This window comes from Salvelinus alpinus, chromosome 8 (assembly GCF_045679555.1).
Source record: "Salvelinus alpinus chromosome 8, SLU_Salpinus.1, whole genome shotgun sequence".
In the NCBI taxonomy this organism is placed as follows: Eukaryota; Metazoa; Chordata; class Actinopteri; order Salmoniformes; family Salmonidae; genus Salvelinus; species Salvelinus alpinus.
This window is the reverse complement of record NC_092093.1, coordinates 57,838,982-57,901,112: the sequence shown is the minus strand read 5'-3', so window position 1 is coordinate 57,901,112 and position 62,131 is coordinate 57,838,982. Positions and strand designations below refer to the sequence as shown.

General features: G+C 42.3%; 2 protein-coding genes and 2 long non-coding RNA genes across 4 annotated transcripts in view; 2 read left to right on the top strand and 2 right to left on the bottom strand.

Annotated features, from left to right (window-relative positions):
• Window positions 1–5,005: 5,005 nt before the first annotated feature.
• On the bottom strand, window positions 5,006–10,526 carry LOC139583346 (uncharacterized). Its single transcript, XR_011676537.1, has 3 exons — window positions 6,430–10,526; window positions 6,123–6,251; window positions 5,006–5,510 (listed from the first exon to the last, which is right to left on the bottom strand). It is a non-coding gene; the product is annotated as an uncharacterized lncRNA (long non-coding RNA).
• A 10,433-nt stretch (window positions 10,527–20,959) lies between these two features.
• On the top strand, window positions 20,960–42,547 carry elovl2 (ELOVL fatty acid elongase 2). The gene is made up of 8 exons (XM_071414312.1): window positions 20,960–21,191; window positions 27,625–27,688; window positions 28,608–28,795; window positions 38,746–38,823; window positions 39,657–39,828; window positions 41,041–41,165; window positions 41,366–41,500; window positions 41,719–42,547. The coding sequence occupies exons 1-8, from the start codon at window positions 21,189–21,191 to the stop codon at window positions 41,815–41,817; spliced, it is 864 nt and encodes a 287-aa protein (XP_071270413.1). The 5' UTR covers window positions 20,960–21,188; the 3' UTR covers window positions 41,818–42,547.
• Window positions 42,207–50,140, bottom strand: LOC139583345 (uncharacterized). Its single transcript, XR_011676536.1, has 4 exons — window positions 50,094–50,140; window positions 44,108–44,154; window positions 43,849–43,958; window positions 42,207–43,190 (listed from the first exon to the last, which is right to left on the bottom strand). It is a non-coding gene; the product is annotated as an uncharacterized lncRNA (long non-coding RNA).
• A 9,372-nt stretch (window positions 50,141–59,512) lies between these two features.
• Window positions 59,513–62,131, top strand: part of LOC139583343 (chorion-specific transcription factor GCMb-like) — a 7,595-nt gene continuing 4,976 nt past the window's right edge. Inside the window, exons 1-2 of the mRNA XM_071414310.1 lie at window positions 59,513–59,875; window positions 60,293–60,545. Coding sequence (XP_071270411.1) covers window positions 59,780–59,875; window positions 60,293–60,545 — 349 coding nt within the window. The 5' untranslated portion in view covers window positions 59,513–59,779. The remainder of the gene's footprint in view (window positions 59,876–60,292; window positions 60,546–62,131) is intronic.

The window sequence follows — 62,131 nt, the reverse complement described above, 5'->3', positions numbered from 1 at the left end:
ACATTTGAGAGGCACACGGCCATGCAGTACAGAGCTTGATTTGGCTTCTGCATGCCTCCAGAGGCTCCGAAATTGCGTCAAACCCTCCATATGAAGCCTTCGACCACATTTTCAGATCAAGCATAAATTGGCTTTGAGTTGAATACCCCTGCTGTAAAGGGCTCTACAGAAACAGCGTTGGACAGCCCTGCTGTAGAATTTGCGTTAAATGCATCCTCCAATTGCAACGTCTGCCTGTGCCGACACATATTGTCTCAACAAGAAATTTATTTTTAATACCCTCAAACACCTAATTACGTACCTCATTTCAAAATGGACCATAATCACTGTAAATCGTTTAACCGGTGAAACGGCATGTGCATGCCAATCATTTGATTGATCTCGATCAGTTTCATGGGAACGGCCTATGCATTTCCATCTTCTAGAATTACTGTTTCGTGAGTCAATTAGAGCAGATGATGTTAACAAACTTTTAGCCTTGTATTTTTGTTTTAAATCAAAGCAAACATCATCGTAGTGGCAACAATCTGTTTTGGCGCATTATCTTTTTATTTTTCTACTATTCAGCTCCCGCTAAAGATCCTAAAATCTCATTCGAAATGAGGAGGTACGTTATAGGCCTACTAGCTGTACGTTATAGGCCTACTAGCTATGCTATTATATTTAGTTATGTAAAATACTAATTTGTCGTTATGTGACCTTGTGAGACATTGATTCAGCTTTGATCTAACTTTACTAAACGAGCAGCATTGTGAGAAGCGATAATCTTCTATTTGTAGTAATAATAACAGGTGATGAGTAGGACTGTTAGGCGTAGGCAACAGTTCTTGATGAATGTTATTTTAAACAGTTGGAGCACCCTTCGGGGTTCTGAAAGGACAGTGTCAGGATTGCGTAATATAGATCCCTTTCCTGCAGTCATTGACCAAAAGCGCCCTCTTTGGCCTCGTGGGTGGAATGTTATTAATATTTTTCTGAATTTCATCATTAATGATTATAAAAAAATAAAACTGATGCAAATCTGGTGTTTCTATGTCAAACAGTTATTATATTTCAGTTTTCTGTGATGTGTAATATTGGGATGCAAACTCAACATTTGATCAATTTCAACTCTATATCTGACATGGTACAGGTGTGTCACGACTTCAACCGAGGCAGGCTCTCCTTCCCGTTCGGGTGGCGCTCGGCGGTCGTCGTCACCGGCCTACTAGCTGCCACTGACTCTTTTTCCTCCCCCTCCTTATGTGTTTATTTGTATCACCTGGTTTGGGGTAATTGGCAATTAGTGTGGCTTTATTAGCCAGCCAGATTGTATGCTTCTTTGTGCGGGATTGTTCGTCTGTTGCTGTGGATTTCGGGAGTGGGTTTTGTATTGTGTACTGGGTTTGTCTCCCGTGTTAGCAGACAGGTGTTTATGACACCCAGTAAGTCCGTGTTGGACATTTTGGTTTGCCGGTTAGGCATTAAATATCACCGCATTGAAGCTCTGCTGTTCCTGCGTCTGATTTCACACCCCACCGACACCCAGGTCGTTACAAGGTGTCTTATTTTAAGTAGATTTGCTTAAGAATACCAAGAATCACTCTTTGTGACCCTGATTTAGCCCACTGCAATAAAAGGTTATTAAAGAAGTTGAACCAACTTGTGGTGCTGAATGATAGCTCTGACATTCGACCAGTTCAGGAACAAACAACAATAATTTGCAGTAAAGCCTAATAGGTCTGACTACATTGTATAGCTATTTGTACACTACAGCCTAATGTAAATACAAATACATAAAGCTTAATATCATTGCACTGTTTACGAGGAGAGCTTTATTTGCGAGTCAATATGTCTTTGTATTCTGTAGCTTACACAATGTATCATAAATAAACTTTGATTTGATTAGCTGGAACACATGGTTACAATACTACCCTATTACAAGATAATATAAAACAGAGGTGAACTATCAATTCATAGAATGTATTTGCATCGATTATTAAACAAGCTATCAAATCAATTGACAAAGTAGTGAACAGAAATCATTACTATGTAGAATTGTAGGAAATTTGTTTTAAAACAGCCGTCAAATCAATCTTTTGGTGTGGTGTATTCATGCACCTCAATAAACTAGAACCTAAATGCATTATTACCTCCCAATTCACATTTCCAATTGCCCACCCTGATATGCCAAGCTAGAACGGGCCCTGCATCGCAACCAGTAGACAAAGTATCCCAAGCAGGGCTACAGCAACTTCCAGAGAGGTTCAGGCTCCCTCTGGTTTGGGTGTCCTTGGCAGAAACGTGTCGTCATTACCAAGTGGTCACATGGTTCTGGGTTCCACTGCTCAAGACGTGGTCAACACACGGTGAATTAGGATATTTTTTTCAATGTTCTGATTGGCCAACGTGGTCAAGCCTCTGATGGGCCTCTGCAGTATACACAGGTAGCCTACGTAGTTCTTCATAACAGGTAGCCTACATAGTGCTTCATAACAGGTAGCCTACGTAGTGCTTCATAACAGGTAGCCTACGTAGTGCTTCATAACAGGTAGCCTACGTAGTGCTTCATAACAGGTAGCCTACGTAGTGCTTCATAACAGGTAGCCTACGTAGTGCTTCATAACAGGTAGCCTACGTAGTGCTTCATAACAGGTAGCCTACGTAGTGCTTCATAACAGGTAGCCTACGTAGTGCTTCATAACAGGTAGCCTATGTAGTTCTTCATAGGTCTTACCGCCACCAGAAAGAAGACAGGGAAGAAACCACCATTTACCTCTAGACTGCTATACATATTTATTTGGTTTGTCATTCTACCGTTCTTCATGGAATTTAAGTGGTAATTAAATATAATTTATTTTGAATTTATCAGAATACATTTTCCTGAAATAGTTTTACCAGCTCCTTGTATTCTCAAATTGAAAAAAGTGAGGGAGTGCTGCCCCTCCACACTCCAGCAGCACTATACCCCTGCGTGGATCCAAGGGGCCAGGGTTCTGGTCAGGAAGCATACCCTCCCATGTACCCAGAGGAGACTGGCGGTACTGCTCTTTAACGGACGCTGAGCCCAGAAAGACAATTCCAATAGAGAAGTCTATAAAGATTTTTTTTTTAACTTTCGTTATCACCTTTGTGCCAAAAATAACCATTGAATTTTTCCATGAAGTGTCTTCGAGGTTGACCTTCTTTCCATTGATAACAGCGAAAGTTATTAATGTTGTATATTCATGCTGTTACACGGATGAGCTTGTGTCACATACAATCACAGAAGGACAAACTGAGGAAATCATTGACTGGCCCTAGTCCGGGGACCTGCTCCTTCATGGTGCAGGATTCCTGAGATTGGAAGATGGACCTGGAAGACTGACTGTGAAGTGAATGGTTCCAAATAATGTCATTACGTCATGAAATTCACGGCCATTTTTATTTGATGCATGCCATGTATTGCTATTATTGATACAATCTGAACTGAACCGAAAGGTCGCTAGTTCGAATCCCCGGGCCGACTAGGTGAAATATCTGTCGATGTTCCCTTGAGCAAGGCGAATTGCTCCAATGAGTCCCTCAGGATAAGAGCCTCTGCTAAATGACACAAATGTAAATGAATCTGTTGGAGATGTTGGTCCTACATAATAGTTTGTGCCTGTTACATTTAAAAGTTGGTGCACCTCTCACCTCCAGACAGGTACATCGGAGCCCTGGTAGCCAGCAGGAGTCCCCAGGCCCTGTATGAGCTTCTTGTCAAGCCCGCTACAGCCCAAGCTTCTACCACAAGGTGCTGGCGTCCCTAGAGGCCAGGGTACAGGAGGAAAAGAGTCAGATCAGGGAACTTCAGCTGGACATGCAGGAGGAAGAGGATGAGGATGAGGGATTCCTGGGGTGCGTGGCCATCGGCGTCAGGATGGAGGTGTCTGTACTACTGCCGTTGGACAGGGATATGGTCACGCTCAGGTTGCTGTAAACTATAGACTGATCTGCTCCTACTTATACTGGATTCTTGTCTATATGTTATGTGTAAATAGTTCACTAAAGTTGTCTGCATTTTACTGGTCACCTACTGTTTTTTTCTTTCTTATTCTACACAAATACTGTACCATCAAGACCTCCAGTGGTGTCAGGCTACATGCTGATTGGTGCTGGTCTACTGTCCATCAGTTCACCTCCAGTGGTATCAGGCTACATACTGATTGCTGCTGGTCTACTGTCCATCAGTTCACCTCCAGTGGTATCAGGCTACATACTGACTGGTGCTGGTCTACTGTCCATCAGTTCACCTCCAGTGGTATCAGGCTACATGCTGATTGCTGCTGGTCTACTGTCCATCAGTTCACCTCCAGTGGTATCAGGCTACATACTGACTGGTGCTGGTCTACTGTCCATCAGTTCACCTCCAGTGGTGTCAGGCTACATGCTGACTGGTGCTGGTCCACTGTCCATCAGTTCACCTCCAGTGGTGTCAGGCTACATACTGACTGGTGCTGGTCTACTGTCCATCAGTTCACCTCCAGTGGTATCAGGCTACATACTGACTGGTGCTGGTCCACTGTCCATCAGTTCACCTCCAGTGGTGTCAGGCTACATACTGACTGGTGCTGGTCTACTGTCCATCAGTTCACCTCCAGTGGTGTCAGGCTACATGCTGACTGGTGCTGGTCTACTGTCCATCAGTTCACCTCCAGTGGTATCAGGCTACATACTGACTGGTGCTGGTCTACTGTCCATCAGTTCACCTCCAGTGGTGTCAGGCTACTTACGGACTGCTGCTGGTCTACTGTCCATCAGTTCACCTCCAGTGGTATCAGGCTACATGCTGACTGGTGCTGGTCTACTGTCCATCAGTTCACCTCCAGTGGTGTCAGGCTACATGCTGACTGGTGCTGGTCTACTGTCCATCAGTTCACCTCCAGTGGTGTCAGGCTACATACTGACTGGTGCTGGTCTACTGTCCATCAGTTCACCTCCAGTGGTGTCAGGCTACATACTGACTGGTGCTGGTCTACTGTCCATCAGTTCACCTCCAGTGGTGTCAGGTCTACTGTCCATCAGTTCACCTCCAGTGGTGTCAGGCTACATGCTGACTGGTGCTGGTCCACTGTCCATCAGTTCACCTCCAGTGGTATCAGGCTACATGCTGACTGGTGCTGGTCCACTGTCCATCAGTTCACCTCCAGTGGTATCAGGCTACATGCTGATTGGTGCTGGTCTACTGTCCATCAGTTCACCTCCAGTGGTGTCAGGCTACTTACGGACTGCTGCTGGTCTACTGTCCATCAGTTCACCTCCAGTGGTATCAGGCTACATACTGACTGCTGCTGGTCTACTGTCCATCAGTTCACCTCCAGTGGTGTCAGGCTACATGCTGACTGGTGCTGGTCCACTGTCCATCAGTTCACCTCCAGTGGTGTCAGGCTACTTACGGACTGCTGCTGGTCTACTGTCCATCAGTTCACCTCCAGTGGTGTCAGGCTACATGCTGACTGGTGCTGGTCCACTGCGTGAAACTTGATCAGGAGGACCGCAATATGCATGTGCTACAGAGGAGAGAAGAGAGGACAGCAGAGACAGAAAGGAGAGGAGCGAGAGAGACATAGGACATGATTTAACATCCTCATGATTTGCCCAAAGACTGATGACATCCACGCAAATACATTTGTAGAACATCCACTAGGTCTCTTTCATCACAGTGAGGGTGATGTTATTTGATGTGATGTATGGTTATCTGTAAGGTTGTCAACTAAACAATTCATACAATATCTTCTAAAGCATGATGACATCCAAGTTGTTACATAGGCCACAATATATTCTAAAGCCTGATGACATCCAAGTTGTTACATAGGCCTCAATGTCTTCTAAAGCCTGATGACATCCAAGTTGTTACATAGGCCTCAATGTCTTCTAAAGCCTCATGACATCCAAGTTGTTACATAGGCCACAATATCTTCTAAAGCCTCATGACATCCAAGTTGTTACATAGGCCACAATATCTTCTAAAGCCTGATGACATCCAAGCTGTTACATGGGCCTCAATGTCACAGCATATGTGTTTTGTATGCATTGTCTATGTCTATGTAAAAACCTTATGGCAAACTGTACAGCATGTAAAATGTCTTCAAAGGCCTGATGTAATCTTTGTATGGACTCACCCCGTATGAGTCTGCGTTGTGCAGGGAGACGAGCCCTCCTTTGACCTGAGCGTTGTCGTCATCCCAGTGCTCCAGGATGCCCTTGTCTCTCTCCTTCACCATGCCCAGAGACATGTTACCATCACAGTTCTTCTTGGTGAGGATACATACAGACAGATGAGACATTAAAATGCACGAGAAGCATTTGAAGTAAAAAGTTATCATTATACATACTGCACGGTACTGACTATAAAAACATCCTAGTAGCCATCAGTTAATCAAATGCAATTATTTTTGAAGAGCCTTTATGAAAGGCGGGAAGACTAACCTTGAGCTAATTGCCCTCGGTTGCAGCCTCAAAGAGAGGGGTGAAATCAGATAGTTACGTTGACCGATGCCCCGTTTCCCACCAGCGGCTCAGCAACCTCACAGTGACAGTAGGAACAGACAACACAGGGACACTAGAACACTGAACATGTCATTTACTCTATGTATTTAGTGCAAAACTAAATTCAATGATAAAATATATATTCAATCAATGCAGAACTAAAGCCAACTCAAAGACAGTATGGCCAGACAGACAGACACACTCAATGTCCAATAACTAGTCACTCTGTCATGTTGAAAAGTTATGTTGCAGCTGTGACATTCACACCTGGATCCGTACAGAAAGTAGTCCTGCAGGTGTCCACACAGGTGGTTATCGGAGCATTTTAAAGAAATGCTGAAATCAATGGCCTGTCTTGGTTTGAAGCCCACTCACCATGTCAAGGTACAGGCCATGAGTGTGTTATTATTAGACAATGTTATTTAAGAGTGTGTTATTATTAGACAATGATATTTAAGAGTGTGTTATTATTAGACAATGATATTTAAGAGTGTGTTATTATTAGACAATGTTATTTAAGAGTGTGTTGTTATTAGACAATGTTATTTAAGAGTGTGTTATTAGACAATGTTATTTAAGAGTGTGTTATTAGTAAAGACAATGTTAGTTAAGAGTGTGTTATTAGTAAAGACAATGTTAGTTAAGAGTGTGTTATTAGTAAAGACAATGTTAGTTAAGAGTGGGTTATTAGTAAAGATAATGTTAGTTTAAGAGTGTGTTGTTATTAGACAATGTTAGTTAAGAGTGTGTTGTTATTAGACAATGTTATTTAAGAGTGTGTTGTTATTAGACAATGTTAGTTAAGAGTGGGTATTAGTAAAGACAATGTTAGTTAAGAGTGTGTTATTAGTAAAGACAATGTTAGTTAAGAGTGTGTTATTAGTAAAGACAATGTTAGTTAAGAGTGTGTTATTAGTAAAGACAATGTTAGTTAAGAGTGGATTATTAGTAAAGATAATGTTAGTTAAGAGTGGGTTATTAGTAAAGATAATGTTAGTTAAGAGTGGGTTATTAGTAAAGATAATGTTAGTTAAGAGTGGGTTATTAGTAAAGACAATGTTAGTTAAGAGTGGGTTATTAGTAAAGACAATGTTAGTTAAGAGTGTGTTGCTGTTAGACAATGTTAGTTAAGAGTGGGTTATTAGTAAAGACAATGTTAGTTAAGAGTGGGTTATTAGTAAAGATAATGTTAGTTAAGAGTGTTGTTAGTAGACAAAGACAATGTTAGTTAAGAGTGTGTTATTAGTAAAGACAATGTTAGTTAAGAGTGGGTTATTAGTAAAGATAATGTTAGTTAAGAGTGGGTTATTAGTAAAGATAATGTTAGTTAAGAGTGTTGTTAGTAGACAAAGACAATGTTAGTTAAGAGTGTGTTATTAGTAAAGACAATGTTAGTTAAGAGTGGGTTATTAGTAAAGACAATGTTAGTTAAGAGTGGGTTATTAGTAAACGGAATGTTAGTTAAGAGTGTTGTTAGTAGACAAAGACAATGTTAGTTAAGAGTGGGTTATTAGTAAAGACAATGTTAGTTAAGAGTGTGTTGCTGTTAGACAATGTTAGTTAAGAGTGGATTATTAGTAAAGACAATGTTAGTTAAGAGTGTTGTTAGTAGACAAAGACAATGTTAGTTAAGAGTGTTGTTAGTAGACAAAGACAATGTTAGTTAAGAGTGGGTTATTAGTAGCCTCTTAAAGAAGAAGTTACAGGTCTGTGAGCGCCAGAAATCTTGCTTGTTTGTAGGTGACCAAATACTTATTTTCCACCATAATTTGCAAATAAATTCATTAGAAATCCTACAATGTGATTTTCTGGATTGATTTTTTTTTCTCATTTTGTCTGTCATAGTTGAAGTGTACCTATGATGAAAATTACAGGCCTCTCATCTTTTTAAGTGGGAGAACTTGCACAATTGGTGGCTGACAATACTTGTTTGCCCCACTGTATTTGGCTGTTTTCAATGCATAACATTTATAAATTGTCCTTAGAAATCAGGTTTAGAAGCTAGTATACAAAACAAATCGATGGTGGTAATGAGGAGTTTTTAACTGTAATGCAGTTGATTGGTGATGATGACTTTAACATAGATTGAGGTTGACAAGCATTATACTCATTCTACTCCAATTCGTATGTCAACATTTCCAATGCTTTGAGACCAGTAAAGGATGGAAAAAGGTAACTCTGTACATGTTTATATTTACAGTTAGTTTAGAAGCATATTTACACTGGAAGCAAGCACGCACTCACCCACCCACACATTTGTACTTGTTTTTTATTTAACTAGGCAAGTCAGTTAAGAATAAATAGACACAGACACACTAAAGAAAATACACATTTTATTTCAACAATGTTATGAGAACATTACTGAAATACCTGCAAATATGTCGTTAGACTCAAGTATAAGGAATCCAGCACCTTGAACGAGCAGGTCCCAGAAGAGAGCGTGTGAGTGATTTCTGTAGTTTTTCCTTCTGTGATTGCATGTGACACAAGCTCATCCACTTAACAGCATGAATATAAAACGTAAATAACTTCGGCTGTGAGCGTTGGAAAGAAAATCGACCTCGAAGTCAATTAATGGAAAAATTCTATGATATTTTTGCCACAAAGGTGATTTTCAGACTTCTCTATGGAAATTGTCTTTCTGGGCTCAGCTTCCGTTAAAGTGCAGTACTGTCAGTCTCCTCTAGGTACATGGGATGGTGTGCTTCCTAACCAGAATCTTGGCCACTTGGTTGGATCACCTGATTGTAGATGCTGACGTTGTTGCCACTGTAAATAAATATATAGCACAACCCAAAGAATGCACAAGGGAGAGTGTGGGCTTTGTCAAGTCGGTGACCAAGGGTGTTGCATTATGGGGATAAAGATTGTCCGACTTGCTCCTATATGTGGACCAGTGGACGCTCCTGAGGGAAGAATGGCTCATAACAATGGCTGGAATGGAGTAAATGGAATGGAATCAAAAACATGGTTTTCATGGGCTTGATTCCATTCCGTCCATTATACTCCATTCCAGCCATTATTATGAGCCGTTCTCCCCTCAGCAGCCTCCACTGATGTGGACTGCATGCACTTTACAACAACCATGTGACCAAAGGTCATGAAGTTTCGTCTGAAGTTTACTTACATTTTCTGCAGTTGCTCCTCACCTGCTGCAACTTGCAGCCATAGCCTGCATTGAGGGAGGCACTATTTGTTAGCTAATCATTTGAATGTTTGTTTGACCCACGCGAACGGGGAGACGTGAATGAAAGAGGAAGCAACTTTGCCGCGATCAAAGATGATCTATTATATTGACATTATAACCGAGTGACCGCTCTAAAAATGGAAATACATGTCATCAATGATTGAAGGCAGGTGGGAGGAGGAGAGATCAGGAGGAACCACTCTAGCCAATGAGAGGGCACATAAGCATGAGAACAACAAGCACAGCTAACATGTTTTTCTCAAGGTTGCCGGAAAGCCACGTGCATCCAGTTATATCAGTACATGTGTGACAGCCTAAACATTACGAAACTTCTATTCGATCAAATAAGCCTCACTTAATTCAACACTCTCTCATAGACCTCCATACCATACAGAGCTTATCTCACGTGGACAGATAATGGGTGGAGTAAATCCTCTCGCTTCACCTCTTCCTCTCTGCAGCGATTCATATGTATACAGTGGATATGTACAAATGAATGTGATATTTGAGTCTCTCTCTCTCTCTCTCTTTCTCTCTCTCTCACCAACTGATATATTTACAGTTTGTGTGATATGGGGATTGAAGGCATGTTTATTTTGACGTTAAAAATAACTTTTATTAACAATGGCAACACTGCCATGTTGCACTGAGCCTTACCGTTGGAAAACCACATCAGTGTCTGACTTTCGTCTGTAGCAGATGCACCTCCCCCGACTTCACTTCTCAGCTTATGTCTACAGTCGATTGCTTCAACCTTACCACTCAAACGCAGCGTGTGTGTGCGTCCCCCTCACGTGTGAGGCGTCAGTGTTAAAAGAAAGATTGTCTATTATAGTGACAAGATAGTGAAGTGACAATGGAAATACATGTCCTCAAAGATGGGAGGAGGCGAGATCAGGTGGGACCATTCTAGCCAACGAGAGGGCCGATACGTGTGTCAACAACAGGCCATAGAGCTAGGTAGAAGACTCATCTTTGTAACTGTGCCATGGTTTCCGTTAGCCAGTAATTGCCGGCTTCTGGCCAATAACAAAATTGCAAAGCCGAAAAATAGAATTGTCCGGGCAAAGGAAAAAATCCCATTGCGAAATAATGCTTTTTAGCCTATTCATTGATGTAAATACCAGTCGATGTAAATACATTTGAACGGTCATGCATCGTTTTGTGAAATGAAATTGGCGGTGTGTATATTCGTTATGTATCTTATATACCACACGCGTACAACATACATATACAGAGCCGTTGAGAGAAAATCTGTCAGACAGCTGCTGCTACATCTCTTTCTTTGCACCTGGAGGGAAAAGTGATTTTATAAGCCCAATCTTTGTGCAACAATTATAAATGTAAATACTTGTTTTGATGGCCATAAAAAGAGCTACTATTTTTATTTCTCAACTGGTAATTGAAGCATGCTTCAAATGCATAGGCAACGGAAGGCAGGCTTCATCAGCACACACCACTTTGCAATGAGCTGGAGGCAGTATGCATTTGGAAAACATATACTTAATTGTTTGAAACCTTAACTTTTTACTACATATTTTGAGGCATGTTTTACATTGCTTCAAAGTAGTCTCGGCAAAATCCAACCATATTCTTAGAAGCAATTATTTTGGAAAATACAGTGCCTTGCAAAAGCATTCAACCCCCCGTTTTTCCTATTTTGTTGCATTACAACCTGTAATTTATTTTTATTTGGATTTCATGTAATGGACATACACAAAATAGTCCAAATTTGTGAAGTGAAATGAAAAAATATTAATTGTTTCAAAATAATATATATATATATTTTTTTTTTTAAGTGGTGAGTGCATATGTATTCACACCCTTTGCTATGAAGCCCCTAAATAAGATCTGGTGCAACCAATTACCTTCAGAAGTCACATAATTAGTTAAATAAAGTCCACCTGTGTGCACTCTAAGTGTCACATGATCTGTCACATGATCTCAGTATATATACACCTGTTCTGAAAGGCCCCAGAGTCTGCAACACCACTAAGCAAGCGGCACCATGAAGACCAAGGAGCTCTCCAAACAGGTCAGGGACAAAGTTGTGGAGAAGTACAGATCAGGGTTGGGTTATAAAAAAAAAATCAAATCTTTGAACATCCCACGAAGCACCATTAAATCCATTATTTAAAAATTGAAAGAATATGGCACCACAACAAACCTGCCAGGAGAGGGCCGCCCACCAAAACTCACAGACCAGGCAAGGAGGGCATTAATAATCAGAGAGGCAACAAAGAGACAAAAGATAACCTGATTGGAGTATCTGTCCATAGGACCACTTTAAGCTGTACACTCCACAGAGCTGGGCTTTACGGAAGTGACCAGAAAAGATCCATTGCTTAAAGAAAAAAATTTGCAAACACGTTTGGTGTTCACCAAAAGGCATGTGGGAGACTCCCCAAACATATGGAAGAAGGTACTCTGGTCGGATGAGACTAAAATTAAGCTTTTTGGCCATCAATGAAAACTTAGTCTGGCACAAACCCAACACCTCTCATCACCCCGAGAACACCATGTTTATATCGGCAGGGACTGGGAAACTGGTCAGAATTGAAGGAATGATGGATGGCGCTAAATACAGGGACATTCTTGAGGGAAACCTGTTTCAGTCTTCCAGAGATTAGAGACTGGGACGGATGTTCACCTTCCAGCAGGACAATGACCCTAAGCATACTGCTAAAGCAACACTCGAGTGGTTTAAGGGGAAACATTTAAATGTCTTGGAATTGTCAAGTCAAAGCCCAGACCTCAATCCAATTGAGAATCTGTGGTATGACTTAAAGATTGCTACACACCAGCGGAACCCGTCCAACTTGAAGGAGATGGAGCAGTTTTACCATGAAGAATGGGCAAAAATCCCAGTGGCTAGATGTGCCAAGCTTATAGAGACATACCCCAAGAGACTTGCAGCTGTAATTGCTGCAAAAGATGGCTCTACAAAGTATTTACTTTGGGGGGGTGAATAGTTATGCACGCTCAAGTTTTCAGCTTTTTTGTCTTATTTCTTGTTTGTTTCACAATAAAAAATATTTTGCATCTTCAAAGTGGTAGGCATGTTGTGTAAATAAAATTATACAAACCCCCCCCCAAAATATATTTTAATTCCAGGTTGTAAGGCAACAAAATAGGGAAAATGCCAACGGGGGTGAATACTTACGCAAGCCACTGTACTTCCATGTGCCATTGAAACCAGTAGCCTATTAATCTCCTCTTTCATTCATTGTCCAGTAGCCAAAGGCACAACCCTTGTCATATTAGCAACCCATGCTAGTCGTTGCAGAGGGCAACTTTTTCAATTTTTTCATCTCTGTCACATGAAACCGCTCGCATGTATGGTGCGATTTTGACAATGGTGTTTTCCCACTAATTGCATAATGGAATGAACATCCATGAGTAGCCTACTGGCTTCTGTGCATTGCTACGTTTATAATGTAAAGTAATAATAGTTTATTTTAGGCTAAACATTCTGATCTGTTGCATCAGACTCATTGCTTTTAACTTATTTTTGTTGTGTAGCCTAGTCCTACTGGTTGTATGAATGTGGGATCTATCATCCCACAACTGTTCCAGAGTCTGTTAGGAATAGGCTATTTCTTTCTCCACAAGCTGACCAATAGAATATGATCATTTTTCTACTATAGGGGATAGTAGATTGACACAGGCTAGTGATTTTGCTGTTCTTTGCTCGTCTTGTTGGCTGAGGAAAAGTAAATGTGGACAGTTATTCTAGCATCTTCAAAGTGTGCATCGGAATTCGTTGTTGCATCCTCGACTTGCATGTTCTGTTAAAAGGAATTACCATAAAATAAAGGTAATTTCTGTCATTCTGAGCACCATTGGTGGAAGCCCTAATCAGGTCAATGCATATGGGTTGTACATTTCTAAAATATCCAGTAAATAAAACATTGACTGATTGCTTCCAACTCATAGGAATCCCCACCCAGTTCACTAATTTAAAATGTTTGAAGCCCTCAATAGCAATGCTAAAATGGGTTATTGTCACACCCTGGCCTTTGTTATATATATTTTCTTGATTAGTTTAGTTAGGTCAGGGTGTGACATGGGGGATGTTTGTGTGTTTTGTCTAGTTTAGGGTGTGTGTATTGTTTAGGGGGTTTTGTAGTATGTATGGGGTTGTGTTCAGTGTAGGTGTTTAGGAAAGTCTATGGTTGCCTGATTTGGTTCTCAATCAGAGACAGCTGGTTATTGTTGTCTCTGATTGGGAGCCATATTTAAGGCAGCCATAGGCTTTAGGTGTTTGTGGGTAATTGTCTATGTGGTACGTTAGTAGCTTGTGTGTGCACTTTCGTTGATAGCTTCACGGTCGTTTGTTGTTTTGTTTTGTAAAAGTGTTTGTTTTCGTGTTTCGTCATCTCTATTAAAAGAAGATGTACTCATATCCCGCTGCGCCTTGGTCCGCTTATTATGACCATCGTGACAGTTATATCTGAGTCCTCTATCTATCTCTATGACAACAGGGTTGCCACGTGCTTCCATGTATGTCAGTGCATGCGTAACAACCTAACCATTACGAAACTTCTATTCGATCAAATTAACCAAATTTAACACTCCCTCAGTTGACCTCCATACAAAAATACAATTATTTATAACTTGTTATTTGTATGAGCCCATATAATCTTTTTCTAAACCTAGTCATAGGCCCATATAACAGAACAGACTAGATACTTCACTGCCCATTTTTCAATGGGAATTAATAATTTTGCTGTCACAATACTCAACCTCACACACACAGCAATACGGCAGTAGAAATTGTAGGGCCTAGGTAATTTGTTTAAGGGCACACCGGCAGTGATTGGTGGGCTATCTTGGATGAGAGATCATCAGCTTTCCTATTGCCTGTTAAGTTTCCATTTGTACCTGGCCCAGAGGTAAAAATCTGAAAAAAGCTGTTGTTTAACACGTTATGAGATGATATAAAGACAGTATGGCTGTCACGTTCGTCGTATTGATGAGACCAAGGCACAGCGTGATAAGCATACATTCTTCTTTTAATGAAGGAAAAACACTAAACAAACTAACAAAGAAACAAACCGTGACGCTATATAACACGCGTGCTGACATGCAACTACACGTAGACAAGAACCCACAAAACCAAATGGGAAAATGGCAACCTAAATAGGATCCCCAATCAGAGACAACGATAAACAGCTGCCTCTGATTGGGAACCAATTCGGGCCACCATAGACCTACAATTACCTAGACTTACAAAACCCCCATAGATCTACAAAATCCCTAGACAAGTCAAACATGCATACCCACCCTCGTCACACCCTGACCAAAATAATACAGAAAACATAGATAACTAAGGTCAGGGCGTGACAACATGGTTATGACAAATCAAACAATATATACAGTACCAGCCAAAAGCTTGGACACATCTACTAATTCAAGGGTTTTTCTTTATTTTTTATTACTTCCTACATTGTAGAATAATAGTAAAGACATCAAAACTATGAAATAACACATATGGAATCACGTAGTAACCAAAAAAAGTGTTAAACAAATCAAAATATATTTTATATTTGAGATTCTTCAAAGCCTTGATGACAGCTTTGCACACACTTGGCATTCTCTCAACCAACTTTACCTGGAATGCTTTTCCAATAGTCTTGAAGGAGTTCCCACATATGCTGAGCAATTGTTGGCTGCTTTTCACTTGGCTGCTTTTCCTTCACTCCTTCACTCAAACCATCTCAATTGAGTTGGGGTCGAGTGATTGTGGAAGCCAGGTCATCTGATGCATCACTCCATCACTCTCCTTCTTGGTCAAATAGCCCTTACACAGCATGGAGGTGTGTTGGGTCATTGTCCTGTTGAAAAACAAATGATAGTTCTACTAAGCGCAAACCAGATGGGAAGACGTATCGCTGCAGAATGCTGGTTAAGTTTGCCTTGAATTCTAAATAAATCACTGACATTGTCACCAGCAAAGCACCATCACACCTCCTCCTCCATGCTTCACGGTGGGAACCACACATGCGGAGATCATATGTTCACCTACTCTGCGTCTCACAAAGACACGGCGGTTGGAACCAAAAATCTCACATTTGGACTCCAGACCAAAGGACCGATTTCCACCGGTCTAATGTCCATTGCTCATGTTTCTTGGCCCAAGCAAGTCTCTTATTATTATTGGTGTCATTTAGTAGTAGTTTCCTTGCAGAAATTCAACCATGAAGGCCTGAGTCACAGTCTCCTCTGAACAGTTGATGTTGATGTCTGTCAAGTATTTATTTGGGCTCCAAATTCTGAGGTGCAGTTACCTCTAATGAACTTATCCTCTGCAGCAGAGGTAACTCTGGGCCTTCCATTTCTGTGGCGGTCCTAATGAGAGCCAGTTTCAACATAGCGCTTGATGGTTTTGCGACCACTTGAAGAAACCTTCAGATTTCTTTAAATTTTCTGGATTGACTGACTTTCATGGACTGTCGTTTCTCTTTGCTTATTTGAGCTGTTCTTGCCATAATATGGACTTGGTATTTTACCAAATAGGGCTATCTTCTGTGTACCACCCCTACCTTGTCACAACACAACTGATTGGCTCAACGCCATTAAGAAGGAAAGAAATTCCACAAATTAACTTTCAACAAATCTGTTAATTGAAATGCATTCCAGGTGACTACTTCATCAAGCTGGTTGAGAGAATGCCAAGAGTGTGCGAAGCTGTCATCAAGGTAAATGTTGACTACTTTGAAGAATCTCAAATATAAAATATATTTTGATTAGTTTAACACTTTGGTTACTATATGATTCCATATGTGTTATTTCATAGTGTTGATGTCTTCACTTTTATTTTACAATGTAGAAAATAGTAAAATAAAGAAAAACCCTGGAATGAGTACGTGTGTTCAAACTTTTGACTGATACTGTATTACAGCATCATAATGCATTATACAGTAAAATGTTACCAGAAAAGTAAAATGGCACTTCTCACTACAAATAAGAGTCTAGATTCCTGTGTAGACCTGCAATAACCCTACAGCAGCAAATGACCTAATGTTCACCCCCAGCCCAGCATGTGCTGTCAGCCTTGAATGGTGATCTAAATGTTTATTGGGCAGCCCATTCATAAAACCTATTTGATACCACAGGGCTGAAGTAGGCTAACTGTACATTGTAGTGGTAACAACATTGTGTCAGCAACTAACTAATGATAGGTGTTGAATTCATGACTTGGCTATGAACTTTACTCAAAAGAGATATCGATAACGTTATGGCTAGTCTACTACCTTGACTTTTTAGTGTGTGCAGCGTGGCTGGTTGTGTAACGCAGGGCAGGCTTTGTGCAGGTGGAGATTGTCTGACAAGTACAGAAACTTGAACCCGCAAATATTGGCTTTTTCCGGAAGAGGCGTGACACCCACAGTTCTGAGAATACATGAAGTACTACTCAGCCTGTCTGTGTAGAAATGGGGAACGTATACTGCCTCTACCTCACAGTTCAACCAAGGTGTATGAATTGAAGAACAAACTGAAGGTTCAAAAGATTCTGAAAATTGAATTATAATATGACGTGAACTAAAAAGGTTTTGGTATAAAGACTTAATCATTGATGTCTTTGGATATAACATTTCTAAGCACTCAAAATGAGTCAGTGGTTGGCACCAATGAATATTCCACATAAGACGAGGGATGTTATGCACCCCAAAATCTGAGAGGGAACAAAGTACGTGAGGATGGCTGGGGGGTGGTCCACAGGGGGGCTATGCCTCCCCTCCATAAATTGGAGAACTTAGCTTTTTTCAAACACCTGAAACAGATTTGTCCTGCAATCTAGAGCCATAATTATTCTGCTTTATTCTATGTAAAAAAATATATAGATATACTGTATGTGTAATTCTTGATCTCTCTATATCCTCCTGATTGGTGGTTCTTTTGTTAATGAAACTAAATGTGCTTCTCTGCATCGTCACAAAAATCTGGGTAAAAGATTGAAAGGAATGTGAGTCTTATTCAGTATTTAATTATTGCTTTGTTTTTTAAAGTCTACCAACCTTATTAGCATGCTAAGATAGTTAGACAAGCTAGCTACTATAACTTTATCGCCTGAAATGGCTTCTAGGTAGCTAGTTATGAGGTTGGGAGACTGGGAACCTATCTAAAGCCTGGGAACCTAAGTGGCTAGTAGCATTACAGAGTCATTATATTTTTCCCCACGTTTTTTTTACAGAACAAATCTAAGGGGGCAAGGCACGCCTCTGCATAAGACCGTACATTTATTGGGGGTGTTTTACCAGAACATTATGGTATGACATGATATATTGTCTTTGGATATCTTGAGTTCTCAGAAAGAGTCCATGGGGCCATAGCTTCCTTATCAAGACAGTATCATGAATATATATAATAGAGTCCCGTTGATTGGTAACCATGAATCATATCTTGGAAAAGGAACACTGTTTTATGGATGGGCCAGTGCAGAGAGCGTGGTGTGTCACAAAAGTACAAAGTTCCCCTGGAATGGCTATTCTGTGGTGAGGCCATCACTGGTGCATGTTCTAATCTAAACGATGTCTTGTGGAGACATTTGGTAAATGCAAGCCTGAGTTCTGCAAGTCAAGGCATACTTATTTTAGTTCAAATGAAAACAAAGCGTGAGCATTGAATTGAATGTAATGGAGGACAAATACATCTAAACTAATGTGAACAAATATGAATAATTATTTAGGTGAGTTTACCCTAGCCTGGTTGCCAGTCTGTTACTGCTCTCTTGCCAACTCATGGAATTGTCATGCAAAACATGTTTGGCTTGACGATGACAGTGGAGTAGTCAAAAGCACAGACAGATCTGGGACCAGGCTACAGACAGATCTGGGACCAGGCTACTGACAGATCTGGGACCAGGCTACTGACAGATCTGGGACCAGGCTACAGACAGATCTGGGACCAGGCTACAGACAGATCTGGGACAAGGCTAAGTTTAATTCCAAACAGTTAATTTAGCCTCACTTCTAACGCATGTGTCAACTGGTAACCACCACAATACCTTCAGCTACATATCCACATGGCGGCAGCACTACCACAGCTCCAGATCATACACTGAGTGGACAAAACATTAGGAACACCTTCCTAATCTCCAGTTGCACCCCCGTTTGCCCTCAGTACAACCTCAATTCGTCAGGGCATAGACTCTACAAGGTGTGGAAAGCGTTCCACAGGGATGCTGGCCCATGTTGACTCCAATGCTTTGTGTCAAGTTGGCTGGATGTCCTTTGGGTGGTGGACCATTCTTGATACACACGGGAAACTGTTGAGCGTGAAAAACTCAGCAGCCCTGCAGTTCTTGACACACTCAAACCGGTGCGCCTGGCACCTGATACCATACCCCGTTCAAAGCGACTTAAATATTTTTTCTTGCCCAGTCACCCTCTGAATGACACACATACACAATCCATGTCTCAGTTGTCTCAAGGCTTAAAACTCCTTATTTAATGTTTCTCCTCCCCTTCATCTACACTGATTGAAGTGGATTTAACAAGTGACATCAATAAAGGATCAAAGCATTCACCTGGATTCACCTGGTCAGTCTATGTCATGAAAAGAGAATGTTTTGTACACTCAGTGTAGATTACCTCCGAGCATTATCATCAGCACACACACAATTCAGCCCAGCATGCACTGCAGCATTTACGTAGACCTAGTGGTAGGCCTACACATACTTTATGAATAAAAAATAATAATTACTAATAATATAGTAAATGTTTTCTCACACACTTTCCATCATGTTAAATATTTTATTTGATAAATAAATCATAAACTATTAACATGATATAATAATAGCAATCATATTAGGCTAATATATTATACAGCATTGTAATTGACTTGTGGAGCGGGAACTGTACTGACTGACACCATTGAGAATGTGTTTATGGTAACACTTGGCACTATGCAAAGTGTTGTCAAATCAACAACCACAGCTTGAAGTTGGATGCATTGGTTAATGGACATTTTGTATGTGACAGGTGGAAGTTTGCCTATTCAAATGAAGCCCATATGAAATCATTTAACTATGCAATGGTGTTGACATAGAGCAAGTTGGCAGGTGTTCCCTTGAAGAGTGCAAGGTGTTGTAATGGTCACATAGGAAATTGCTGGTTTAAACAAAAAGAGAAGGCAAAGGGTTTGCATATAGCCTAGGTCTTTAGAGGCCTGTTTCAGTTCATTTATGTGTGTGTGTGTGTGTGTGTCTCTCTCTCTCTCTCTGTGTGTGTGTGTGTGTGTGCGTGTGAAATTATTTAGAAAAAATATCCCAACTGTAAATATAACAAAGTGCCAAGTCTAGGACCAAAAGGCTCCTCAACAGCTTCTACCCCCAAGCCATAAGACTGCTGAACAATTCATAAAATCGCCACCGGACAATTTACATTGACCCCCCTCCATTTTGTACAATGCTGCTACTCATTTACATTTACATTTAAGTCATTTAGCAGACGCTCTTATCCAGAGCGACTTACAAATTGGTACTCGCTGTTTGTTTGCTACCTATGCATAGTCACTTCGCCCCCACCAACAAGTACAGATTACCTCAACTAGCCTGTATCCCCGCACACTGACTCCGTACTGGTGCCCCCTGTTCATAGCCTCGTTATTGTTATTGTTATCTTTTTATTATTACTTTTTATTTTAGTCTACTTGGTAAATATCTTCTTCTTGAACTGTACTGTTGGTTAAGGGCTTGTAAGTAAGCATTTCACGGTAAAGTCTACACTTTATTCGGCGCATGTGACAAATAAAGTTTGATTTGATTTGAACAAAGACAGTCTTAAATGCATTTGGAGGTATGATAGCTAAGCTGCCTGAATAAACTGAAAAACCTCTTGGCCTATTCTAGATAATTGGTAGACAAGACCGTTTGAATGCAATAGTTGCCTTAGAAGGGAGATACATCCGTTTAAGCCATATCCCATTGCAGATAATGCGCGTTGTAGGTTTACCCTGTAAAGCGTCCTGCCTTGGTCGGGTCAATAATGTTGCCTATTTCCCAAACCGTAGCCTATGTTCATGTGTCCTCCAGTGGTTCTCTCAGTCTCACGCGTGATTACCCGATTTAGTAGCATCGTCATCTAAACAGACAATGCCGGCCGGCCCACCCATCCCATCCATCCAGTCATGTTCAACCCCGGCAACGTCCATGGTATGGTTCGATTGCCTCACCACCGCTGCTAGAAGCGCGCCGGCGCTAGCGTGCGCCATGATTGGCCGCAGTCCGTGTCGGTCATTTTAGCATCCCCCTCGCCCCTCCGCCCTGCACGTCTGTGGTGGCATCACAGAGCACAGACCGGCATATATGACATACCATAATTCGTGGGGTTTGTGGATGCATGGCAGAGCGAGCTAAAAGCAGATACTGAGATACCCTGGACAGCGCACGTTCTGTCTCCTCTAGCCCACCTCTCTCTCTCTCTCCAGGGTAACGTGCCTCACAATCTCAACGCTATTTGACCTCCGCAGTACAAATTACAGGGCTTTTTACATCCAGCAAAAGGAGATGGTAAGCACACTACACATATAGGCTATACTGTCGGCATTTTGTATGGGCGTCAACTGATGTTTGACACAGGTGACACCACGTTCGAAGGGAGATAGACTACCTCTTGGGAAAATAACTCTGATTCGTGTGATTGTTTTTATACTTGGGAAAGTTAAGTAACAGCAAGGAATGTGCAACTGATGATGATGGATATCATAAGGTGAATGCACCAATTTGTAAGTCGCTCTGGATAAGAGCGTCTGCTAAATGACTTAAATGTAAATGTAAATGGTCAGGCGATGGGAAAGTGCAAATTGAGCACTCAATAGTTAGCTACATATTTATTATGTCGGAATTGATTTTGTTCACTGCAGAAGGCTAATATTATCCTATATTGTAGCATGTTATTGCATGGTGCATAGATCATATGTATTTTAATAATAAATGTATTACTATGTGCAGTGTGCACACTATGATAAAACCTAGTGCTGCGCTATTAACCCGAATCTCGGTTATTTGTAGTTTTTAAACATCTAATTGACCAATGTAGGTTAAATTATTTGAATCTCATTTCTTTATTTTTTTTCTGTGCACTCATTGCACAGTTTCTCTAGATCAAGCAAGAACTTTGCGATGTTGTAGGGAGTTGTAGTTTCTAACAGGCTAATATTCTACATAGTTTATTGCAGAAAACGTGTTAATTAACTACAATGATCATAATCCATTGTGTGCCTACTTATCCGGTCTGTGTTTCTTTTAGCCTGCTACATAAAAGAAACAAGAATGAGCCATCAAGAGGGATAGAGAGCAGTTGCATCGCAAGGTATCTCTACCTGAAAATACATGATCTAAGTGACTGATAGTTGGTATTCAGCAGTCATAAAACGATGCCTTATTTACTTTGAAGAACTACTAAAATAGTGATGTTGTCAGACAGCAGCTCTATAGAGATGAGATGATGACTTGGAATGAAGTAATAAAATAAAACAAATGTATTATACACAACAACTGAAATATTTTATTAAAGTAAAGTAATAAATTATGGTTAATAAGGGATGAGCAGTAATGGGCAGTCACTACCATGGGACTTTTATTAATAGTTTTATTCTATGTTGTTACAGCATTCAACCCACATAATGCATAGTGCATTTATTTAAAAAATGTATAATCGAAACCGAAATCGAAACTGTCATTATTTTTTAAATAATTGACCTGAAACCGAACCGACCTCAAACAGCACTAATCGCTCAGCACCATTTAATACCTACAGTATTCAACCCTTTATTTTCTTCAACGTCTATAGAGACGTTGTTTTTTTTACTTCGTCAATACCTTGCAATGTCTTGCTTGTCGGTCCCTTTTAGTAGAGTGCTTGTGTCAGCAAGAACCAATTCTGTTCTTTAAAGAGGAAATCTGCAGTTGAAACAATAACAAAACAAGCTCCCCGCTAATGTTTCAGTAAAAAGCTGAGGGATGGGGCTGGAGAAATATAACCTGTTAACAAACCCTGTTCAAACACAACAATACTTCCAAAACCATCTGAATGATTTATTGAACTTTGATCGTTAACAAGAGTCAGAGTTGCTTCAAAGATGCTCTCAGCCAGGAGCTGGGAAATCAGGAATTACAAAGCTGCTCTGGGCTATTAAGATGCACATAAACCCCACACAAAAATGCTTCCTTTTCCTCCAATCCCAGCTAATCCTCAACTCTGGCCCTTCTGGCTTGACCACCAATCCAGGTTTTTACCAATACCCTTCCCCATTTCATTCCTTGATCGTAAATATGAACTAACAAATGGGGCTAACGATAACCTTGTCAATGACCATAGGGAAAATCTTAGAGGAACACTTTACTTAGTATAGGGAGGGATACTGTACTTAGTATAGGGAGGGATACTGTACCTAGTATAGGGAGGGATACTGTACTTAGTGAAGGGAGGGATACTGTACTTAGTATAGAGAGGGATACTGTACTTAGTATAGGGAGGGATACTGTACTTAGTATAGGGAGGGATACTGTACTTAGTGAAGGGAGGGATACTGTACTTAGTGAAGGGAGGGATACTGACAATCTGAACCAAAAGATAGTAGTTATAACTTTGAGTATCTGCTTGAAGCTAGGCCAGGTAAAAAAAAGACGAAGTAAATGATTGGAAAACAACAGAGAATAGCAAGGTTTTATAACTACACCTACTACACAACAAGCTAGTTCTTTGAGGACAACATAGGACAACATAGGACAACATGCATGGGTACCGAAATGTATGACAGTTACTTTTCTTACAGTCTTTCGAGACTACTCAGCTGATTTGGTTCTGGGTGCTGAGATTACATTTCTCATTGATATATTACAGATGTAGGATCTTAATTTGAACCAGTTTCTCACAGCAGGAAAATAATCCTGCAGCAACAGGAAATGTGAATTTTTATGTGGATTATATAATTAATGAACATTTTTCATTAGGACAAATCAAGTCTGTTTTTTCAAAGAGCAAATTATAAACTTCAGAAGCCTTTTTAAACCTCAAACACTACAAGTTTGACATTTCCCGCAACAGGGTGATCAAATTAAAATCCTACATCTGTATTTGAATAAAACAGATTTGTTTTTTTCCCCATAATTCTCAAAAGTGCTTGCGGAACTGTAATATAGCTTATCAACAATATGAAAGATGGTTATCCATAGTAACTAAAAACAATATTTCCATGATTTGCATGTGCTCTGGCTGTCATTGCTGGCTCTCTAACTAAGTAGCCAGTCCTATATGTCTATCTGTTGGCCTATAGACCTAAGGGATAGTTTTAACTCTCAGCTCAGTTTAATGAGATAAGGGACACTAAGCGCCCCTGGACATGTACAGGACAGGAGATGCCAATATGGTGGCACCAAAGAGCTGAGGACAGGTCACAAATTGTGTTTGTCTCCTCTGCGTCAGAAACCCAACACCCCATAGCGTATCAGCTTTGGTCTGTGTCGGCCCATCTCCTAAAGAAGGTGGACGTAGACTGAAATGTCAATATGGCCCCTACCGCTTGTTCCCCCCAGGTCGCCCTTCCGACATTTGTTACTGCAGACCTCGGTGGCCTGGATCAATAAACAGTATAGCTCTTGGAAATGGGGGACAAATAGAGGAGAAGCATTTCCCCTAGTGACCCTTTCTCCAGTGTCCCAGTGAGAGAGAGAGAGAACGAGAGAGAGAGAGAACGAGAGAAAGAGAGAGATAGAGAAAGATAGAGAGAAAGAGAAAGACAGAGATAGAGATAGAGACAGGGAGCAAAGAGCAACACACCACTCCCTGACATTATGTATAGGATACAGGTTACTGTGACTCGACAAATATTGTGTTGGCTGACCAACATATACAGTGGGGAGAACAAGTATTTGATACACTGCCGATTTTGCAGGTTTTCCTACTTACAAAGCATGTAGAGGTCTGTAATTTTTATCATAGGTACACTTCAACTATGAGAGACGGAATCTAAAACAAAAATCCAGAAAATCACATTGTATGATTTTTAAGTAATTATTTTGCATTTTATTGCATGACATAAGTATTTGATACATCAGAAAAGCAGAACTTAATATTTGGTACAGAAACCTTTGTTTGCAATTACAGAGATCATACGTTTCCTGTAGTTCTTGACTAGGTTTGCACACACTGCAGCAGGGATTTTGGCCCACTCCTCCCTACAGATCTTCTCCAGATCCTTCAGGTTTCGGGGCTGTCGCTGGGCAATACGGACTTTCAGCTCCCTCCAAAGATTTTCTATTGGGTTCAGGTCTGGAGACTGGCTAGGCCACTCCAGGACCTTGAGATGCTTCTTACGGAGCCACTCCTTAGTTGCCATGGCTGTGTGCTTTGTGTCGTTGTCATGCTGGAAGACCCAGCCACGACCCATCTTCAATGCTCTTACTGAGGGAAGGAGGTTGTTGGCCAAGATCTCGCGATACATGGCCCCATCCATCCTCCCCTCAATACGGTGCAGTCGTCCTGTCCCCTTTGCAGAAAAGCATCCCCAAAGAATGATGTTTCCACCTCCATGCTTCACGGTTGGGATGGTGTTCTTGGGGTTGTACTCATACTTCTTCTTCCTCCAAACACGGCGAGTGGAGTTAGACCAAAAAGCTCTATTTTTGTCTCATCAGACCACATGACCTTCTCCCATTCCTCCTCTGGATCATCCAGATGGTCATTGGCAAACTTCAGACAGGCCTGGACATGCACTGGCTTAAGCAGGGGGACCTTGCGTGCGCTGCAGGATTTTAATCCATGACGGCGTAGTGTGTTACTAATGGTTTTCTTTGAGACTGTGGTCCCAGCTCTCTTCAGGTCATTGACCAGGTCCTGCCGTGTAGTTCTGGGCTGATCCCTCACCTTCCTCATGATCATTGATGAAATCTTGCATGGAGCCCCAGACCGAGGGTGATTGACCGTCATCTTGAACTTCTTCCATTTTCTAATAATTGCGCCAACAGTTGTTTCCTTCTCACCAAGCTGCTTGCCTATTGTCCTGTAGCCCATCCCAGCCTTGTGCAGGTCTACAATTTTATCCCTGATGTCCTTACACAGCTCTCTGGTCTTGGCCATTGTGGAGAGGTTGGAATCTGTTTGATTGTGTGTGGACAGGTGTCTTTTATACAGGTAACGAGTTCAAACAGGTGCAGTTAATACAGGTAATGAGTGGAGAACAGGAGGGCTTCTTAAAGAAAAACGAACAGGTCTGTGAGAGCCGGAATTCTTACTGGTTGGTAGGTGATCAAATACTTATGTCATGCAATAAAATGCAAATTAATTATTTAAAAATCATACAATGTGATTTTCTGGATTTTTGTTTTAGATTCTGTCTCTCACAGTTGAAGTGTACCTATGATAAAAATTACAGACCTCTACATGCTTTGTAAGTAGGAAAACCTGCAAAATCGGCAGTGTATCAAATACTTGTTCTCCCCACTGTACATTATAAACATAAGCCTCTACAACTTCCAACACCTTGCTTACCATAGGCTGCAGCAAAGGCATTTTGCCAGAGACAATAATGTTTATAAGAAATAGTCAATTTTACATTTAGCAGACACTCTTATCCAGAGTGACTTACAGGAGCAATTAGGGTTAAGAGCCTTGCTCAAGAACACATCAACAGATTATTACCCCACTTAGTCTGCTCTGGGATTCAAACCAGTGACCTTTTGGTTACGGGCCCAATGCTCTTAACACGCTTAACCGCTAGGCTACCTGCCACCCTAATTTTGCCAATTGCTTAATAATAGATAGGATTTATTAAGTGCTTTTCTAAAACCGGAAGAAGCTTGAAGAACAGGAGTCGTCATTGAATCTGATATAGACCACTTTTGGGATGTTGTTCGATGCAATTGAGGACCTTGTTTTATTTGTAATTCACTGCATAATCGCATCTAAAATCCAACTGTTTACATGAAAAGTGGCTCTATAATGTGTTAAATGGGCTCTATAATGTGATAAATGGGCTCTATAATGTGATGTACATTATTTTGTTAAATGGGCTCTATAATGTGATTAATGGGCTCTATAATGTGATAAATGGGCTCTATAATGTGATTAATGGGCTCTGTAAGGTGATAAATGGGCTCTATAATGTGTTAAATGGGCTCTGTAAGGTGATAAATGGGCTCTATAATGTGATAAATGGGCTCTATAATGTGATTAATGGGCTCTATAATGTGATAAATGGGCTCTATAATGTGTTAAATGGGCTCTATAATGTGTTAAATGGGCTCTATAATGTGATTAATGGGCTCTATAATGTGATCTTTGGGCTCTATAATGTGTTAAATGGGCTCTATAATGTGATTAATGGGCTCTATAATGTGATAAATGGGCTTTATAATGTGATAAATGGGCTCTATAATGTGTTAAATGGGCTCTATAATGTGTTAAATGGGCTCTATAATGTGATTAATGGGCTCTATAATGTGATAAATGGGCTCTATAATGTGTTAAATGGGCTCTATAATGTGATTAATGGGCTCTATAATGTGATTAATGGGCTCTATAATGTGATTAATGGGCTCTATAATGTGATTAATGGGCTCTATAATGTGATACATGGGCTCTATAATGTGATTAATGGGCTCTATAATGTGATTAATGGGCTCTATAATGTGATAAATGGGCTCTATAATGTGATTAATGGGCTCTATAATGTGATACATGGGCTCTATAATGTGTTAAATGAGCTCTATAATGTGATAAATGAGCTCTATAATGTGATACATGGGCTCTATAATGTGTTAAATGGGCTCTATAATGTGATTAATGGGCTCTATAATGTGATAAATGGGCTTTATAATGTGATAAATGGGCTCTATAATGTGATGTACATTATTTTGATAAATGCCATACAAATGGACATACGGTGACACACAGACACATTTATTGCAAGTGACTTCTCTTCTTTTTTTTTTTAACTTTCAGGACCATTTAGAAAGTTTGGACGAGCGATTAAACGCGCTTTTTTACTTCCTGTTTGAAGACAGAGGTATGTATTTTCCAATTGAAGACCGCAATGTTTGTTAAAACTACAAATGTGGTTGTCAAAACTACAAATATGTCTGCTCAGACTACAGAGTAGCATCAGCTGATGTGTGACTGACATTACAGAGTCCTTCAAAGCTCACCTCACGCAGGAGAGTAGCGGTCTAGGTACACGTCGGTGTGTGTAATCAGATTAACCCATCTGAATACTACAAATTCCCACAGCTTTGCCATGTCCCCTTGTTAATTAACTTTCAACACATTTTACAGTACTTAAGCTTATACCTGTGTTATTAAGGTGTAATAACCTATGTAATAACTCTGTAATAGAGTAGTAAATAGCCAGTTATGGAGTACAATTTTTTTTTATATAAGCCTACTATGTGAATACCTATACACACATACCTGGTCCAAGGTAAGTTATAATAGAATTGTTGCCTTGAGGGAGTGATAGGAATGTCTTAGGGAATTACTTTATATGGAATTTTTGCGAATAAACGTTGGGATTCCTTCCTGTCAAGCACTGTCATAGCCTTCTACTCCATTATAATTAGTCAACAGTTATCTTAGTTATCTTTTGGTATCATTGATGATTGATGTTATTGATTATTGATATTGTACTACACTGTTGAGAGAGATTGCAAGTAAGCATTTCACTGCACCGTTTATACCTGCTGTGAACTATGGACATGACGAATACAATTAGATTTGTATTTAGTACATAAACCATATAGGCTACGACAAGGATTTGTAATCGTATGTAAATCATGAACAACATACTATATATTTTTCATATCAGTGCAAACAGAGTGCAATGTTAGATCTTATTGCCTATGACAGGTTGAACAGTCATGGCTTGAATAATGGAATGGCATGAGGATCCCAGCACTGATTGTTCACTGTGTTCTCCCCCCTCCTCTTAGACTCCAGGGTACGAGGATGGCTCATGATGGACTCATATCTCCCCACCCTCTCCCTCACCATCCTTTACCTCCTCACAGTATACCTGGGATCAAAATACATGAGGAACAGGCCAGCATACTCACTCAAGGGTGTCTTACAAGTGTACAACTTCTCTGTGACCATGCTCTCCCTGTACATGCTGGTTGAGGTAAGTTGTTCTAAGACAAACCTCAGAGGTCAGAGAGATGACTCGTTTTACTGTGGATATAGATACTTTTGTACCTGTTTCCTCCAGCATCTTCACAAAGTCCTTTGCTGTTGTTCTGGGATTGATTTGCATTTTTCGCACCAATGTACGTTCATCTCTAGGAGACAGAACTTGTCTCCTTCCTGAGAGGTATGACAGCTGCGTAGACCCATGGTGTTTATACTTGCGTACTATTATTTGTACAGATGAACATGGTACATTCAGGTGTTTGGAAATTGCTCCCAATGATGAACCAGACTTGTGGAGGTCTACAATTTGTTTTCTGAGGTCTTGGCTTCTTTTGCTTTTCCAATGATGTCAAGCAAAGAGGCACTGAGTTTGAAGGTAGGCCTTGAAATACATCCACAGGTACACCTCCAATTGACTCAAATTATGTCAATTAGCCTCTCAGAAGCTTCTAAAGCCATGACATAATTTTCTGGAATGTTCCTAGCTGTTTGAAGGCACAGTCAACTTAGTGTATTTAAACTTCTGACCCACTGGAATTGTGATCCAGTGAATTATAAGTGAAATAATCTGTCTGTAAACAATTGTTGGAAAAATTACTTGTGTCATGCACAAAGTAGATGTCCTAACCGACTTGCCAAAACTATAGTTTGTTATCAAGAAATTTGTGGAGTGGTTGAAAAATGAGTTTTAATGACTCCAACCTAAGTGTATGTAAACTTCTGACTTCAACTATATATATATATGCAGTACCAGTCAAAAGTTTGGACACAGAAGTGCAACACACCTACTCTGTCACAATTCAAATGGTGAAATGAAGGAGTCAAGTGCAGAGAGCAGGGTAGTTCCTTTGCAAGTGGAACATTTTTACAGTACTTAAGCTTATACCTGTGTTATTAAGGTGTAATAACACAAAACAGGTAAACACAAAACAGGTGTAACCAATTAGACAACCTAAATGAAAACAGAAAAGGAGATTCGTAACAGTACCCCCCTCCCGACGCGGCCTCGAGGACGACCCGGAGGGCGAGGAGCAGGGCGATCCGGGTGGAGGCGGTGAAAGTCCCTCAAGAGGGAAGGATCCAAAATATCCCCCACCGGTACCCAGCATCTCTCCTCCGGACCGTACCCCTCCCAGTCCACAAGGTACTGCAGGCCCCTCAGCCGGCGTCTCGAGTCCAGAATAGTTCGTACTATGTATGCCGGGGACCCCTCGATGTCAAGAGGGGGCGGAGGGACCTCCGGCACCTCATTTTCCTGAAGGGGACCAGCTACCACCGGCCTGAGGAGAGACACATGAAACGAGGGGTTAATACGATAGTAAGGGGGAAGTTGTAACCTATAACACACCTCGTTTATCCTCCTCAGGACTTTAAATGGCCCCACACACTGCGGCCCCAGCTTCCGGCAGGGCAGGCGGAGGGGCAGGTTTCGGGCCGAGAGCCAGACCCTGTCCCCTGGTGCGAACACAGGGGCCTCACTGCGGTGGCGGTCAGCGCTCCTCTTCTGCCGTTCACTGGCCTGCCTGAGAGAGTCCTGGACTGCCCGCCAGGTCTCTCTAGAGCGCTGTACCCACTCCTCCACCGCAGGAGCGTCGGTCTGGCTCTGATGCCACGGAGCCAGGACCGGCTGGTACCCCAGTACGCATTCGAAGGGCGACATGTTCGTTGATGAGTGGCGGAGTGAGTTCTGGGCCAACTCTGCCCACGGGACGTACCTTGCCCACTCTCCTGGCCGGTCCTGGCAATACGAGCTCAGAAACCTACCCACTTCCGGGTTCACTCTTTCCACCTGACCATTACTTTCGGGGTGATACCCAGAGGTAAGGCTGACCGAGACCCCCAGACGCTCCATAAACGCCCTCCACACCCGGGACGTGAACTGGGGACCTCGATCAGATACGATGTCCTCCGGCACCCCGTAATGCCGGAAGACGTGGGTAAATAGAGCCTCCGCAGTCTGTAGGGCCGTAGGGAGACCAAGCAATGGGAGGAGACGACAGGACTTAGAGAACCGATCCACATCGACCAGAACGGTAGTGTTCCCCTGAGATGGAGGAAGATCAGTCAGAAAATCTACCGATAGATGCGACCATGGCCGTTGTGGAACCGGGAGGGGTTGTAACTTCCCTCTCGGTAGGTGCCTAGGAGCCTTACTCTGTGCTCATACCGAACAGGAGGAGACATAGAGTCTCACGTCCTTAGCCAAGGTGGGCCACCAGTATTTCCGAAGACCCCGCACTGTCCTCTCAATCCCCGGATGACCCGAAGAAGGTAGTGTGTGAGCCCACCGAATCAATCGATCACGGACACCAAGCGGTACGTACGTAAGGCCAGTCGGACACTGAGAAGGCGCAGGTTCTACCCTCAACGCCCGCTCGATGTCCGCGTCCACCTCCCATACCACCGGGGCCACCAGCCAAGATGCTGGAATGATGGGAGTCGGATCGATGGGCCGGTCTTCGGTGTCATAGAGACGGGACAGCGCGTCGGCCCTAGTGTTGAGGGAACCTGGTCTATAAGAGATCGTAAACCTAAAGCGTGTAAAGAACATGGCCCACCTAGCCTGACGCGGATTCAGTCTCTTCGCCGCTCGGATATACTCCAGATTGCGGTGGTCAGTCCAGATGAGGAAAGGGTATTTAGCCCCCTCAAGCCAGTGTCTCCACACCTTCAGGGCTTTTACCATAGCTAGTAACTCCCGGTCCCCCACATCATAGTTCCGCTCCGCCGGTCCCAGCTTCTTAGAAAAGAAAGCACAGGGACGGAGCTTCGGTGGCGTGCCCGAGCGCTGTGATAGCACGGCTCCAACACCAGCCTCGGACGCATCCACCTCCACTATGAACGCTAATGAAGGGTCCCAACACGGGAGCCTCGGCAAACCGCGCCTTTAACTGGTTAAAGGCTCCCTCTGCCTCGGCCGACCACCGTAGACGCACCGGCCCCCCCTTCAGCAGTGAGGTAATGGGCGCCGCCACTTGGCCAAAACCCCGGATAAACCTCCGGTAGTAATTGGCAAACCCTAAAAACTGCTGCACCTCCTTTACCGTGGTCGGAGTCGGCCAATTACGCACGGCGTTAACGCGGTCACCCTCCATCACCACCCCTGAGGTGGAAATGCGATAACCCAGGAAGGAAACGGCTTGTTTGGAGAACACACATTTCTCAGCCTTGACGTATAAGTCATGCTCCAGCAGCCGCCCAAGGACCCTGCGCACCAGGGAGACATGCGCGGCGCGTGTGTCAGAATAGATCAAGATGTCATCAATATATACTACCACACCCTGCCCGTGCAAGTCCCTGAGAATCTCATCTACAAAGGATTGGAAGACGGCTGGAGCATTCTTTAACCCATACGGCATGACGAGGTACTCATAGTGGCCTGAAGTGGTACTAAACGCTGTTTTCCACTCGTCTCCTCCCCGAATACGCACCAGATTATACGCGCTCCTGAGGTCCAGTTTTGTGAAAAAACGCGCTCCGTGGAATGATTCCACCGCCGTAGCGATGAGAGGTAGCGGATAACTAAATCCCACTGTGATTGAATTGAGACCTCGATAATCAATGCACGGACGCAGTCCTCCCTCCTTTTTTCTCACAAAAAAGAAACTCGAGGAAGCGGGTGACATGGAGGGCCGAATGAACCCTTGTCTCAGAGCTTCCGTGACATATGTCTCCATAGCCAACGTCTCCTCCTGTGACAAGGGGTACACGTGACTCCTGGGAAGTGCAGCGTTCTCCTGGAGGTTTATCACGCAATCCCACCGTCGATGAGGTGGTAATTTGGTCGCTTTCTTCTTACTAAAAGCGATAGCCAAATCGGCATATTCTGGGGGAATGCGCACAGTGGAAACCTGGTCTGGATTCTCCACCGACGTGGCACCGATGGAAACTCCCACACACCTACCTGAACACTCATCTGACCACCCCTGAAGAGCTCCCTGTCTCCAGGAAATGAGGGGATTGTGAATGGCTAGCCAGGGAACCTCCAACACCACTGGAAACCCAGGTGAATCAATAAGGTAGAAACTAATCTGCTCCCTATGATCCCCCTGCGTTACCATGTCCAGCGGAATCGTGGCCTCCCTGATCAGCCCTGACCCTAACGGTCGGCTATCTAAGGAGTGCACAGGGAAAGGTGGGTCTATCTGCACCAGCGGAATACCCAACTTACGGGCGAGTCCGCGATCCATAAAACTCCCAGCTGCGCCTGAGTCGACTAGCGCCTTATGCTGGAGAGAGGGGAAAAACGCAGGGAAAAAAATAACCAAAAACATGTGACCGACAGGAAGCTCTGGGTGAGTTTTGTGCCTACTCACCTGGGGTGGCCGAGAAGTATTCCGCCTGCCATCTCTACTCCCAGAGGCACTCCTCCAGCACCGGTCCGAAGTGTGTCCTCTTCGGCCACAATAGGTGCAAGAGAAGCCACCTCCTCCGGCCCCCCTAGATGCAGCCCCTCCCAACTCCATCGGAGTTGGAGCGGGAGGGCTGGGAGGTGGAACTGACAGGACCCCCTCTGAACGCCCGCGGGCAGCTAGCAGGTTGTCCAGTCGTATTGACATGTCAATAAGCTCATCGAGGGAGAGTGTATTGTCCCGACAACCTAGCTCCCGACGGACGTCCTCCCGAAGGCTACATCGGTAATGGTCCATCAGGGCCCTGTCATTCCACCCCGCACCAGCAGCCAAGGTCCGGAACTCCAACGCGAAGTCTTGCGCACTCCTCGTCTCCTGTCTGAGGTGGAACAGTCGCTCACCCACCGCACGGCCCTCCTGAGGGTGGTCAAATACGGCCCGAAAGCGGCGGGTGAACTCTGGGTAGTGGTCTCGAACCGAGTCTGGGCCGTTCCAGACCGCGTTAGCCCATTCCAGGGCTCTACCCGTCAGACAGGAGATGAGGAGGCTAACACTCTCCTCTCCCGAGGGAGTCGGATGAACAGTAGCCAAGTAGAGCTCCAACTGGAGCAAAAACCCCTGGCACCCAGCCACCGCTCCGTCGTACTCCCTCGGGAGCGCGAGACGCAACGCGCCGGAACCAGACGCCGACGTGGAAGGAGTAGGTTGCGATGTCCGTGAAGGAGCTGGGGTAGACGTCGGGAAACCACTCCTCTCCCATCGCTCCATTCTCTCCATCATCATGTCCATTGCCGACCCAATCCTATGGAGAACGGCGGTGTGATGGAGGACACGCTCCTCCATCGATGGAAGAGGGGTGGTTGCTGCTTCTGCTGACTCCATGTTTTGGTGCGGGCTTCTGTCACAATTCAAATGGTGAAATGAAGGAGTCAAGTGCAGAGAGCAGGGTAGTTCCTTTGCAAGTGGAAAATATTTATTTCACCCAGAAATAAACTAAGAGACGGCTACGCCACACAACAAAGGACGCGTCAAAAATACAGTCCAAAATAAAAATAAGACTGAAATCCACTACATAGAAAATCACCACCATAACAGAATAACAAGCCCGCACAAAAGACGGCTATCTAAGGAGTGCACAGGGAAAGGTGGGTCTATCTGCACCAGCGGAATACCCAACTTACGGGCGAGTCCGCGATCCATAAAACTCCCAGCTGCGCCTGAGTCGACTAGCGCCTTATGCTGGAGAGAGGGGAAAAACGCAGGGAAAAAAATAACCAAAAACATGTGACCGACAGGAAGCTCTGGGTGAGTTTTGTGCCTACTCACCTGGGGCGTCTCTCTCCGTCTCCCTCTCTCTCTCCGTCTCCCTCTCTCTCTCTCCCTGTCTCCCTCTCTCTCTCCGTCTCCCTCTCTCCATCTCTCTTGTCTCTGTCTCTCCCTCTCTCTCGCCTCTCTCTCTCTCGCCTCTCTCTCTCTCGCCTCTCTCTCCCTCTCTCTCTCACCTCTGTCTCTCCCTCTCTCTCTCGCCTCTGTCTCTCTCTCTCTCGCCTCTGTCTCTCCCTCTTACTTCTGTCTCCCTCTCTCTCTCTCGCCTCTGTCTCTCTGTCTCTCCCTCTCCCTCTCTGTCTCCCTCTCTCCATATACCTATCTATTTCTCTTCCCTCTTCCTCTCCTCCTCTCCTCTCATCCTCACCTCCTCTCTCTGTCTCCCTCTCCTCCTCTCTTCCTCTCTCTGTCTCCTTCTCCCACTGTGACCTCTGGGCATGGGCCCGTCTGCTGACTCATATGACATGTTGTGCAGTGGTCCAGATGCCAGATCAGCTTTAATTCCATGTTAGGTGAGAGGGTGAAGAACCATACAGACAGATTGCTCTCACTGGAAACCCTTCTAGGCAGGCTACCACTCTCACACAACACAGATTTAGACTATTTACATAGCTAGAAAGATGATACTGTTATGATTATTAGTAGAAATGTGAATCATGAAGATCTCTACAGTGTAAGCTATGTCTAATGTCTATATGATAGGCAATGTGTGAAATACAACTTGAGGTGTAGTTTGTAGGTTGTGTTGTTAGTTCGAAAGTGGCACTGAGGTCTAAGACACTGCATCTCAGTGCTAGAAGCGTCACTACAGACCCTGGTTAGATTCCAGGCTGTATCACAACTGAGTCCCATAAGGCGGCGCACAATTGGCCCAGCGTCGTCCAGGTTTGGCCGGGGTAGGCTGTCATTGTAAAGAAGAATTTGTTCTTAACTGACTAGTTAAATAAAAAGTTCCTGGCCCCGGGATCCTTTCTATGGATGGACTGAAGAGGAGTCTCTACTGCATTATGTGTTTCTAACATATCCTCCGTCTTTAACTGTTGCTGTGCACCACCTTTCATTTGACTTAATGGATATTCTGTACGTTTCAGTGCCCATAACCCTCAGTTATCTCAGATCTCTTGTACCCCTATGAAACAGTCAGTTTATCAATCAGTTGGCAGGTAGTCTAGCAGTTATGAGTGTTAGGCCAGTTACCAAAAAGTCGCTGGTTCATGTCCCTTAGGCTGACTAGGTGATAAAAAATGTCTATGTGCCCTTGAGCAAAGCACTTAACCCTAATGGCTCCTATAAGTCACTCTGAATAACAGCGTCTGCTAAATGACTAACATGTAAGTGTAGTTGGCCTGAAGACATATAGGGACGGTTTCACAGCTGGAGCCTAGTCCTAGACTGAAAAGTATGCTCAATTGTGAATCTCCAGTGAAAGTGTTTTTCAATAGAGCTTGATCTATGTGTGAATCCTACACTTGTACACTACATACATTCACTAAAACGTAGAGAGAGGGAGAGAGGGAGGAAGTATGCTGTCGTAGGAGAATAATGACCTCCAAGCAGAGAGATCTATTTGAAGAGCACTTGAGCACAGTTAGGTTGCGGAGAGCAGTCATATCTCCCTCTTTGTGGAAGTTTATACAGGAGTGACCTAATACCATTACAACTGCTCACTGGGTTAGACTGACAGGAGGGTCGGGCTACTGCCTCAGCTCAGTCAGTCAGGACAGGGATACAGATGTGTGTGTGTGTGGGGAGGGGTATATGTGTGGAGCAGGGTGGGGGGTGTGTGTTACAGGGAAATGGTGCATGACTGTGTGTGTGTGTGTGTGTGTGTGTGTGTGTGTGTGTGTGTGTGTGTGTGTGTGTGTGTGTGTGTGTGTGTGTGTGTGTGTGTGTGGTGGGGGGTGGGGGGTGGTGAGAGTTATAGTGTGTGTGTGTGTGTGTGTGGTGAGGGGTGGTGAGAGTTATACTGTGTGTGTGTGTGTGTGTGTGTGTGTGTGTGTGTGTGTGTGTGTGTGTGTGTGTGTGTGTGTGTGTGTGTGTGTGTGTGTGTGTGTGTGTGTGTGTGGTGGGGGGTGGTGAGAGTTATACTGTGTGTGTGGTGGTGAGAGTTATACTGTGTGGGGGGTGGTGAGAGTTATACTGTGTGTGTGGTGGGGGGTGGTGAGAGTTATACTGTGTGTGTGTGTGTGTGTGTGTGGTGGGGGGTGGTGAGAGTTATACTGTGTGTGTGTGGTGGGGGGTGATGAGAGTTATACTGTGTGTGTGTGGTGGGGGGTGGTGAGAGTTATACTGTGTGTGTGGTGGGTGGTGGTGGGGGGTGGTGAGAGTTATACTGTGTGTGTGGTAGGGGGTGGTGAGAGTTATACTGTGTGTGTGTGGTGGGGGGTGGTGAGAGTTATACTGTGTGTGTGGTGGGGGGTGGTGAGAGTTATACTGTGTGTGTGGTGGGTGGTGGTGAGAGTTATACTGTGTGTGTGGTGGGGGGTGGTGAGAGTTATACTGTGTGTGTGGTGGGGGGTGGTAGGGGGTTGTGAGAGTTATACTGTGTGTGTGGTGGGGGGTGGTGAGAGTTATACTGTGTGTGTGTGGTGGGGGGTGGTGAGAGTTATACTGTGTGTGTGGTGGGGGGTGGTGAGAGTTATACTGTGTGTGTGGTGGGGGGTGGTGAGAGTTATACTGTGTGTGTGTGGTGGGGGGTGGTGAGAGTTATACTGTGTGTGTGGTGGGGGGTGGTAGGGGGTTGTGAGAGTTATACTGTGTGTGTGGTGGGGGGTGGTGAGAGTTATACTGTGTGTGTGTGTGTGGTGGGGGGTGGTGAGAGTTATACTGTGTGTGTGGTGGGTGGTGGTGAGAGTTATACTGTGTGTGTGGTGGGGGGTGGTAGGGGGTTGTGAGAGTTATACTGTGTGTGTGGTGGGGGGTGGTGGGGGGTGGTGAGAGTTATACTGTGTGTGTGGTGGGGGGGTGGTGAGAGTTATACTGTGTGTGTGGTGGGGGGTGGTGAGAGTTATACTGTGTGGGGGGTGGGGGTGGTGGGGGTGGTGAGAGTTATACTGTGTGTGTGGTGAGGGGGTGGTGAGAGTTATACTGTGTGTGTGGTGGGGGGTGGTGAGAGTTATACTGTGTGTGTGGTGGGGGGTGGTGAGAGTTATACTGTGTGTGTGGTGGGGGGTGGTGAGAGTTATACTGTGTGTGTGGTGGGGGGTGGTGAGAGTTATACTGTGTGTGTGGTAGGGGGTGGTGAGAGTTATACTGTGTGTGTGGTGGGTGGTGGTGGGGGGTGGTGAGAGTTATACTGTGTGTGTGGTGGGGGGTGGTGAGAGTTATACTGTGTGTGTGGTGGGGGGTGGTGAGAGTTATACTGTGTGTGTGGTGGGGGGGTGGTGAGAGTTATACTGTGTGTGTGGTGGGGGGTGGTGAGAGTTATACTGTGTGTGTGGTGGGGGGGTGGTGAGAGTTATAATGTGTGTGTGGTAGGGGTGGTGGGGGGTGGTGAGAGTTATACTGTGTGTGTGGTAGGGGTGGTGGGGGGTGGTGAGAGTTATACTGTGTGTGTGTGGTGGGGGTGGTGAGAGTTATACTGTGTGTGTGTGTGTGTGGTGGGGGTGGTGGGGGGTGGTGCGAGTTATACTGTGTGTGTGGTAGGGGGTGGTGAGAGTTATACTGTGTGTGTGGTGGGGGTGGTGAGAGTTATACTGTGTGTGTGGTAGGGGGTGGTGAGAGTTATACTGTGTGTGTGGTGGGGGGTGGTGAGAGTTATACTGTGTGTGTGTGTGTGTGGTGGGGGTGGTGGGGGGTGGTGCGAGTTATACTGTGTGTGTGGTGGGGGTGGTGGGGGGTGGTGAGAGTTATACTGTGTGTGTGGTGGGGGGTGGTGAGAGTTATACTGTGTGTGTGTGTGTGTGTGTGTGTGTGTGTGTGTGTGTGTGTGTGTGTGTGTGTGTGTGTGTGTGTGTGTGTGTGTGTGTGTGTGTGTGTGTGTGTGTGTGTGTGTGTGTGTGTGGTGGGGGGTGGTGAGAGTTATACTGTGTGTGTGGTAGGGGTGGTGGGGGGTGGTGAGAGTTATACTGTGTGTGTGGTGGGGGGTGGTGAGAGTTATACTGTGTGTGTGGTGGGGGGTGGTGAGAGTTATACTGTGTGTGTGGTGGGGGGTGGTGAGAGTTATACTGTGTGTGTGGTGGGGGGTGGTGAGAGTTATACTGTGTGTGTGGTGGGGGGTGGTGAGAGTTATACTGTGACGTTGACCGAGGTGTTTTGGTTGCAGCTCGTCTCGGCAACCTTGTCGGCAGGCTACCGTCTGCAGTGTCAGGGACTCCACGAGGCAGGGGAGGCGGACCTCAGGGTGAGTAACACCGTGTCTGTGTGTGTGTGTGTGTGTGTGTGCTGACTCCTTCCCACCCTCTATCCTTCCTCTCTCAGTAACACTTGCTCTGCTGTCTACTCCACGACTGGCCTCTGAAAACCACTGACATAGAAATGCAGAAGTCTATCTAATGAATTACACAAACCTACTCTTCACATTTTGAAGAAAGGAGTCATGTCGTGTTGACTGTTGTTCCCTTACTACTTATTAGAAAACATTACAACCATCTAGTTAAGAAGTGCAATGTCTCCTGCATTCAAATTTCAAGTGTCTCAACAGATGCTATCATTGCTATGTCTGTTCATATTGGGGGCTCTCGTTAACTGACTTCCCTAGTTAAATAAAGGTTAAATAAAGGTTAAATAAAGGTTAAATAAATACAAAGACAGTACATACAGTATATGTTGTATAATATATTTCTGTCAGTTAGTGTCCACGAATGGCATCCCCCCCATCCCCCATCTTCTGCACCCCCCCCCCCCCAGTTTGAAATATATATATATATCTGAATGTGATAACATAAAGCAACATATGCAAGAATACAAATGTGTAATTTATTAAACACAAAGAGGGTTAATTACAATGTATTACAATCAAATGAATTACAACGAATTACATAACTTAATTACAGTTACATTAGCTGTAAATTAAAGAATAATAATGAATATCCACTGCCACACAAAAATATTGAAATTTATTGAAAATATTGAGAGAAAAAAATTCTGAAGGGTCATAGTCATGAAAGGGAAGTTGATCCAGTACTGGCCATATTACTGCACAGTCCCCTACATGCTCTTCTATACACTCACCAGGTAGCCAAGGTGCTGTGGTGGTACTACTTCTCCAAGGTGATTGAGTTCCTGGACACCATCTTCTTTGTGCTGCGGAAGAAGAACAGCCAGATCACCTTCCTGCACGTTTATCACCACGCCTCCATGTTCAACATCTGGTGGTGTGTTCTGAACTGGATCCCCTGTGGACAGAGTAGGTCACACCCACTTCCACCTACATCACTGTTAGAATGCATCCGTCAAAGGGACTCGATTGATGTAAGAGCGAATCAGTAGCGGGCTTTGGGCGTGGTATAGACAGAGACGAAAGAGGGAAGCGAGACATCTCACTCGCTCCTTTTTTCTGGCTCATATACAGTCAATGAACTAAGCAGACCAGACCATAGAGATATATAGAAGACTCATCTTTGTATCTGTGCAATTATAGCTTATGTGACAGTATGGGCAACGCCATTGAGGCTACCTATATTTTAAAGGAGTCCATTTTCTTCTTCACGATTGGCTGATCCCTCCTTATGACCCGGTTGGACTCCAGCTAACATGACCTTTTAGCCACTAGAGGTCTCTATCATTCTCTATGGACCAGACCCAGCTGCTAATGTATTGGTGCCTATGGGAGAGCCACCTGCTTAAGTAGACCGGAACTGTGAAAAAAAATGTCAATGGCAAACGGCCTGAGTTGGAAATCTTCATTTATCCACCATCTTTGATATAGGTTAACGTTAGGGTCAGATTGAGACGAGAGCTGAGGTGGATGTTCTTCCTGTGGAAACGTTCTAACACCTATTCTTCAATGTTGAAGCCCAACGGGGGTAGTTGTTATTTTGCTGATTATGCCAATGTTCTTCAAGCAGGGCTGAGGCACTGCATCTCAGTGCTAGGGGTGTCACTACAGGCCCTGGTTTGATTCCAGGCTGTATCACATCTGGCCGTGATTGCGAGTCTCATAAGGCAGTGCACAATTGGCCCAGCGTCGTCCGGGTTAGGGTTTGGCCAGGGTAGGCCGTCATTGTAAATAAGAATTTGATCTTAACTGACTTGCCTAGTTAAATAAAGGTGAAATAAAAATTTAATAAATAAAGGGATCCGCCCTCCCCCTCATGAGGCCGGCAGCAGTGTCATCCCATCCCAGCAGGCCATATATAACTACACCAGGAAGAAGCCCAAAACCAAGAGCAAACTCAAGAGTGAGCATGCCCTGTCCTGTAATAAAACAAATACAAATAAAACTAGCCCAAACAACTTTAACATGTCCCTGCTACAAGCAATTTGCAAAATATGTTTCATTCTTTTTCTCACAGTAGTTGTGTTGCCTTGGTGACAGACCAAACTGCTGAATTTCAATGTGAAAGGTTTGTCAAGTATGTCAAGCAATAATACATTTTTCCAAAATCTTTTTTTCAAGGTTTCTTTGGGCCGACTCTTAACAGTTTCATCCATGTGTGTATGTACTCCTACTATGGCCTGTCTACAATACCCTCCATGCAGAAATACCTCTGGTGGAAGCGTTACCTGACTCAGGCTCAGTTGGTGAGTACACTGGTTGCAAATTCCTTTCATGAAACGAGCACTCGTTTTCAATCAAGCCTGTATGATCTCATTTGAACAGTGAAGGGAACTACTCTTCTAGTCTAAGAGCAATGGCCTACATTAACAATAGACATGGGACGATAAAAGCCACGCATGTTAGAGGAATTATAAGACCCCTTTTTGCTCTCCCTCTGTCTCAGATCCAGTTTATACTGACCATCACACACACCCTGTCTGCGATCGTCGTCCCTTGTGGTTTCCCCGTCGGATGCCTTCTCTTCCAGTTCTCCTACATGGCCACCCTCGTCATCCTTTTTGTCAACTTCTACGTCCAGGTACAGTAGCGCCTTGGGGTAACCTTCCCATGAACACTGGATTAAAACTGTGCTCTGTATAATAGGACACGGTAAAAAAAATAAAAAATAATCTAAAATGATTGTAAAAGTCCACAAATACGACAATGTTCTTTGTTACGTTAGGGATTCATTTAAAAGCATGTCTGAATATTTATGTTGGTTTTTCAATGGTCGGAAGTTGACTGATTTTATCCCAGACCTACAGAAAAAGACGGCCAGAAGAATCCATCAAGTCCAGTCGCCCAAATGGCCACTCTGTCTCCACCAATGGCACCAGCTTCAAGAAGAGAAAGTAGTATTTGGACCTGGTTGTCAAGACAACGACCTACTTCAACAACCACCAGAATCTATACACGTCGTGACACTACTGCTGAAATGCTCCAAGACAGGGATAAGTTTCAGTATGCATGTTGGTTTTTGTATAGAATACTTTGTACTTAATTTTTGTATAAAATTCTTTATTTGGTTTCCTTGGAGCTTGACAACATATGTGTAACATAGTGTACGTACAGGAATGATGAGCTCATTTCCTTTGCACTTTCAATTGCTGAAATGCAAGTGTGAAAACTCCATCCATTCCTTACCACGCAGTAACCTATGCAATTCATAGTTTATATTCTCATAGTGTTAAAACCTGAATACAATCAGCAATTTCCACAATACTTTGACATAATTTACTTTGCTATAAAGCCCAACATTGCTTTATTGAATATAGCCCATGTGTACAGTGTGTACTCATCAAAAATATCAGTCCAGAGCATTCACTGAAATCATTGTTAAACTAAAGATGCCTTAGAAACACTGCAGATCCTTATACCTGATGTATCACAATGTATTTGAATGTCTTCGTTTACGGGTACAAAATGTGCTGGTAAACATTTGACTGGGTCTTTAGAAAAAGCAATATTGAACAGGCTTTCCTGACGACTTTGGTAGACTTTATACATTGAGAAATGCAACCACTGATCAATATCTTTGAATGGCTATCGGCAAACAGACAAAATAAAAGTACTTCAAAAAAATAAACGAGGATGGTCTGCCTTGCTCTATGGTGACGATCCATGTCCCTGAAATTCATCAGCCATGATCTTTTAGCTATTCATGTGTTAGCTATTAGCTATTGATGTGTTAGCTATTAACTATGGATGTGTTAGCTATTAGCTATTGATGTGTTAGATACTAGCTATAGATGTGTTAGCTATTAGCTATTGATGTGTTAGCTACTAGCTATAGATGTGTTAGCTATTAGCTATTGATGTGTTAGCTATTAGCTATGGATGTGTTAGCTATTAGCTATTGATGTGTTAGATACTAGCTATTGATGTGTTAGCTATTAGCTATGGATGTGTTAGCTATTAGCTATGGATGTGTTGGCTATTAGCTATGGATGTGTTAGCTATTAGCTATTGATGTGTTGGCTATTAGCTATGGATGTGTTAGCTATTAGCTATTGATGTGTTAGATACTAGCTATAGATGTGTTAGCTATTACCTATTATTGTGTGTATTTTGAACAATGCCAGAAAAAAAGATGAGCAAGATTGCTTGTGTGAGAACTGTGATCACGGTCTATGATCCATTATGCGTCCAAGGTGGTGGTGGTGAGTGTTTCAACAGGAAGTGGAGGGTCTTGGCCTCTCTTTCCTTTGTCACCAACTCATTGGAGGTTCCTGTGGAGAGGAAGAGAGGATAAGTAATCTTTATTGCAATCTTAAAAGAGATAGTTTACTTACTTTATTTTGGACTTACCTATGATGTGGTTGTCGTTACATAAAAAATATTTTAAAATGAGTTCATTGGTTGGTTATGAAGCCACATCCAGAATCTCCTAACATAAAAAAAAGTGAAAAAATCCCTTTATTCCAATTGAATCCCATATATTGTTACCTGCATACTGCCAGACCTAGAAATCCAAACAGCCATATTTACACTGATGTCGCTCGGGTTGGAAAAATCAGGTGGATTATGAAGTGTTGCTGCTGGCTCAGATCTTGGTTCCGTGTGGTCCGTAGCTCGTACGGGGGGAGACTAAGTACATCCCCGAAGCTCACTAACACAGTAACTCTCTGTGACCATGGTTCACACCACAACCCTACCAGGAACACTGGATGCCCTTCTTCACCCTGGATATATTTACAGATGTGTATATTATGTTTTAACTTTATCTTCAAATCCCTCGTTTTCACGAACCGACTCACAAAATTAAGATAATGTGGGTGATCCATTTCGGTCTTAATACAACAGAACATCTAATTTTCCATTTAAAAAGAAAAGACGGGAACGAGATCCAAGGGCAGGCTGGACTGAGTTTATTCCACAGTGACCTACCATGTGGAATACAGTGTGTGGGTCAGAGGGGTACCGGTGGTCCTGCAACCTGATCCCTCTGTGACGTGCTGCTCTTCGCCCTCTCTCTGGGCTCTCCTAGTGACTCTAACCTGGAAGGAGATAGATATGGAGAACGAGAGCATGACTTTACATCAGACATGGCTATTATAATCATTGTTACATACAGTACATGTGATCTGACATGTATGTTATCCATTGACGTTAGGTCAGGCCAGTTGGCTGTTCAGTGTTTATTTACCTCTGCTGCTTTCTGTCACAGAACGACTGCACCGACTGACGCTCGCTCTGCCAAAAGTCCAGAAAAATGAAAGGAGTTTTTGCCAAAACAATGTTAAGAATCAGATGTTACAGGATTGATTTCATAGCAAGCTAGCGAGGCAAGGTATAATATCACAAAGAGAGGTACAGTTGAAGTCGGAAGATTACAAACACTTAGGTTGGAGTCATTAAAACTCATTTTTCAACCACTCCACAAATTTCTTGTTAACAAACTATAGTTTTGGCAAGTTGGTTAGGACATGTACTTTGTGCATGACACAAGTCATTTTTCCAACAATTGTTTACAGACAGATTATTTCACTTAAAGGTCACTGGATCACAATTCCAGTAGGTCAGAAGTTTACATACACTAAGTGTACTGTGCCTTTAAACAGCTTGGAAAATTCCAGAAAATTCCGTCATGGCTTTAGATGCTTCTGATAGGCTAATTGACATAATTTGAGTCAATTGGCGGTGTACCTGTGGATGTATTTCAAGGCCTACCTTCAAACTCAGTGGCTCTTTGCTTGACATTATGGGAAAATCAAAACAAATCAGCCAAGACATCAGAAAAATAATTATAGACCTCCACAAGTCTGGTTCATCATTGGGAGCAATTTCCAAACACCTAAAGGTACCATGTTCATCTGTACAAACAATAGTACGCAAGTATAAACACCATGGGACCACACAGCCGTCATACCGCTCAGGAAGGAGACTCGTTCTGTCTCCTAGAGATTAACGTACTTTGGTGCGAAAAGTGCAAATCAATCCCAGAACAACAGCAAAGGACCTTGTGAAGATGCTGGAGGAAACAGGTACAAAAATATCTATATCTGTAACGGCTTTCTTCCTGGGATGAAGGAGAGGACCAAAATGCAGCGCAGTTAGTGTTCAACATGTTTAATTTGACGAACTGTGAACACTTACAACAATACAAAACAACAAACGTGAAAACCGAGACAGTCCTATCTGGTGCAGAACACAAACACAGAGACAGGAAACAACCACCTACAATCGCCAACACAAAACAAGCCACCTATATATGATTCTCAATCAGGGACAACGATTGACAGCTGCCTCTGATTGAGAACCATATTAGGCTGGACACAGAAACAGACGAACTAGACACACAACATAGAATTCCCACCCAGCTCACGTCCTGACCAACACTAAACAAGCAAAACACATAAGAACTCTGGTCAGGACGTTACAATATCCACAGTAAAACGAGTCCTATATCGACATAACCTGAAAGACCGCTCAGCAAGGAAGAAGCCACTGCTCCAAAACCGCCATAAAAAAGCCAAACTACAGTTTGCAACTGCACATGGGGACAAAGATCATACTTTTGGGGGAAATGTCCTCTGGTCTGATGAAACAAAAATAGAACTGTTTGGCCATAATGACCATCGTTATGTTTGGAGGAAAAAGGGGGAGGCTTGCAAGCCGAAGAACACCATCCCAACCGTGAAGCACGGGGGTGGCAGCATCATGTTGTGGTGGTGCTTTGCTGCAGGAGGGACTGATACACTTCACAAAATAGATGGAATCATGAGGTAGGAAAATGATGTGGATATATTGAAGCAACATCTCAAGACACCAGTCCTGAAGTTAAAGCTTGGTCGCAAATGGGTCTTCCAAATGGACAACGACCCCAAGCATACTTCCAAAGTTGAGGCAAAATGGCTTAAGGACAACAAGGTCAAGGTGTTGGAGTGGCCATCACAAAGCCCTGATCACAATCCTATAGAAAATGTGTGGGCAGAACTGAAAAAGCGTAGGTGAGCAAGGAGGCCTACAAACCTGACTCAGTTACACCAGCTCTGTCAGGAGGAATGGGCCAAAATTCAGCCAACGTATTATGGGAAGCTTTTGGAAGGCTACCCAAAATGTTTGACCCAAGTTAAACAATTTAAAGGCAAGTTTCAAGAACTTTGAAAGTTTCTTCAAGTGCAGTCGCAAAAACCATCAAGCACTATGATGAAACTGGATCTCATGACCGCCACAGGAAAGGAAGACCCAGAGTTACCTCTGCTGCAGAGGATAAGTTCATTAGAGTAACCAGCCTCAGAAATTGCAGGCCAAATAAATGTTTCACAGAGTTCAAGTAACAGACACATCTCAACATCAACTGTTCAGAGGAGACTGCATGAATCAGGCCTTCATGTTCAAATTGCTGCAAAGAAACCACTTCTAAAGGAACTTGCTTGGGCCAAGAAACACGAGCAATGGACATTAGACCGGTGGAAATCGGTCCTTTTGTCTAATGAGTCCAAATTGGAGATTTTTGGTTCCAACCGTCGTGTCTTAGTGAGACGCAGAGTAGGTGAACAGATGATCTCCGCATGTGTGGTTCTTTTATACATTTGCACAAATTTCTAAAATGCTGTTTTTTCTTCGTCATTATAGGGTATTGTGATGTCATTATGGGGTATTGTGTGTAGATTGATGAGTGAAAAAAACCATTTAATCCATTTTAGAATAAGGCTGTAACGTAACAAATTGTAGAAAAAAATCAAGGGGTCTGAATACTTTCCGAATGCACTGTGCATATTGCTCCTCTTGTGTGCATTTAATGTGTCTATTTTCAAGGATAAAGCTAAGAACAATATAACAATATGGAAAGAAATGTAACAAATTCTTCAAGAACCGATATCACTCCCTAAAACCACAACCCTATGGAACAATCCTTGGATATCCTTTCAGAATTCACTGATAAATTGGCCCACATGGAAAATTTAAGTTAAGGCATAGAAACAGTAAAAACATGTATATATCTATATATATATATATATATATTTTTTTTTAAAACCTTTATTTAACTAGGCTAGTAAGTTAAAGAACAAATTCTTCTTTACAATGACGGCCTACCCCGGCCAAACTCGGACGACGCTGGGCCATTTGTTCGTCGTCCTATGGGACTCCCAATCACGGCCGGATGTGATACATCCTGGATGTAAATGACTTGTTAATAGACGATACAATTATTTCCATGACAGAATTAAAAAGCAATTTTTGACTGACCAATGCAGACATCAATCTGAAATCTTTTGGACATCAAAGCAATATTGAGGGGATCCTATTTGAGTCAGAAAATGATACTCATATGATAGATAAGATATACAAAACCTTCAAGATAGCCTATCCAACTAACAGTCTCGTAGAAAAAAAGATAACCTATCCAACTAACAGTCTCATTGAAAAAAATATAAACTATTGGAACCAAGACCTAAAAATAACTGATATTGGCAAAAGATGGAGGAAGTTTTGGAACATAACTAACAAAATTACAGTTAACTAAAATGTATGCTTAATCCATTACAAACCAATATACAGAATTCATTATACAAGTGACACAATTCACAAATTCTACAACCCTACGGCAGAGTCATGTCTTACGTGTAAAACAAACACTGAATCAATAATTCATGCCTTCGGTGAGTGATAAAGTCCAAAAGTTATGTGCGGAGTTAGAAAGTTGCCTTTCAGAAGCTTTGCAATGCAAGTTACCTTTTAATCCATCTATCTGCATATTTAAAGACATGGTACATGAGGGTGAGGTGAGATACCTTATGGGTTGGACATTATTTTCTCGTCAAAAATTTTGAAAAAACTTTTACTTAACTGGAAATCAAATGATCCTCCATCGTTAAGACAGTGGATGAATCAAAATGATTATTATTTAAGAAAAAATGTGGGCTACAGATTTGAAGCCTGTGGTATAAAGTATTACGGCCCTAGAAATATCCTAAGGATACATTTAAAAAAAAAAAAAAATTATGAGAACAAACAAGATGAGTTTGGATACTGAGGGAACATGTAGGTTTGAGCAAGTATGATATCATTAGTGTTTGCTGAAATTCATGTACAGTACTTCTGAGTTTCTCGCCTTCTGAGTTTCTCGAGTTTCTCGCCATTCATCTTTTGAGATGGGCACGTTCAGCCAACGTCATCTCTAGTTTAGTGGATTCGTGTCTGTGAAATGTTAAGTTGTCTATTGTATTTTGTAAAAAAAAAATCTAAATAGGTACAGATTCCCAGATCCCATACCGTAGCATTAAAACTCTATGGCATACACATTTTGACACTCACTGCCCAACAGGCTAACGGCATGGAGTTATGAGCCCTAGTTGACAATTTCAAAATGGCCCGGTAGTCAGTCTGTGGTAAGGGCGCCCTCTACTGTTTATAACTATGGAGACTGTCTGGTAGCCTACGTGCGACTAGCCATATAGTTCTAAACCTGAAGTGTAAGAGAGACAGACGTGTGTTACCTCGACGACAGAGGTCTCGTCTGCGCTGCTGGGAGAGGACTGGGAGAACTGTATAAGAGAGTGATGGGGAGGCGGACTACAGCAGGGTGTCTACTAGACGGGGTACAGCAGGGTGTCTACTATATGGTCTACGGGAGGGTGTCTACTAGACGGGGTACAGCAGGGTGTCCACTAGACGGGGTACAGCAGGGTGTCTACTAAATGGTCTACGGGAGGGTGTCTACTAGACAGGGTACGGGAGGGTGTCTACTAGACAGGGTACAACAGGGTGTCTACTAGACGGGGTACAGCAGGGTGTCTACTAAATGGTCTACGGGAGGGTGTCTACTAGACAGGGTACGGGAGGGTGTCTACTAGACAGGGTACAACAGGGTGTCTACTAGATGGGGTACAGCAGGGTGTCTACTAAATGGTCTATGGGAGGGTGTCTACTAGACAGGGTACGGGAGGGTGTCTACTAGACAGGGTACAGCAGGGTGTCTACTAGACGGGGTACAGCAGGGTGTCTACTAAATGGTCTACGGGAGGGTGTCTACTAGAAAGGGTACAGCAGGGTGCCTACTAGACGGGGTACAGCAGGGTGTCTACTAGACAGGGTACAGCAGGGTATCTACTAGACGGGGTACAGCAGGGTGTCTACTAGACGGGGTACAAGCAGGGTGTCTACTAGACGGGGTACAGCAGGGTGTGGTTAATACCAATGCAGTTCAGAGCACTCAGACACAATCAATGGGTGTAAGGGGAGGAGGTGCAGGACAGGGCATGCTCACTCTTGAGTTTGCTCTTGGTTTTGGGCTTCTTCCTGGTGTAGTTATATATGGCCTGCTGGGATGGGATGACACTGCTGCCGGCCTCATGAGGGCGAGGGCGGATCCCTTTATATATTACATTTTTATTTAACCTTTATTTAACTAGGCAAGTGAGATGCAGTGAGACTGCTACACCACTCTTTAAGTTTACACTGTAAAGGATATCAGTAAAATTCAATACCTTATTCATTACTACGAAGAGGAATGTTTCAAAACAACTGCAAGGGCTACAGTATGAATGAAATGGGTGGAAAAGAGTTACGATATCACAAATCACAAATTGTTAGCAGTGAATCCCATTCAGAGTGCAATACCCTTATACCCCTCACACTCATTTCTGGACCTCGAAACCAGTTCCACTGCATTTTTTCATTCTTCCCCCCTAATCAGGGACAGGTTTACACCTGGGACACTAGGTGGGTGTAATTTAATTATCAGGTAGAATAGAAAACCAGCAGGCTCTGGACCTCGTAGGGTCAGAGTTGAGTACCCCTGCCTTATACAGGACTTTGATCAAATAGTGAAAATTGTTTAGGAAAAATGTTGCTTCTTTTTGTCCTTGTTAGTTGGGATGGAGTGTGTTGATGTAGAGCAGTAGTGGGCACATTAGGACATGGAAACACATAATAAACTATCACTAGACTAATACTCTGAAACTAGTAGAAAATTCGAAGGGTTTTCATTTTAGGTGTTGCTATTTGTGAGACAACATCAACTACACGTACAGTTTCAACATCAGAATCAGCCGACAGAACCACAGGAACTGTGACTAATATAACCAAATGAACATTTAACTGGTTTGTGAGTAGGAGGAACAGACAGAGCAGCGAGGTGTCCTGTAGAGGTCTTATAGACAAGACAGTGTTTGGCCTTTACCCACCAGAGGAGAGAGACTGCTGAAGAGCCTGCTTTTGTCCCTGGCCACCTGGAAAACAAACACACAGACTGAACAGACAGCACAAAGCATAGTGACACAAGGATGTTTATATTTAGTGGGAAATATAGGCAAACACACAGTTGCCCTTGAGAGGAAAGTGGTTTAGTACTTGACCCACTAAACATGCTATACAATAGCATTCAATACTAAACAGTGTATACACTAAACATTCTATACAATGTACAGTCTACACCAAACAGTGTACTGTATACACTAAACATTCTATGCAATATACAGTCTAGAGTTTTGTCTATAAGGGATACAGCTTTTTCCACAATTGACTTTTCATAGCAGTTTTAGAAAGATTATGCTGCAGGTTAGGAGAATTAGCATATGGTTAGGAAAAAGGTTAGCTAAAATCAACTTTTGACATCCATTTGGACAAAAACTGTATACCATGTATACATGACCCCAGTCTACACTGAACAGTCTATACAATAGGAATGGCATCAAGCGCAACAAATGCATGGTTTCATGTGTTTGATACCATTCCGTCCTCCTCTCACCGGCCTCCTGTGGTCTTCACACAATAAACAGTATATATATGCAGTACTCTGTCCACAAATTGACCTGGTACCTCTTCAAAGCGGTCAAGAATGTAACATTCTCTGACTTCCTGACATGTGACAAGTCTGTATACGTGGCACCGATAGTCTCAGTGACTTCGACAGAGACCCGAGGCAGTAAGACCTTAACACACATGCGGTGATGCCGAGACTCGAGGCAGCGCACACGTTTTCAGCGACAGGATCTGACCTCACAGGCAGTGGTTCCTTTGGTCTCCAGAAGGTGGCAGGATTCCATCCTGATCTTGGACATGATCACCACATAACCAACAGTCAAGTAGATCCAATGTCTTAATTATTACTACTCATGCTCTCATTGAAAGCATTGCTCGAATAGTATTACAGCAGACATTGGGGGAAGGCCCGTGACATAAGATGACAACAATCAAATAGCCAACCTCAGTGTCAGAGCTGCCACCCAGTTTGAAAACATGTACACCTGTGAGGTTTCACTTCTTTCCCTATGATATGAGAACAAACAGCAACTTTACTGTATTTGATGGCAATATGGCATACTGGACCTATGTAAAGAGTACAGTATTGGTGAACCATTGAAACACAGCATTTTGTATTGATCACTGAAACAGATGTTGTCAGACGGGTCTGTTTTACAGCAGGGATCTACAGCCCAGAACAATCATTAGTACTCCCATACTATATGTAAAACATTCAACTCTCCTATTGCCACGTGCCATGTAATGATATAGCTTGACAGAGTTGTCTACAGTACATACAGCATGGGACCAGGCTAAAGGAAGCCCACACTAGGGTTACGTTACCCCTTCATGTGTGGTAAGGCTTACCTCTGCGCTGCCTGCAGTTGCCAGCATAGGGGACCTTGGCAGAAACAATCAGATGCTCATTTAAAAAAAAATCCTATGTAGTCCAATGTACCAGAAATAACCATAGACTGCCACATATATCACAGGTCTCCATTGCAGCTAGCACATCGAGATCTACAGTGGCGAAATACATTTCATAAATTCATACATTATTTTACAGTGGAAATAAATCCAGTATTCTGTAGTATAACCTGTATATTCTGTATCAGATCAGATTACAGTCTGTGATTAAAGAGCTGAACATATCTGAATGTAAGGTTTCCATGACATGCTGTATCACTGGCTGGTTTTCTGAAGATACTCTTTGCTGGGGGAAATAGAAGACTAGGGTGTAGCCTACATTCATGAGCCCTTTTCATTGGCTTCTCATGCTCGTAAATTAATTTGTAAAGCTTTGTTCTAATAATTCAACTGTCACGTTAGGGGTTACCAGCAGTCATTTGCTTTCAAAGACCCCGTGGGTAGCGGCCAAGATGTCATGCTTGGAGTCTTAGATGATCTGGCCCATGTTTCTCTTGGTCATGTGGTGGGTGATAGGGTTGGACAGGTGAACAGTCAGAATGGTCTGACCATCACAGTCTAGAGAGAGAATCATGTTAAAGAATACTAATAATGTACTTCTCAGACAAAAGAAATGCATCATACGGATGGAGAAAACATCAGGGTTAATGATTCACTCACCGTGTACGCTGTACCTAAAGACGTCCTCTCTGATCAAATGGATTGACTCCCACAGTGAATCCTGTAACACCAGAGGACATGGCAAGGGCGGAAAACACAAACTCAGAAGTCTCATTTGTGACATTGTAATTTTGTAATGGCCCACTAAAGTAGGGACAGGGAGCAAGCAGTGAACTACATGTAATTCAACTAGTAATGTAACTACATTTTGCAGTAGCTTGGTGTTAGTTGAACTAAATTCTAATCTTGATAGTGTGTTTTGTAGTGAATACATTTTTGCCATGAAGCGGTGTTGCTAACTTTTGGAACTGTACACTACTTTATTTGCAAAATAAAATATGGGTGAAGTAGGCAAGAATTTCCTTTCTTTTGCCGCATCAGACCTGCCTAATTCTCATTTGAAACATCATGTTTGTGTTTAATAGGCTAAATTAGACATCCTGTAAACATCTGACTCCAGAGTGATCTTATCACGAAATAATTTGGATGTAGTGAACTACTTTTTCAAAGTTACATTAGTTAAGTCAACTATGTTTGACTGAAGGGCAGCCTCAGTGTAGCTTAACTTCTTCCAGTGTTCAGTCGATGGTAGCTTGTTAAACTACATTTTCAGAGTAGCTTCCCAATTGCTGACAGGTCATTATCTAACCATGAGAGAGACAGATCATTATCTAACCATGAGGGAGACAGATCATTATCTAACCATGAGGGAGATAGGTCATTATCTAACCATGAGGGAGACGTGTCATTATCTAACCATGAGGGAGACAGATCATTATCTAACCATAAGGGAGACAGATCATTATCTAACCATGAGAGAGACAGATCATTATCTAACCATGAGGGAGACAGATCATTATCTAACCATGAGGGAGACGTGTCATTATCTAACCATGAGGGAGACGTGTCATTATCTAACCATGAGGGAGACAGATCATTATCTAACCATAAAGGAGACAGATCATTATCTAACCATGAGAGAGACAGATCATTATCTAACCATGAGGGAGACAGATCATTATCTAACCATGAGGGAGACAGATCGTTATCTAACCATGAGGGAGATAAGTAATTATCTAACCATCAGAAACTGTTGTTCTGTGTGATATATTCTTTCCAGAAATAGTAAAACTTATTTAAATTGCTTGTGCAACAAGAGGTGGGTGTTTGAAATGTTTTGAAAATAATGTGGAACTAGCCTTGTTTCATCTCCAAAATAGATGTTCACTTCATTGAGAAAAGTTATATTCTTTGACCGGTAAGACATGCATGTATTGTTGACCCCAAATGACAACATTCATCTTTGACTACCACTATCAGCAGTTAATGTCTTCATGGGTTAGTGAAGAACTCAGAGTCTACACAGTATGAGAAACATATTATGTCTCTATCGTTTATTGCGTTGAAGCTCTCTGCAAAAGCTGGGTTTGTGAACCACTTGTTGGCCCGCTCATTCCTGGACCTCGTTACTGTCATTCGACAGAGTGCTTCAGAGAGGACCACCTGCATCTCATAGTCTGAACAAAACCACTGCCAAAGTCACATTCCCAGACAACTATCCATTTTTCATAAAATGAATTGTATGCCATAAAAACAATAACTGAAACATTTGTGTGATTCACCGCCCACGTTGAATAACTTTTGCAAATTGCTCGCTGAAAAAAAGACAAACTGCACCACAATTCTGAGGATGTGTGTGAGTGATGTCATGACTGTATTGGTAAATCCTGATGTGAAAACTAAATGAAAGGAGGAAGATGATGAAACAAGTGGTCTGCATCTATCTACACAAGGTTGGAGAATTCAGATCCATAGTCAATGTGGACATAACCTACTGGGTCGTGTTCATTAGGGCATGCAACGGAAAACATTTTGAAGCGGTTTGCAAAGGAAGTCCAGATACAGTAGTCCCTCCCTTTTTCCGTCTATTTTCTTTCGCTTGGTGCCTAATGAACATGACCCTGCTGAGGAAAAGAAAATGCAGACAGTGTAGACAATCTATCCGCTAGGGGGCAATACATTCTCAGACATTACAGTCAATGTTGGAATGGTCTCTCCTCCTCTCCATCATAGTATACCTTCTAATCACAGGAATCTGACATGACTGAAAACTTACAGGAGTAGACAATGATCTTTTCCCAGGCTTGGTTTCCGCCTCTTCTTTTGTGGTATTGTTGAGGATCGAGTTAATCGACCTTATAGCCTGAATGGATAAAAATGTATATTATGGTGGAGTATTAGTTTAATCATTTTGGAGACAAAAACTATTTAACATCAATAGAACTGCAGGGTGTTAATTATTGTTTTCGAAAATATATTCTGTTCTTTAGTAAGCATCATCAAATGTGACGTCATTGATGAACAGACTGTAAAACAAACTTTTCCCTTGCTTTTCTATTAGACAGTCTCACTTTGTAGTGAACAAAATGGCGTCCTTCCTAACCTTCTGAGCCAACGTCGTCTCTCTCAACAGTTAACTGTACTGCCTTACCTCTTAACTCAGACCAAACGTGACTTCTGGGTCAGTCCCAACCACTCCCAACATGCAGCAGGAAGATGCTGGTGAGCTGACCTCAGTCTTTTCCCAAATAGCAAACAGCATGACTGTAGCTACCAGCATAAACAAAGCAAGGGAAGCAAATCGTGGAATGATGAAAATTATGGAAAAAAACTCACCTTCCACAGGAGGAGAAAAACGCTGAAAAGTAGGAAATATTAGTATTTAATCCAAAACAATCACAAGACCGGTACCACCTAGACGAGGGATGGGCAACTTGCGGCCCCCACCCCCATCAAAGTTTCACATCTCTGCCCTAGACCCAGCCTGGTCTCATACACTAGACGTAACATAGTAACTGTAAATTCGGGACGCTCAAATTAGTATGATATGTTACGTTTGGTATGGTTACATAAGATAGATGGTTACTTAAGACAAATGGAAAGCAGGGTGGTTGAATGGGCTGGATGGGTGGGCATATAACGCGACTGTCTGGCAACCCAAAGTTGCGAGTTAGAATCTCACCATAGACAACCTTAGCATTTTAGCAACATTTAAATGACTTACTACTTTTTAGCTACTTTGCAACTACTTAGCATGTTAGCTAACCCTTCCCCTAACCATAACCTCAACCCTTTCAGCTAACCCTTCTCCCAACCCTAACTCTAACCTTAACCCTTTAACCTAACTCCTAAATTTAACCCTAATCTTAACCCTAACCCCTAGCCTAGATAACGTTAGCCAGCTAGCTAACGTTAGCAACCTAGCCACCTAGCTAGAATTGGTATCATATCATCCGTTTTTCAAATTTGTAACATATTGTACGTTCACAAATTTGTAACATATTGTACGTTCACAAATTTGTAACATATTGTACGTTCACACATTTGTAACATATGGTATGTTTTGCAAATTCGAAACATATAATACAAATTGTAATTTGTAACATTTATGAAATGGGTGATGGACATACACAAATGAATACATACCATACGAAACATGTCATGCTAAATGGAGTCTCTTGGATTTACGTACAGAAAAATAAGAAATGCTTTGGGACCAGGTTGCTAGACCAGGGCTCTTCCAACCCTGTTCTTGGAGAGCTACCCCCCTGTAGCAAAAACCTACGGGACGGTATCTCTCCAGGAACAGGCTTGGAGAGCCCTGCCTCAGATCTGAAATGACATTAGGTAAGCACTTTGGTAAACAGACCATCCAGCCTATCATAAGGCAAGGTGAAGTAATTGATATATTGCTTAAACATATCCAATACTTTGAGATGTACATGAGTGCCTAGGGAGTAGGGGCTAGGGGTTGATTTAATATTCAGACACACAGGCTGGTACAGGAGGTAGGCTGGAACCTCACTTGTGAAGAACAGGAAGTCGCACACACTGTTCAAGCTTCCAATTCACTGCTTTATTGACAACGTTTGATCGAAACCGGATCTTCGTCAGGTCAAACAGTAACAATAAAAAAGATGAAGTTGGAAACTGTTGGAATAACCACACTTATGACCAGGACATGCGTGGCAGTAGATATAATTACAGCAGCGTTTCCCCAACTCAGTCCTCTGGACCCCAAGAGGGGCACGTTTTGGTTATTTGCCCCAACACTACAAAGCTGATTCAAATGATCAAAGCTTGATGATGAGTTGATTATTTGGATCAGCTGTGTAGTGCTAGAGTAACAACCAAATGTGCACCCCTTGGTGCACCGAGTTTGGGAAACCCTGAATTACAGTGACCTATTTCCAAAATCAATCAAATTCATTCAAATGTATTTATAAAGCCCTTTTTACAGCAGATGTCACAAAGTGTTAATACAGAAACCCAGTTTAAAACCCCAAACAGCAAGCAATGCAGGTGTAGAAGCACGGTGGCTATGAAAAAATCACTAGAAAGGCAGGAACCTAGAAGAAACCGAGACAGTGACCAGTCCTCTTCTGGCTGTGCTGGGTGTATATTATAAGAGTACATCGCCATTAAGGCCAGATCGTTCTTAAAGATTTTCAAACATTTAGAGATGACCAGCAGGGTCAAATAATAATCACAGTGGTTGTAGAGGGTGCAACAGGTCAGCACCCAGGAGTAAATGTCAGTTGGCTTTTCATGGCCAAACATTCAGAGGTCGAGACAGCAGGTGCAGTAGAGAGGGAGAGAGGGAGGGAGAGTGATGTCAATGAGATGGGCACATGTAGTAGCTACAGAAAATATGATATATACATACTGTATGTACAAAATGACACCTCACATGCTTATCAGGAAAAAAAATCATAGATGTCTCAATAATTCCTCAATTTTCATGAATTCTACAGCCCTTTCAAACCACGTCAACACGTGGACATGAACAAAAACACAGGACAACATACAGCCAAACAGACACAGAACCCAATAGATTACAAAATGTATGAATGTCAAATAAAAAAATGTTTAGATTAAAAAATAAAAATGTTGCTGGGTTAGATACTTAATGAGACCTTTCCTGGGCAGGCAGGTAAAGCAGCCTTCATCAGTCTGGCATGCATCATCATCATCATCTCGCTCTCAAAAGCTGAGTGACGCTTTTGAACACATTTCTATCAAGTTCCTGCAATTCACAAAAAGGAGATAGCGGGAGAGAACATTTTTAAATAATTCTAACAGAACTGTTCAACAGATTTCTCGTGGAACCAAGATGCTTTTCTAAGGTTGTTGAAAGTAGGCTATGCTACTTCTGGCAAGAATGTCATACCCACAAAGGGTTAACTGTAATTTAATGAATATGTGGATGTGAGAAAATAAACCTGTTAACCAACGACTTGGAGGCTTTCTCCCTCAGAAGTGATGCTGTGATGGCTACAACAGTATTACTGACGAAAGCCTCCTACAAAAATGATTGCGAAATTATAGAAAATGTTAAATATGCATGCAATGCATGGGACTATACTGTAGGCTAGCTATTGCTTTATACTGTTGGTCTCGTCAATGGGGTCCTTTTCACTAAGGTGTTTTTCGTGTTTAATTAAACCCATAGGCTAATAATATAAACACATTTTGATAATTTACCATGTTTTACGACAATATCATGAACCGGTTTTCCGGCCACTCTAATTATTGAAGAAAGAATTTGATTTCATTGTTTAAAAATGAACACATTTACGATCATAATTTGCAGTGTGCAAGTGTAGCTATAGGGACAATTTTGCCACAGGTGAATCTAATTTGTGAACCGCTTGAAAAGACGCCCCTGCAAGACCATGATCAATTAAAAAAAATAAAAAATGTTGTAATCATTGTTATTCCTATTTGTTAAAGACAGCAATTCTAATTCATTATTGTTTTCGAAGTATTTTTTGGGGGGGAAATATGATTTTTTTAATATGTGTGGAGGCATTCGATCATTTGCATATAATAACAAACACTAACATCTAAAGATGTTGATAACATTAGAATTTTGATCAATTAAAATTGAACTTTCACAGTTATGATATATTTCACTTAAACTGCCTTATTTACGGTTATGCAATGTAATAGCTAAAAACGCCCTTCAATAACAAATGGCACGCTTGGTTGTTTGATCTATAAACAGTGACAGATACAATCTATTCATTTATATTGTGTCGTGTGCTTTGCCATTTGTAGGTAAATATAACAACAACTGTTAAGCGATAGCCTAATGATTACACCACTTAGAAGGGAATGTACTCAATGAATAATGGACAGCAAATATGTTTAGATTTCACTTGAAGAAAAATAAGAATCGATTTTTTGTTGTTGCATGAAATCGTATACAGTAACGTAGCCTATGTTTTGATCAGCCTCGTAACAGTGCCAATTTGGCGAATGGAAACATGCAAACCCCTGACATGCTTCAAATGTAATATAATGTCGGGAAAAAATCCAAACTATGGCCATGCCTGATCAGATTCCCGAATAAAAGAAAAGTGAATAACATTCCACTATAAAACAAAAAGGTAAATTCGTAAAGACATGGGTGTAGCCTACGAAAATATGTCCGCTGAAACATGAAATTCGTTAACATTGCCGCAGGACTGATGCTTTGTTTGTTGTTAATGTGCAGCCCCGGTAGTTTTGATGTTTACACGTCAGTGCGGCTTAAGGTTTACATACAACAACTCCTAATGATCCTAGATAGATCACTTGACACCTGTCACTGTAGGCTACTTGTGTAACCGTTGAATGTGGTTATTTCACATTCAGATTACTCCCATAAATGTTTGCTGATTTAAGAGCTAATCGTTCATCCTAACCAACAGGTTTGACATTTACAACACAGAAACTTTTCCTGTCAGAACTGCAAGCATAATCGAAATAGGCCTATTCCCATTGTTTTCCAGTTTCAACGTTTCAACGTTTATTCGCCACGTGCACAGGATACAACAGGCTTAAAACGATACAGTGAAATTCTTACCTTGGGAGCTCTTTCCCAACAATGCAGTGATAATACTACTATTACTACTACTAATAATAACAATAATACAAATATAGATAGTAATAATAATATAAAATCTAATAAAACAATTAAAATAAGCGTAAAACTCACACAAGAACTACGAGGGATAAAGAAACGTTTGTCAGCGGCCTTGTGTAATTTCATGACGTCTAAGTGTATTCAAGATCAACATAGATATATATAGGTTACAGCATAGTTAATTGCTTTTGGTGTTTCATACATACACAGTGTTTGGAAGGAATGCTCGGGGAAACCGCCACGCAGTAGGATAAGTGGAGGTCAGTGCCACGGATCAGGTGAACTGAAAGCGCACAGTGCTCAGCCTCAACAGAGCTGAGGCTAGACATATTTCCTAGTCCTGCCTCCTCCTCCTTTACATAGACGAGACAGCGTTAACCTGTCGTCATTCACATTGCTACTCCCGTGGCTTCGCGTAACACTACTTAGGACGCAAGGGAGCATTGGATTAAGACCGATAAAAGACAGGGGATACAAGGTGCGCGGCTAGGGGACTCTACCTGTAGGCCTATTGATGATTCCTGCTATGAGTCAAGTTCAAAAATCGTCAAATTGAGAGAATCTTACAAGATGGCAAAGTCCTCGGAACAGTTTGATGACCCGGACTGTGTTTGTTCCTTCGGTATGAAGTTAACGTGGGATATCAACGACCCAAAACTGCCTCAGGTATGTCAAAATCTCTCATATGACAGTTTACGCTATGCGTTAGACTATAGGCTATTCAATGATAGATATTTACATTTCCAAAGTATATATCACTTGATACTCTATTAAATCAAAATATGTCAAGGTTGAATCGAAATACATCATTGTTTCAATTTGTAGCCTAAAGATATACAAAGTTCAGGATAAATTAGTTTGCACTCAGATTATCATGATTTGCCTAATATGCTTTTACAACTCAGCTATCAGATATTTATTTGCGCTTTGTGGCCATATCTTCGGGTCTCTCCACAATCAAAACGTATTGCAGCAAGCCAGGTATATTCTAATCATTGGCCTGTACCTTTCGTGTGTAGCCTTATTATCCATTTAGAAAGCACTTTAAAGTAAGGAATGTATATTTCCCCCTAATTCTGACAGGACATAAAGCAGTTTGACGCTTTTCAAGAGTGGACGGATGGTTATGTGCGTTACATCTACAATGGCGAGGACAAGAACGCACAGCGCCACCTGAGCGGATGGGCTATGCGGAACACCAACAACCACAACTGTCAGATTCTCAAGAAGTCCTGCCTGGGCGTCGTAGTCTGCGGTCGAAACTGCACGCTGGCCGACGGAAGAAAACTCCAGCTCAGACCGGCGATTTGCGACAAAGCACGACAAAAACAACAAAGTGAGTAAATGCATTATGCACATCTGTATTGCACGGTGTACACTTGCCGACGCCTCTCATCGGAAAAAGGATGAAAACATTATGTATTTTTAACATTAACAATGCAGGTTTTGAATCTGTATCAAATCATTCATAATGATAGCCTACTTACTGGGCCTGTCGACGACTTAGACTGTTGTTGAGAATATAACCCCACTCTGGAACGAGATATTCAACTTTTCATCTGGTCTAAACACTTGGTAGGCTTCATGTGACTCCTTCATTCAGTCATCACCTTGACCCACTATAGAAAATGTGACACTTTGTGCTTCATCATAATAATAATATCCTCACTTATGTGGTAGTAATAAAAACGAAGTTGGCTAAAGTCGAGAATAGCCCACAGGAGCAGCCAAAATGTATGGAAAGAATTATTGGTTGTGTTTTGAAAAAGCAATTAGGTTCTTAGTGTGCTCAGACTATAATGATCATAATAACATAATACACAGCTTTATATACAGAACACCTAGTTAAACAACTTAAAATAAACAATATTGTTGGTCTGACTGAAAAAAATACACGTTTTTAATTTAAAATAATGTTTATTTTATAATTTTTTATAATTAAAAAAAATTAATTTCCTTAAATCATTGTTTCACTTGTGACCACTCCCCACACTATGATCTTCCTTTCACACCCAGAAAAGTATAATAGTTAATAAATAAATGTACAATACCTGAATACAAAAGTTGCTTTTATACTATCAGCCCAGAGGGAAGCCAAATGCAAAATCAAATGAAGCATTTCTTCTGGAGTGAATAAGTTGTAATATGGCCTTGTTAAAAACTGTGTGTTTGTTTAAAACTGTGTGGTTGTTTAAAACTGTGTGTTTGTTAAAAATTGTGTGGTTGTTTAAAACTGTGTGGTTGTTTAAAACTGTGTGTTTGTTTAAAACTGTGTGGTTGTTTAAAACTGTGTGGTTGTGTGTACTGGTGGTTGTTTAAAACTGTGTGTTTGTTTAAAACGGTGTGGTTGTTTAAAACTGTGTGGTTGTGTGTACTGGTGGTTGTTTAAAACTGTGTGTTTGTTTAAAACTGTGTGGTTGTTTAAAACTGTGCGGTTGTGTGTACTGGTGGTTGTTTAAAACTGTGTGTTTGTTTAAAACGGTGTGGTTGTTTAAAACTGTGTGGTTGTTTAAAACTGTGTGTTTGTTTAAAACTGTGTGGTTGTTTAAAAATTGTGTGGTTGTTTAAAACTGTGTGTTTGTTAAAAATTGTATGGTTGTTTAAAACTGTGTGGTTGTTTAAAACTGTGTGTTTGTTTAAAACTGTGTGGTTGTTTAAAACTGTGTGGTTGTTTAAAACTGTGTGTTTGTTTAAAACTGTGTGTTTGTTTAAAACTGTGTGTTTGTTAAAAATTGTGTGTTTGTTAAAAACTGTGTGTTTGTTAAAAACTGTGTGTTTGTTTAAAACTGTGTGTTTGTTTAAAACTGTGTGTTTGTTTAAAACTGTGTGGTTGTTTAAAACTGTGTGTTTGTTTATAACTGTGTGTTTGTTTAAAACTGTGCGTTTGTTTAAAACTGTGCGGTTGTTTAAAACTGTGCGTTT

Bases quoted from the DNA above. Each gene is read 5' to 3' on its own strand.
- elovl2 (XM_071414312.1), top strand. The intron at 41,166-41,365 runs GTGAGTACACTG...CCTCTGTCTCAG, and splicing joins ACCTGACTCAGGCTCAGTTG to ATCCAGTTTATACTGACCAT. The intron at 41,501-41,718 runs GTACAGTAGCGC...ATTTTATCCCAG, and splicing joins TTGTCAACTTCTACGTCCAG to ACCTACAGAAAAAGACGGCC.